Below are 72,089 nucleotides of genomic sequence, written 5' to 3'. Positions count from 1 at the left end.
CATTTGTTGCCCGAACCGCCCGTTTCTGAGCCAAAAATATCCTTTTAGAATGGGAAGACTTATCCCAAAATATAATACCGTATGACATAAGGGAATGGAAATAAGCAAAGGAGATTAATTATCGTGTCGAACGATCACTCACTTCAGATACCGTTCGAATAGTAAAAATGGCAGCATTAAGTTTTTGAACAAGATACTGAACGTATGCTATCCATGACAGTTTACTATCTATCTAGCCACAGAGAAATGTGAACTGTTCAGTTTCGCTAGTCATATGTCCATTCTGTGAAATTAAAACGTCACGTTTTGTTGAATTGCATGTTAAAAACTGTAAAAATTGAGTCTTACTGTGATTTAGCATTAGCTTATTTTCTACACGCCATGGACATAGGTCATGAACTGCATTATTTGAAAGCAAGCCAATATTGCACACAACATCGTTTACTACCAAACTAGTGTCATCAGCAAACAAAAATACGTTAGAGCTACTCGTAATACAAGAGGGCATATAATACACAAACATAAGGAACAGCAGTGGCCTCAACACTGATCCCTGGGCCCCTCCCCCCCCCCCCCCCCCCCCAATTTGACCATACCCCACTCAACCTTACATCAAAACCATTCTCAACATTGTGAATAATGATCTTTTGCTGTCTATTGTTAAAGTAAGAGGTGAACGAATTCTGGGCTACTCCTTGTATTCCGTAACAGTCCAATTTCTGGAGCAATATTTTGTGATCAACAAACAAACACCTTAGTTAAATCGAACAAATATGCGTACCTTTCGAAACATTTTTATTTATCCCATCCCGTGGCTCACAGAGGAAAGAGAATATTGCATTTTAAGTTGTTAAACGGCATCTAAAGCCGAACTGTATATTTGATAGCAAATCGGGTGATATAAAATGATTAATTATCCTTACGTACACCGCCTTTTCAATAACTTTAGCAAACACTGATGGCATAGAAATAGGTCTACAATTGTCTACATTATCCCTTCCTCCACTTTTATAAAGCGGCTTTACTACTGAATAATTTAATCGTTCAGAAAACTGAAAATTCCTAAAGGAAAGATTACAAATATGACTAAATACAGGGCTAACATGTTGCAGCACAGCGCTTTAATGTTCTGTTAACCACTCAATCATATCGATGAGAGTCCTTAGTCTTCAAGTATTTATTTTTGACTCAATCTCCCCCATGTCCATATCAAAGAGGAGTATTTCAGACATCAATCTTGGAAAGATATTAGCCAAGAAAGTAATATGATTCCCTGCAGAAACTAAATTTTTATTTAATTCACAAGCACTGCACAGAACATAATTGTTAAATGCTGTACGTAAATGTGATTTCTAAGTAACAGTAATATTTTTACTACGAACTGACATTATATCGTCGACCTAGTGCTGCTCTCAAGACACTTCCTTCACTACTGACCATATGGTTTTAATTTTATCCTGTGAATTAGCTGTTCTATTTGCATATCACATAGTCATTGATGTCCTAATAACATTTTTAAGCACCTTAGAGTACTGTTTGTAATGGACTACTGTAGCTTGATTTAGGCTACTTGTAACATTTCGATATAATTTCTGCTTTGTTTTAAATGATATCCTTATCCCACTAGTCAGCCGCCTGGGCTACCTTTACTGCTAGTACCCAGTTTAGAACGTTATGATGGAAAACAACTCTCAAGGAGCATGAGAAATGTGTTAAGAAAAGCGTTGTATTTGTCATCTTTGTTATCAGTGCTATAAACATCCTCCCACTCTTGTTCCTTGACGAGGTTTAAGAACTCTCTATTGCTGTTGGATTAACTTTCCTACATAGCCTGTAATTATATGTGACATTAGTTTGATGTACAAAAGCCTTTTAGTGCTAAGATTTATGCATCATGTTCTGGAAGGCCATTCACTCTTTTACTAACAGACTGTCCATCTAGTAATGATGAATGAGTAAAAACATTGTCTACGGCTGTGCTTCTGTCCCCCTCCACCCTAGTCGGAAAAAAATCACAGTCTGCATCAGATGATATGAATTTAGAGGATGTACCAACATCCTTTTTCTTGCATCATGATATACAAGATTTATATTGAGGTCACCACATATAATTAATTTCTGGTACTTCCTACAAAGTGAATTAAGAATAGCCGGCCGAAGTGGCCGTGCGGTTAAAGGCGCTGCAGTCTGGAACCGCAAGACCGCTACGGTCGCAGGTTCGAATCCTGCCTCGGGCATGGATGTTTGTGATGTCCTTAGGTTAGTTAGGTTTAACTAGTTCTAAGTTCTAGGGGACTAATGACCTCAGCAGTTGAGTCCCATAGTGCTCAGAGCCATTTGAACCATTTTTTTTTTTAAATTAAGAACACTCTCTAGCTTGGGCAGAAATGCTCTGAAGTCAGATTTAGGAAACCATTAAACAACAACAATTAGAAATTTAGTTTCACTACATTCAACTTCCCTTGCACAACATTCAAATATCTAGTCAGTCCAGTGCCACGATACGTCTATGGACTCAAATGGAATACTGTTCAAACAACACGCAAGTATTACGGAGATGTTTCGGGAAATAAATGTGAATTACTGGAGAGAAGACAACGTTGTTTCCGAGGACTATTATTGACATAAATTAGAGATCCGGCGTTTGTGGCTGACTGCGGAGCAAAATTACTGCCGCCAACGTACATTTCGCGTAAGGTGGTCTGATGTAGCTCTCCATTCTAACGTGCGCGAATCTCCTCATCTCCGAATAACTATTGAACTATTGCTACCTACATTTTCCTGAATCTGCTTACTGTATTCATTTCTTGGTCTCTCTACAATTTGTACCCCCCACACCTCCCTCCAGTGATAAATGAGTGATCCCTTGACGTCTCAGAATTTCTACTACCAATCGATCCCTTCATTTTGTCAAATTCTGTTATGGTCAGGGAATGATTAGGTCTCGTACGAATGCATATCCATAAAGCGCTGTGCGAACCCCTTCATCGCTGAATAACTACTGCAACCTACATCCTCCTGAATCTACTCACGGCATTCATTTCATGGTCTCTCTCTATGATTTATAACCCCCACACTTCCCTCCAATACTAAATTAGTGATGAATCCTGCCAATCGACCCCTTCTTTAGGTCGAATTGTGCCACATCCTCATTAGTTAAATGATCTACCCATCTAACCCTCAACGTTCTTCTGTGGCACCACATGTCAAAAGCTTTTATGCTCTCCTTGTCGAAACTGCTTATCGTCCATGCTTCACTTCCAAAAAGGCTACACTCCAGACAAATACTTGCAGAAAATAATTCCTAACACTTAAATCTATAGTCGGTCGTAATCAATTTCTATTCTGCAGAAAAGCTTTTCTTGCCATTGCCAGTATACACTCTATATCCTCTCTACTTCGATCATCATCAGCTATTTTGCTGCCCAAATAACGAAACTCATCTACTACTTATCTCGTTTCCTAATTTAATTTCCTCATCATCACTTGATTTAATTCGACTGTGTTCCATTATCTTCGTTTTGCTTTTGTTAATGTACATCTATATCCTCCTTTCAAGACAATGTCAATTCCGTTCAACTGCTCTCCCAAGTCATTTACTGTCTCTGAGTGAATTGTCTTGTCGCCAAACGTCAAAATTTTTATTCCTTTTCCCTGAACTTTAATTCCTTTCTTTGGTTTCCTTTCCTGCTTGTTCATTGTACTGATTGAATAACATCGGGAATAGGATACAATCCTGTCTCACTCCCCCTTAACCACTGCTTCCCTTTCATGCCCATCGACTATTACAATAGCCGTCTGGTTTCTGTACATGTCTGAAATAGCTTTTAAATCCCTGCACTTTACTCCTGCGACTTCCAGAATTTCAAAGAGACTATCCCAGTCAACATCGTCAAAAGCTTTCTCTATGTCTACAAATGATGTAAACGTGGGTTTGTCTTTTCTTAGCCGCGGTGGTCTCGCGGTTCTAGACGCGCAGTCCGGAACCGTGCGACTGCTACGGTCGCAGGTTCGAATCCTGCCTCGGGCATGGATGTGTGTGATGTCCTTAGGTTAGTTAGGTTTAAGTAGTTCCAAGTTCTAGGGGACTTATGACCACAGCAGTTGAGTCCCATAGTGCTCAGAGCCATTTGAACCATTTTGTCTTTTCTTAACCTACCCTCTAAGATAAATCGTAGGGTCAATATTGCCTCGCGAGTTCCTACATTTCTCTAGAATCCAGATCTTTCACGAGGTCGGATTCCACCAGTTTTTACATTCTTATGTAAAGAATTCGTGTTAGTATTTTGCAACTAATGGTACGGTAATATTCACAACTGTCAGCACCTCCTTTCTTTGGAACAGGAATTATTACATTCTTGTTGAGGTATAAGGATATTTCGTCTGTCTCATACAGCTTGCACACCAGATGGAAGAGTTCCGTCATGGCTGGCTCTGCCAGAGCTATCAGTGTTCTGCACGAATATCGTCCAGCGCCTGTTTACTTTTTTTCGAATTAGATCTTTCAGAGCTGTGTGAAATTCTTCTCGCACTATCATACCTCCCATCTCCATTTCATCTATGTCTACTTCCCGTTCTATAATATTGCCATCAACTTCCTCTACCTTGTACAGATCCCCTATATACTCCTTCCACCTTTCAGCTTTCCCTTCTTTGCTGAGTACAGGTTTTTCAACTGAGCTCTTGATATTCATGCAGGTGCTCCTCTTCTCTCCTAAGGGCTCTTTAATTTTTCTATGGGAGATTATCTTTCACCTAGAAAGGCTTCTAAATACTCACATTTGTCCTCCATCCATTTCTGTTAATCCGTTTTGCACTTCCTGTCAGTTTGATTTTTTAAACGTTTGTATTCCCTTTCGCCTGATTCACTTGCTGCATTTTTATATTTTCTGCTTTCATCAGTTAAATCCAATATCTCTTGTGCTGTCCGAAGAGTTCTATTAGGCCTTGTCTTTTTACCTATTTGACCCCCTGCTGTCTTCACCATTTATCTCTTAAAAGTTACATATTAGTCTTGTACTGCATTCCTTTTTTCCTGTTCTACTCCACTGTTGTCTGCCGGCCGCGGTGGTCTAGCGATTCTAGGCGCTCAGTCAGGAACCGCGCGACTGCTATGGTCGCAGGTTCGAATCCTGCCTCGGGCATGGATGTGTGTGATGTCCTTAGGTTAGTTAGGTTTAATTAGTTCTAAGTTCTAGGCGACTAATGACCTCAGAAGTTAAGTCGCATAGTGCTCAGAGCCATTTGAACCATTTCAAAATACCCAGACTCGTCAAAAGTTTCGACAAGAGACTTACACCATTTGTTGCCCGAACCGCCCGTTTCTGAGCCAAAAATATCCTTTTAGAATGGGAAGACTTATCCCAAAATATAATACCGTATGACATAAGGGAATGGAAATAAGCAAAGGAGATTAATTATCGTGTCGAACGATCACTCACTTCAGATACCGTTCGAATAGTAAAAATGGCAGCATTAAGTTTTTGAACAAGATACTGAACGTATGCTATCCATGACAGTTTACTATCTATCTAGCCACAGAGAAATGTGAACTGTTCAGTTTCGCTAGTCATATGTCCATTCTGTGAAATTAAAACGTCACGTTTTGTTGAATTGCATGTTAAAAACTGTAAAAATTGAGTCTTACTGTGATTTAGCATTAGTTTATTTTCTACACGCCATGGACATAGGTCATGAACTGCATTATTTGAAAGCAAGCCAATATTGCACACAACATCGTTTACTACCAAACTAGTGTCATCAGCAAACAAAAATACGTTAGAGCTACTCGTAATACAAGAGGGCATATAATACACAAACATAAGGAACAGCAGTGGCCTCAACACTGATCCCTGGGCCCCTCCCCCCCCCCCCAATTTGACCATACCCCACTCAACCTTACATCAAAACCATTCTCAACATTGTGAATAATGATCTTTTGCTGTCTATTGTTAAAGTAAGAGGTGAACGAATTCTGGGCTACTCCTTGTATTCCGTAACAGTCCAATTTCTGGAGCAATATTTTGTGATCAACAAACAAACACCTTAGTTAAATCAAACAAATATGCGTACCTTTCGAAACATTTTTATTTATCCCATCCCGTGGCTCACAGAGGAAAGAGAATATTGCATTTTAAGTTGTTAAACGGCATCTAAAGCTGAACTGTATATTTGATAGCAAATCGGGTGATATAAAATGATTAATTATCCTTACGTACACCGCCTTTTCAATAACTTTAGCAAACACTGATGGCATAGAAATAGGTCTACAATTGTCTACATTATCCCTTCCTCCACTTTTATAAAGCGGCTTTACTACTGAATAATTTAATCGTTCAGAAAACTGAAAATTCCGAAAGGAAAGATTACAAATATGACTAAATACAGGGCTAACATGTTGCAGCACAGCGCTTTAATGTTCTGTTAACCACTCAATCATATCGATGAGAGTCCTTAGTCTTCAAGTATTTATTTTTGACTCAATCTCCTCCATGTCCATATCAAAGAGGAGTATTTCAGACATCAATCTTGGAAAGATATTAGCCAAGAAAGTAATATGATTCCCTGCAGAAACTAAATTTTTATTTAATTCACAAGCAATGCACAGAACATAATTGTTAAATGCTGTACGTAAATCTGATTTCTAAGTAACAGTAATATTTTTACTACGAACTGACATTATATCGTCGACCTAGTGCTGCTCTCAAGACACTTCCTTCACTACTGACCATATGGTTTTAATTTTATCCTGTGAATTAGCTGTTCTATTTGCATATCACATAGTCATTGATGTCCTAATAACATTTTTAAGCACCTTAGAGTACTGTTTGTAATGGACTACTGTAGCTTGATTTAGGCTACTTGTAACATTTCGATATAATTTCTGCTTTGTTTTAAATGATATCCTTATCCCACTAGTCAGCCGCCTGGGCTACCTTTACTGCTAGTACCCAGTTTAGAACGTTATGATGGAAAACAACTCTCAAGGAGCATGAGAAATGTGTTAAGAAAAGCGTTGTATTTGTCATCTTTGTTATCAGTGCTATAAACATCCTCCCACTCTTGTTCCTTGACGAGGTTTAAGAACTCTCTATTGCTGTTGGATTAACTTTCCTACATAGCCTGTAATTATATGTGACATTAGTTTGATGTACAAAAGCCTTTTAGTGCTAAGATTTATGCATCATGTTCTGGAAGGCCATTCACTCTTTTACTAACAGACTGTCCATCTAGTAATGATGAATGAGTAAAAACATTGTCTACGGCTGTGCTTCTGTCCCCCTCCACCCTAGTCGGAAAAAAATCACAGTCTGCATCAGATGATATGAATTTAGAGGATGTACCAACATCCTTTTTCTTGCATCATGATATACAAGATTTATATTGAGGTCACCACATATAATTAATTTCTGGTACTTCCTACAAAGTGAATTAAGAATAGCCGGCCGAAGTGGCCGTGCGGTTAAAGGCGCTGCAGTCTGGAACCGCAAGACCGCTACGGTCGCAGGTTCGAATCCTGCCTCGGGCATGGATGTTTGTGATGTCCTTAGGTTAGTTAGGTTTAACTAGTTCTAAGTTCTAGGGGACTAATGACCTCAGCAGTTGAGTCCCATAGTGCTCAGAGCCATTTGAACCATTTTTTTTTTAAATTAAGAACACTCTCTAGCTTGGGCAGAAATGCTCTGAAGTCAGATTTAGGAAACCATTAAACAACAACAATTAGAAATTTAGTTTCACTACATTCAACTTCCCTTGCACAACATTCAAATATCTAGTCAGTCCAGTGCCACGATACGTCTATGGACTCAAATGGAATACTGTTCAAACAACACGCAAGTATTACGGAGATGTTTCGGGAAATAAATGTGAATTACTGGAGAGAAGACAACGTTGTTTCCGAGGACTATTATTGACATAAATTAGAGATCCGGCGTTTGTGGCTGACTGCGGAGCAAAATTACTGCCGCCAACGTACATTTCGCGTAAGGTGGTCTGATGTAGCTCTCCATTCTAACGTGCGCGAATCTCCTCATCTCCGAATAACTATTGAACTATTGCTACCTACATTTTCCTGAATCTGCTTACTGTATTCATTTCTTGGTCTCTCTACAATTTGTACCCCCCACACCTCCCTCCAGTGATAAATGAGTGATCCCTTGACGTCTCAGAATTTCTACTACCAATCGATCCCTTCATTTTGTCAAATTCTGTTATGGTCAGGGAATGATTAGGTCTCGTACGAATGCATATCCATAAAGCGCTGTGCGAACCCCTTCATCGCTGAATAACTACTGCAACCTACATCCTCCTGAATCTACTCACGGCATTCATTTCATGGTCTCTCTCTATGATTTATAACCCCCACACTTCCCTCCAATACTAAATTAGTGATGAATCCTGCCAATCGACCCCTTCTTTAGGTCGAATTGTGCCACATCCTCATTAGTTAAATGATCTACCCATCTAACCCTCAACGTTCTTCTGTGGCACCACATGTCAAAAGCTTTTATGCTCTCCTTGTCGAAACTGCTTATCGTCCATGCTTCACTTCCAAAAAGGCTACACTCCAGACAAATACTTGCAGAAAATAATTCCTAACACTTAAATCTATAGTCGGTCGTAATCAATTCCTATTCTGCAGAAAAGCTTTTCTTGCCATTGCCAGTATACACTCTATATCCTCTCTACTTCGATCATCATCAGCTATTTTGCTGCCCAAATAACGAAACTCATCTACTACTTATCTCGTTTCCTAATTTAATTTCCTCATCATCACTTGATTTAATTCGACTGTGTTCCATTATCTTCGTTTTGCTTTTGTTAATGTACATCTATATCCTCCTTTCAAGACAATGTCAATTCCGTTCAACTGCTCTCCCAAGTCATTTACTGTCTCTGAGTGAATTGTCTTGTCGCCAAACGTCAAAATTTTTATTCCTTTTCCCTGAACTTTAATTCCTTTCTTTGGTTTCCTTTCCTGCTTGTTCATTGTACTGATTGAATAACATCGGGAATAGGATACAATCCTGTCTCACTCCCCCTTAACCACTGCTTCCCTTTCATGCCCATCGACTATTACAATAGCCGTCTGGTTTCTGTACATGTCTGAAATAGCTTTTAAATCCCTGCACTTTACTCCTGCGACTTCCAGAATTTCAAAGAGACTATCCCAGTCAACATCGTCAAAAGCTTTCTCTATGTCTACAAATGATGTAAACGTGGGTTTGTCTTTTCTTAGCCGCGGTGGTCTCGCGGTTCTAGACGCGCAGTCCGGAACCGTGCGACTGCTACGGTCGCAGGTTCGAATCCTGCCTCGGGCATGGATGTGTGTGATGTCCTTAGGTTAGTTAGGTTTAAGTAGTTCCAAGTTCTAGGGGACTTATGACCACAGCAGTTGAGTCCCATAGTGCTCAGAGCCATTTGAACCATTTTGTCTTTTCTTAACCTACCCTCTAAGATAAATCGTAGGGTCAATATTGCCTCGCGAGTTCCTACATTTCTCTAGAATCCAGATCTTTCACGAGGTCGGATTCCACCAGTTTTTACATTCTTATGTAAAGAATTCGTGTTAGTATTTTGCAACTAATGGTACGGTAATATTCACAACTGTCAGCACCTCCTTTCTTTGGAACAGGAATTATTACATTCTTGTTGAGGTATAAGGATATTTCGTCTGTCTCATACAGCTTGCACACCAGATGGAAGAGTTCCGTCATGGCTGGCTCTGCCAGAGCTATCAGTGTTCTGCACGAATATCGTCCAGCGCCTGTTTACTTTTTTTCGAATTAGATCTTTCAGAGCTGTGTGAAATTCTTCTCGCACTATCATACCTCCCATCTCCATTTCATCTATGTCTACTTCCCGTTCTATAATATTGCCATCAACTTCCTCTACCTTGTACAGATCCCCTATATACTCCTTCCACCTTTCAGCTTTCCCTTCTTTGCTGAGTACAGGTTTTTCAACTGAGCTCTTGATATTCATGCAGGTGCTCCTCTTCTCTCCTAAGGGCTCTTTAATTTTTCTATGGGAGATTATCTTTCACCTAGAAAGGCTTCTAAATACTCACATTTGTCCTCCATCCATTTCTGTTAATCCGTTTTGCACTTCCTGTCAGTTTGATTTTTTAAACGTTTGTATTCCCTTTCGCCTGATTCACTTGCTGCATTTTTATATTTTCTGCTTTCATCAGTTAAATCCAATATCTCTTGTGCTGTCCGAAGAGTTCTATTAGGCCTTGTCTTTTTACCTATTTGACCCCCTGCTGTCTTCACCATTTATCTCTTAAAAGTTACATATTAGTCTTGTACTGCATTCCTTTTTTCCTGTTCTACTCCACTGTTGTCTGCCGGCCGCGGTGGTCTAGCGATTCTAGGCGCTCAGTCAGGAACCGCGCGACTGCTATGGTCGCAGGTTCGAATCCTGCCTCGGGCATGGATGTGTGTGATGTCCTTAGGTTAGTTAGGTTTAATTAGTTCTAAGTTCTAGGCGACTAATGACCTCAGAAGTTAAGTCGCATAGTGCTCAGAGCCATTTGAACCATCCACCGTTGTCTAATGCTCTCTCTGAAACTCCCAGCAACCCCTGGTTCTTCCAAAGTATCCGTGTCCCATCTCCTTGATATCCTACCTCTTTACAATTTCTTCAGTTGTAATCTACAGTTCACAACCGATAAACTGCGGTCAGGATCCACATCTGCCCCTGTAAATGTCTTACAACTTCAAATCTGGATCCTAAATCTTTGTCTTACCATTATATAATCAGTTTGAAACCTTCCGGTACCTCAGTTCTGTTCCACGTACATAACCTTCTTTTATGATCCATAAACCACGTGTTAATGATGATTAAATCATGTTCTCTGCAAAATCTACCGTGCAGTTTTCTTTTCATTCCGTTCTGTTAGTCCATATGCACGTATTTTTCGTTCTCTTCGTTTTCCTTCTATCTTATTTCAGTGATCCATCACAATAATTTTTTTTCTTCCTTAACTATCTGCATAATTTTTTTTTTATCCCGGTTTGCATTTCTTCATTCTGTTTGCCATCTGCGGAGCTGTTTGTCTTATAAACTCGTACTACTGTGGTGGGTGTGGGACTCGTACCTATCTTGGCTACATTAATGCGTTCACTATGCTGTTCACAGTAACTTACCCACATTCTTATTTTCTTATTCATTATTATATCTACTCCACCATTATCCTTATTTGATTTTGTACTCATAACCCTACATTCACCTGACCAGAAGTCCTATTCTTTCTGCCAACGAATTTCACTAATTCCGACTATATATAACTTGAAATGATCCATTTTCCTTTTTAAATTTTCTAACTTACCTGAGCGATCAAGGGATCTAACATTTTACTCTGCGATACAAATAATGCCAGTTTTCTTTCTCCTGAGTAATTCCCGCCCGAAGATCCAATTGGGGAACTATTTTACATCCAGAATATTTGACGCCAAAGGACGCCATGACCATTCAACGATCCAGCAGAGGTGCATGCGCTAGAGAAAAATTCCCCTTGTTTTCAGCCACTCGTACCAGCACTGCAAGGCCGTTTTGGTTGTGTTACAAGGCCAGATCACTCATTCATCCACACTATTGCCACTGCAGGTATTGAAAAGGGGCTGCTGCCCCTTTTCAGGAAGCACACGTTGCATGGCCTCTCAACAGGTATCTCTCTGTTGTGATTGCCCCTACGGTATGGCTACATGTATCACTGAGGCGCACAAGCCATCCTATCGACGCAAGGTCCATGGTTCATGGAGGGCCTGGGGAGATTAGGGGGGGGGGGGGAGCAGATATTGATTAAGGCGTAGATTTGAAACTGAGGCGTTAACAACACCTATTGCTAAGATGATATTCGTTAGCTTCAAAACAAGATATTAAAATAACAAGATAATGCTTTTCAAAAGAACTAAATTACTCATTGGGACAACCACACCGGCTCCTCAACCAGCTGATACGTAAGCACCTTAAGTTATCAATAAAAGCGACAATATGACACCCCGCTATACAAGGTGGAATGGTGCCGGTAGCACACAAAATTAAAATGGCCAACGACCAATCATTGCATGGCCTTAACTGACTCTCGTTAACTTACGAGCGTGCTTCTACACGTGAACTGGAGTACATAGTAAATTACAAAAATTAAGTAAAGTCCAAGGAACAGAGTACAGTCGCCTTAGCAAAGTAGTATTGTTGTCAGTAATTACGGGAAATGACCGGTGCTGTATACGAGCTACTGCAGAAATAAAATTTGACTCATCAGCATTAATGAGCGCTACCTGCACATAAGTGTGTGTCTCACAAGGCAATGGTCCGATAAGACATGTCGAAACCTACCCTGAAACTTTTTACACAGGAAAAAGACAACGAGGGAAATGCACTGCCAAAATTTTAGCTGCTGAGAGGCACTGGAAGTATTTTGTAAAAAATCCTTTGAGCTACACGTTTCTACCGCACGAAAAACAGCTTGCAGCAACGATTTTTAAAGCCTTGCCTGCTTGGCGCGAGACTTGGGGAATCAGTCACGCAGTGACGCGCAGCGGAATTATCCGGAGTTCACTGCCGCCAATTTTAGGCAGCTAAAGCCTGTTTTACAATGGAGCGAATGGAAGCGGACACGTGTGAATGACAATTTGCAGAAAATTCACTACCATTCGTTTGTATATGTTTAGAATCGTTTATACCAGAGGGAAGGGAAGAGAACACGAGGTAGCGGACATTGCTTATGAACGCTGTGTTACTAGTTTTTAGTTTTTGGAGCTAACATTCGACACACAGGATACAGCTCTATCTTGTTAGAGCCAAAGTGCGAAATTTTGCTGTTCAGTGAGGATTATTTTGCATGGCGAGTGCACTGTTCTTGACACAATATGCAAAATTATATGTAATATATTGATTATTCCTTGTAAGTATAGTGTTATCTTGAAGCTGTGAGAAAGGAGGACAGGCGCTCCAAGGCGCGGAAGCAGAGACGATGCTGAGGGCAGACGAAACTAGGAGAGATATTCTTACAAGAAGTAAAGGGAGAGCCTTGCGAAAGAGCAGACGCCCTCAGACGCGGTCTCAGGGCTCTAGCTACTCTTCAAGATATTAACATGTAACTTCATATGTTGTCTAGGCGCTGAGGTAGGCTTTCACCGTGGAACTTTGTAACCAACAGGCACGTATTAGCTTACTAAGCCAGCTTGACACCAGCCCTGAGAATAGAAACGTCAGTAGGCTCACAAGGGTTAGAAAGAGAGCGAAAACGCCAAAGAACTGTTGACCTAGCAGTCCCTACTCCGGGGAGCCCGAGGGATGGGGCTGTATGACGTATTACAATAATGTTGCAAGCCTTATTTGGCAGAGCAGTTACGTGTAGCTTTCAGCTGAACAATGTTGATACCAAATACGGAATTATTTAGTGCAACTGCATTAACGTCCCCGCCTTAGGAGCAGTAGAGGGGACCTAACTAAACCGTTATTGGCAAGCGCCCTGCAAGAGACCGGCGGGATTGGCTGAGTGGCTTTAAGTGGGAAAAGCGGGAAAAACAGTGCCCCACGCGACTCTTTAAAATCCCTAGATTCCGCATTTTGGCGGAGATTTCAGTCAGACGATCTGAGCGCCGAATCCGCGTCCGTCGACTCCAGCCTCGGTGTAGCTCCGCGTCTGTTCTCTCACTTGGAGTGCCTCAGTGAACAGTGTCACATTCAGTATGTTTTGTTTACCAACTAAGTTGTTACCTTAAGATGCTGCTAGTGTTTGCTACTGTGGTTAGCATCCACTCCTCAGACTTCTGCACTGGCTTCTGTTGAAACAGTGTCATTCATTCGTTTTCTAAACCTAGAACTATCCTCCTGTATATTAGTTAGTCCTGTCTGGAATAAACAACTATTCGAAAACCCTGTTTTTAAAAGAGTCTCCACAACGAGTTCCCTACCAAGTCTCACCACCTGTATTCCTAGTAAATTCGTGTACCAATGTTGGCTCAGATAGAAGAAAACAATCTAATGCCTTCACTGTGAACTGTCCTCCTGCCTTCTGCTCTACACCGCTCGGGAGCACAGGCTGACTAGTAACCACTTTTCTCCCTCTCCCACCTATGACAGGACACGACAACAGGGAAGGAAGAATTTAAGTATCTCAGTTTGTATCGAAACGTGATATAGGTGGAGATCGTGCACTTTACACGGAATTGCATCTCCATCTTCCCTTAGCACTGGTCCAAAATTTTCGTTGTATGTCGGTTGCCATTTTTCCCTGGCTTCTCATTGTCAATGAGGGGGAATTTATGAATAGAACAGTAATTACCTACGTCGAGCATCATCTCCAGAGGTGACACAGCTAGAGTTTCCACTACTTATGTAAGATCTCATGGTCATATTCTTTTTTGTTTTATTGTAAAACAAAAATGGCCTAGTGGCAAAGCGCGCGAATCGTGATCCAGAGAGCGCAGTATCAAATCCCGTTCAGACCACAACTTTTTGACTATGAGTTTTAACCGAGCATTCACTTTTCACAGACCTTGGAGTGGCCACGAAAGAAATGTGGTTCGGATTCCACGTTAAATACAGGTCTCCATTTACTGATTAGGTAACTGGCGAAGGTTAGGGACACATAGGCAGCTACAGTGGCGTGCAGTTGAAAGACCTGGAAGAGGCCTGCCGGGTACACGAGACAGAATTCTCTTTTGCTCGTGTTTGTTATCTTGTTTGATCCGGTGAAAACCTGGCTGAAACCATACAAACCTTTTTTTAAATAACTTATATCGACAGTTCATTTCTTGCACATGTAATTCTGATAAAAGTGGCTAGCAGAGAAAATAAAATCATGGTTGTGTTTGATGTCACAGATGACTTCCATCAATGAGGACGTAATTTGTTGAAATGAAATGTGTCTTGCAGTATCACATTTTATAACAATTTCTGTAGGCCATTCCTTATAATAACGTTTGAATGTTGTACATTTGACTATCGCTGAAACAGTTCTTTGTTTATTCCCTGTAGTCGTCACAAAAATTCGAAGTTTCTATTGAATGACAAAAACAAACATTTTTCTTGCACCAGCGGCACCAGAAAAAGGACAAATTGATGCAGTCATGCACTTCGCAGTAACCATTGGTTTTTATAGACAGAAGTGGGATGGAGTCAGAAATAATCCCGGCCGTTGTTCAGCATATTGCACAGAATACCAGGCATACTTGATCAAATTAGTAAAGTGTGACGAAGAAAACTGGTAATGCTCAAATGAATGAAGTTTAAGAATACTTTATGCTGATAAACCTGATATGAGAGAGAGGTATCGGAAATTATTTTGTCTGGTAATATCCTGAAAAATGCTTTCCAATAACGAAAAAATTCTTTATGGAGAGGTTTAACTGCACTGGTAGTTCCAGGCAGAATCCATATTACAAATACAGGTTTTTCGTCGCCCTCCACAAAAGCAGAGGCGTCCCTGTATCCAGACTATGAGTCCAATAAAAGCAATGACTTAGATTCTGTATCTGATTGGAATACGTTTAGAACGAAATGTTGAAAATTATTGTTTCTCATTTTTACAGATTTTGATACTGTATTGTCCATTTTTATTTTTGGTCCTAATTTGCCTTGCGGTTGTTGAAGACACTAAACCACTCATACTTATCACTGGCATTAGCGTATATGAATGTGTCATTGCATTCATTGATTGGACAATCGACTCCTTCGTTCTTTCACCCCGAAATTATAAAGTGCGATGTGCATGTTCGGGAAACGTGATTGATTAGCGTTAAAAACAGCACCTGCGGGGATGACAGCAAGTTCATCTTTACGTCAGCTATGAATTTCTCTATAGCATTGTCTATCACTGGCAGTTGCTCTACACGTTTACGTGACATAAGCTTAGTAATTTTGCGACTTCTTATTCTGTAAGATTTCTTGAACCTGCGTAGCCAGATTGACGAAGCCTGGAAATCAGCAATACTTACCAGTACTGCAAAAAACAACTTATAATTTTTAATAGATGTTACTCGAATAGCTAATTCGAGAGAATAGTAACTGTGTACTGTAGTGTCAGAGAAACTATCAGTGAACGGTAACCTGAAATGTCCTTTACATATTACGACCGAGTCGTGTCGTGTCTCCTATTTACAAATGTACCGCCGATCTCCGCAGTGTGTATATGTCTAGTTCTACAGCCGCCAGGCGCGCAGCAAATTTGGAAATTTTGAGTTTTTTTTTCATACCTGCAGTGCCTCTTAGCAACTAAAATTTTGACACGGGATTTCTTTCGTTGCCTTCTTTCATTGTAAAAAATGTCACCGTCGGTTTTGACATGTCTTATTGGATCATTTCCTTGTGAGAGTACCTAACTACACACACACAAACACACACACACACACACACACACACACACACACACACACACACACATACATACACACATACACACACACACACGCTGCTACACTAGCAGAAGCATTTACCTAGACAGTCCTCATTAGTATGACACTGGCAGTGAACAGGAAGGCAAGCGAATCCCACGGGCTTGATAAAAATGTATTTCCAGAAGGGAGCTTTTCGTAAGCCTTGCAGTTCCACAAGTTGGGCAGTACTTAGCCAGACGTGCCACAGGTTCTGTGAATACTAATAGAATCACACGTGTCTGAACTCCTTACCCTACTAACATCGGTTGCCACCGCCAGAACTCGCTGTTAGCCTAGTTCACTCCAACAGCCCATTAGAGCTACTCGGCTCACAGGCAGATAAGTCCTGCAACCCTTGAACACCGTCTCTCGCCGCTGCTTGCGCGGGCCCTGCCAACCCACCCCCCAGACATGCTTGCTAAGGCAGTTACATCGAAACAGGCTAATAAATAATTTACCTACCCGCTGCACGCCACATTCATAATGCGGTGTTATTGAAGCATGTGAAACCTGTCAAAAGTTTCCCATTATTGCCCATAATGTCATCTGCTTTTCCATTCATGACGTCACCAATTATTCTTTTGGTTCATAGCTTTTACTGTTTCTTGTAATGTTTCAAAATTTTTTTTAATCTTCCTTTTTTATCCGCCTTCTTTTGGGTACTTGGTGTATACTGCTCTTAGAAATCTTCTTTTTGCTTTAAATCTTATAAATACTTGACATAAAGATTTTCTGAGTGTCGCACAGAGTCATGATGTAAAGAAAGAAAACTATACCACGGCAGCCAAAGTTTCGGCGACGGTTAAAGTGGCCCTTTTCTTGGCCTACTGGTGTGCTCTTTAGCTGTGTGATTGCTGCTTGAGCCGTGGCGACTGGCGCTAGTTATGCTCCACTCGCGTCGCTGATATCGACACTCGTCTGGTCTTATATCTCTGACTTTTCCGCCTTTGGCTTTCCGGCTTGGTATGTGGCCGGGGCCTTTCTCCGGTCGGCGTTCGACGAGGCAACATGTTTTGAAGACAGGCCCTCGTCTCGATTCGCTGTGCCTGGGCCTCACCGCCCTTGCCGTTTCGCCGCGCGCCCGGTGTTCGGTGCTGATTAGTCGACGCGTTTGCGGGCGAAACGGTGGCTGGTCCGTCATCTCATGGTGGACATCTTCTCATCGCGTAGCTCAAAGCATGAAGTTACGTATGATTCATATTTTGCTGTTAACCTGTGAAGATTTGTGAAACTTATGGTGGCGTGTTGTATCTACCGGAGATCAGTTAAGGATGGTTTTGAATACGAGTGTGTTATACGGAACTTAGGAAGATTAAGGTTTCGAGGTGTTGTTTCCGCGGAGCGGAGTCTAATTATTTCGGCAGATGCAAAAGGGAATAGAGTTTTACCGCTTGTTTTAAAGGTTCCTTGCAGTGTTAATTTGATGTAGTATGTTAATTAATGTGCTCTTCGCCCAGTTTTGGTTTTAGACTTTCTTTTAATATGAAGGGCAGAGCTTTCATTAAGTCAGCGTAATTTTAATTGTTCTTCTATTCGGGAAATATCTCAGTTTGGATCTCAGTTATGTCACAGATAGTCACGTAGTTAGGAACCGTTGCATGGTCTTGAAAAGGCTGAATCACGAGTTGAATTTGTCTCATGCGTGAATTATTTGCTGTTGCAGAAATGGTCTGGTATGTGGGGCAGATGTGGTTCGTCGTCTTGGCGGGCAGGCTGAGATCGTGTGCGTGTTCGGCGTGTTTTCTGCCCAGGCTTGCAGCCAGATCATCCTCGAAATTGCTTGACGGTCGCTTTCTACTCGTTGGTTCCCAGTACCATCGTGTATAAGCCTCGCTTCCATCCTTTAGTTAAATATCCGGCTTGTCCGCAGGGACGCACGAGATCTTTTCGTAAGTAACTCCAGGTGAATCATTAGTGTTGTGTAAATTTTGGTTACGTAAGCAATGAACTTGATAGTGTGCTTATGTTGGTGACTTTCTCTGACCCTTTTGCTATCAGATCTAATTATTATCTTCAAAATACTGTTTATTATATTTATTCATGATCTAATCCTAGTTTTTCTAAGTTTTTTTTTTTTTTTTAAAGGAATGTGGCAGGCGGTTAAAGTCAGTTGTATATTTTCTTAAGAGGACAAAGGTCTGAATTAAATTTTTATATTGACATTCTGATTCTGTAAATATGAAATTTGTTCTTTAGTTGCAGTTAAAGTTATGTAACAACCACAAGTTTGTCCATCAGCAAAGATCCCTAGCTTCCTATCTCCTTTGAGTAGCTGTGGTTAAGTTGCAATTTTGGTTTCTCTAGGACGTAACTTGAGCAGTAACTCAGCTCACTGCCCACTGAGCGTGACGTTACGTCATAATTTTGAAAGGTCATTATTGTGATTAGTCACTTAAGGCAGAAGGAGCGGGTTTTTATTATAATAGATTGCTGCGGTGGAGGGATTGGGAATCTGCTGTTGTCTATTGTTTCGTGCACTGTTTGCTATGATTGGTGTTCATCGGCGAACGAGGGATGCCGCACCTTGGTAGTTATTCGCCGGTAGCGCTCACCGCTCGTTGGACTCTCAAGCCTGAAACCAGCCTCTCTGTTCACGTTATTAGGGTGGTTTAGTACTTCTATGGTTTCTATGATATTGTATTTCGTCAAATATGGCTGCTTAGCCTTTACGCTGACTGCATTAAATTTTATTGCTTTGTCGCATTCTTCCCGGTGTTCAGCGACTGCCGACTTGCTGTGCTGCCCCAGACGGATGTAGTGCTCACGTTATCGTTCGCGCGTTGCTATCGGCCTGCCTCTCTCTCGGATGTATATTCCTCCACACTGACATTAAACAATGTACATACATACAGAGCGTAAAGAATCTATCTATTCCTTCGTGGAGGCTTGTACATTCTGGCCGCTGTGTAGACAGACTGGACTCCAACCGGGTGAAAAAGATTGCCAATCTGGTCAGTGACAGTTTTCGTGTAAGGTAAGCAAGACGCTGGCTGTAACTGTCGATTTTTTGCCTATGTTGCTTTCTTCTGTTTGTTGCGTGGTTGTTCGTATCGATTTATGGTTGTAGCCATTGACCATGAACTTTGAACTTTTGAGTTCATGTCATATTTTGAGCGTCACTTAGGATACGGTCCTTTCATTTACCCATGAGTGTGAGGGTACAGGGTGACAATTATTGGACTGTATTAAGTAACATCGTCATAGCTTCTCAACGATTTGCACTAGGACGTTCAAACGGAACGGTTGGACGCGGTGCGGGATGGGAATTAGCATGCATAGTATGTATAGTTCAGCGACGAAACCCACTATCATTTGGATGAGTTGTCAATCAGCAAAACTGGCACATTTGGGAACTGAGAATCAGCATTTCGCGATCGAGAAGTCTCTTCGCCATCAACGGGTGACTGTGGTGTGAAGAGTCCAGTCACGGAATCACTACCGAACGGTACGTGAAGGTTGTGGAAGATGATTTCATCCTCATTAACTGAAGTGACCCTAATTTCGACAAGATGTGGTTCGTGCAAGACGAAGCTCGGCCCCGTCGAAACAGGAGTGTTTGATGTCCCAGAGGAGCGCTTTGGGGACCGCATTATGGTTCCAGGGTACCCAGAGGCCACTGGCATGGGCCTCGATTGGCCGCCATATTCTCCGGATGTGAACACATGCGACTCATTTTTGTGGGGCTGTTTTATAAACAACGTGTACAGCAATAACCCCAACACCATTTCTGAGCTGAAAACAGCCAGTCAGGGGGTCATCGATGGCATCGATGTTCCGACACTTCAGCGGGTCATGCAGAATTTCGCTATTCGTCTGCGCCACAGCATCGCCTATGATGGGAGGCATATCGAACATGTCATAACGTAAATTAGAATATCTGTAGTGACATTTACATGTTGAATAAAGTGTGTACACATCGTAGTTTGTAACTAATTTACGATTTTGTATATAGTGCAATTATCACCCTGCATCTTACTTTTAAATTCTAATTGATTAATATTACTACTTCCGCTGACGCTTTAGTATCTTAAGAAGCCACGGTATAAGATCCAATTTGTACAAGGACCTTACACCGTTTCAATTTCATCTTGACTCAGTTACGAGGACAACTTCCAAAATTACAGACCAGTACAATTAATATCGCTTCCCTACAGAATTTTGAACATTTTCTGAGTTCGAATATAATAAACCGCCTTGAGCCGGGAAAATTTCTTACCACAAGTCGGCACCAGTTTTCAAATCATCGCTCGTGTGAAAATCATTTATCCTTTATCACACGATATGCTGCAAACTATGGATGAAGCGTAACAGGCAGGTTCCATATTCCTATATTTCAGAAAAGCATTTGACATGGTACATGCTGAAAGCAAGGGGAAACTACAGCCGTAATTTTTCCCGAGGACATGCAGCTTTAGTGTATGATTAAATGATGATGGCGTCCTCTTGGGTAAAATATTCCGGAGGTAAAATAGTCCCCCATTCGGATCTCCGGGCGGGGACTACTCAAGAGGACGTCGTTATCAGGAGAAAGAAAACTGGCATTCTACGGATCGGAGCGTGGACTGTCAGATCCCTTAATCGGGCAGGTAGGTTAGAAAATTTAAAAAGGGAAATGGATACGTTAAAGTTAGATATAGTGGGAATTAGTGAAGTTCGGTGGCAGGAGGAACAAGACTTTTGGTCAGGTGATTACAGGGTTATAAATACAAAATCAAATAGGGGTAATGCAGGAGTAGGTTTAATAATGAATAAAAAAATAGGAGTGCGGGTTAGCTACTACAAACAGCATAGTGAACGCATTATTGTGGCCAAGATAGACACAAAGCCCATGCCTACTACTAGCTCTGCAGATGACGAAGAAATTGATGAAATGTATGACGAGACAAAAGAAATTATTCAGGTAGTGAAGGGAGACGAAAATTTAATAGTCATGGGTGACTGGAATTCGTCAGTAGGAAAAGGGAGATAAGGAAACATAGTAGGTGAATATGGATTGGGGGGAAGAAATGAAAGAGGAAGCCGCCTTGTGGAATTTTGCACAGAGCATAACTTAATCATGGCTAACACTTGGTTCAAGAATCATAAAAGAAGGTTGTATACCTGGAAGAATCCTGGAGATACTAAAAGGTATCAGATAGATTATATAATGGTAAGACAGAGATTTAGGAACCAGGTTTTAAATTGTAAGACATTTCCAGGGGCAGATGTGGATTCTGACCACAATCTATTGGTTATGAACTGCAGATTGAAACTGAAGAAACTGCAAAAAGGTGGGAATTTAAGGAGATGGGACCTGGATAAACTGAAAGAACCAGAGGTTGTAGAGAGTTTCAGGGAGAGCATAAGGGAACAATTGACAGGAATGGGGGAAAGAAATACAGTAGAAGAAGAAGAATGTGTAGCTCTGAGGGATGAAGTAGTGAAGGCAGCAGAGGATCAAGTAGGTAAAAAGACTAGGGCTAATAGAAATCCTTGGGTAACAGAAGAAATATTGAATTTAATTGATGAAAGGAGAAAATATAAAAATGCAGTAAATGAAGCAGGCAAAAAGGAATACAAATGTCACAAAAATGAGATCGACAGGAAGTGCAAAATGGCTAAGCAGGGATGGCTAGAGAACAAATGTAAGGATGTAGAGGCTTGTCTCACTAGGGGTAAGATAGATACTGCCTACAGGAAAATTAAAGAGACCTTTGGAGCTCAGATGGCAACCCAGTTCTAATCAAAAAAGGGAAGGCAGAAAGGTGGAAGGAGTATATAGAGGGTTTATACAAGGGCGATGTACTTGAGGACAATATTATGGAAATGGAAGAGGATGTAGATGAAGATGAAATGGGAGATAAGATACTGCGTGAAGAGTTTGACAGAGCACTGAAAGACCTGAGTCGAAACAAGGCCCCGGGAGTAGACAACATTCTATTAGAACTACTGATGGCCTTTGGAGAGCCAGTCATGACAAAACTCTACCATCTGGTGAGCAAGATGTATGAGACAGGCGAAATACCCACAGACCTCAAGAAGAATATAATAATTCCAATCCCAAAGCAAGCAGGTGTTGACAGATGTGAAAATTACCGAACTATCAGTTTAATAAGTCACAGCTGCAAAATACTAACGCGAATTCTTTACAGACGAATGGAAAAACTGGTAGAAGCGGACCTCGGGGAAGATCAGTTTGGATTCCGTAGAAATGTTGGAACACGTGAGGCTATACTAACCTTACGACTTATCTTAGAAGAAAGATTAAGAAAAGGCAAACCTACGTTTCTAGCATTTGTAGACTTAGAGACTGGAATACTCTCTCTCAAATTCTGAAGGTGGCAGGGGTAAAATACAGGGAGCGAAAGGCTATTTACAATTTGTACAGAAACCAGATGGCAGTTATAAGAGTCGAGGGGCATGAAAGGGAAGCAGTGGTTGGGAAAGGAGTGAGACAGGGTTCTAGCCTCTCCCCCATGTTATTCAATCTGTATATTGAGCAAGCAGTAAAGGAAACAAAAGAAAAATTCGGAGTAGGTATTAAAATTCATGGAGAAGAAGTAAAAACTTTGAGGTTCGCCGATGACATTGTAATTCTGTCAGAGACAGCAAAGGACTTGGAAGAGCAGTTGAACGGAATGGACAGTGTCTTGAAAGGAGGATATAAGATGAACATCAACAAAAGCAAAACGAGGATAATGGAATGTAGTCAAATTAAATCGGGTGATGCTGAGGGGATTAGATTAGGAAATGAGACACTTAAAGTAGTAAAGGAGTTTTGCTATTTAGGGAGCAAAATAACTGATGATGGTCGAAGTAGAGAGGATATAAAATGTAGACTGCCAATGGCAAGGAAATCGTTTCTGAAGAAGAGAAATTTGTTAACATCGAGTATAGATTTAAGTGTCAGGAAGTCGTTTCTGAAAGTATTTGTATGGAGTGTAGCCATTTATGGAAGTGAAACATGGACGATAACCAGTTTGGACAAGAAGAGAATAGAAGCTTTCGAAATGTGCTGCTACAGAAGAATGCTGAAGATAAGGTGGGTAGATCGCGTAACTAATGAGGAGGTATTGAATAGGATTGGGGAGAAGAGAAGTTTGTGGCACAACTTGACTAGCAGAAGGGATCGGTTGGTAGGACATGTTTTGAGGCATCAAGGGATCACAAATTTAGCATTGGAGGGCAGCGTGGATGGTAAATATCGTAGAGGGAGACCAAGAGATCAATACACTAAGCAGATTCAGAAGGATGTAAGTTGCAGTAGGTACTGGGAGATGAAGAAGCTTGCACAGGATAGAGTAGCATGGAGAGCTGCATCAAACCAGTCTCAGGACTGAAGACCACAACAACAACATGCTGCAAACTATGGATGAAGCGTAACAGGCAGATTCCATATTCCTATATTTCAGAAAAGCATTTGACATGGTACTCAGTTGCAGATTGTTAAGCGAGGGAAGATTACACGGAATGGGTTTCCATATACATGAGTGGTTTCAAGAATTTTTAAGTAACCGAACCCAATGCGTTGTCCTCGACGAAGAGTGTTCATGAGAAGTTCCCCAGGAATGTGTGATAGGACCGCTCTTATTTTCTGTAAAAGTAAATGATCTGGCTAACAGAGCCAGCAGAAACCTGTGGCAGTTTGCTGACGATGCTGTGGCGTCCGCGAAGGTGTCGTTGTTGAGTGACGGTATAAGGATATACCATGTCAGACTAAATTTCTAGTTGGTGTGGTGAGTGGCAGCTAGATCTAAAAGTAGTGAAGTGTGAGTTAATGCATATGAGTAGGAAAAACAAAACCTTAATGTTAGGAAACAGCATTAGTTGTGAGTTGCTTGATACAGTCGTGTCGATTAAATATCTGGCCAAAGCGATATGAAATGGAACGAGCATGTCAGAATTATAAGAGGGATGGCGACTAATCGACTTTAGTTTATAGGGAGCATTTTAAGAAAGTGTGGTTGATCTAAAATGTAGGCCGCATGTAGGACACCAGTACTGCTCGACTGTTTGGGATCCACACAAGGTCAGATTAAAGGAAGACATCGAAGTCGTTAAGAGACGGTCTGTTGCAGTTGTTAACGGTTGGTTCTAACAACACACACTTATTACGGAGATGCTTCGGAACTCAAATGGAATCCCTGGTGGGAAGTCGAATCCTTTTCGAGGAACAATGTTGAGAAACTTTAGAGAACCGACATTTCGATCTGGTTGCAGAACGATTCTATAATTGCTAACGTACATTTCACGTATTGATGACGAAGATAAGAGAAACTGGGATTCGTACGGTGGCATATAGACAGTCGTTTTTCCCTCGCTCTGATTGGGAGTTGGACAGGAAACGAAATGACTATGTGTGGTGCAAGATACCCTCTACCACGCATCGTTCCGCGGCTTGGGGTTACGTACAGAGAGGTGACCAGAGTCATGCGATATCGCCTTCTGTGCGGCGTAATGAAGTAACTCGACTTGGCACGGACTCAGGAAGTTGTTGGAACTCCCCTGCAGCACTATTGAGCCATGCTACCGCTATATCCGTCAATGATTGAGAAAATGTTACTGATGCGAGATTTTGTACAGGACTTGACCTCCCAATTAAGTCCCATAAGTGTTCAATGGAATTTATTTCGAATTACCTTGGTGGGCAAATCATTCGCTCTAATTGTCCAGGATGTTCTTCAAAATAGTCGTGAACAATTATGGCCTGGTGACACGTCGCATTGTCATCCATGGTATACAGCTAGTCGAACATACCCATTTACAATCGATGATCGCTACAGCTGGACCATGTAAACAGAGACTACACCGTTATGCAGCCACTACCAAAATTACGCAGTGCCTTGTCGACAACTTGGGTCTATGGCTTTGTGGGTTCTGCACCACACTCGACCCTACCATCAGCTCTTACCAAATGAAATCGAGACTCATGTGGCCAGACCACAGTTTTCTAGTCATTTATGGTACAACCGATACGTGCACGATCCAGGGAGAGGCTCTGAAGGCAATGTCGTGCTGCTAGAAAAGGTACTCGCGTCCATCGTCTGCCTCCGTAGCTCATTAACGCCAAATTCTGCCGCACTATTCTAATTTATACGTCCCACATTGATTTCTACGTCTATTTCACGTAGTGTCGCTTCTTTTTTTAGCACTGATAACTCTACACAAACGCCGCTTTCTCGATCGTTAAGTAAATGCTGTTGGCCAATGCGTTGTCCGTGGTGGGAAGTTAATGCCTGAAATTTGGTATTCTCGACGCTCACTTGACACTTTGGATTTCGGAATGTTGGATTCCATAACTATTTCCGAACGGTAACATCACATGCGTTTAAGTCCAACTACCAATCCGGATTCAGAGTCTGTTAATTGCCTTATTGCGACCATAGCCACGTGAGTCACGTGATTACAAGTGACAGCTCCGCCAATACTCTGCCCTTTTAAATATGTGTACGCGAAGCTACCGCCGTCTCTATATGAGCATATCTCTATCCCATGACTTTTGTAAACTCACAGGATGAAATGGAATTTTCTGTCATCCAGTGTTCTTACGTACATCCAAAGTCACACTCTTAATACGATATTTTATAACAAAATTATTGTCCTATTTCCGGTCGCCATTGTCGTTAGTACTCCGCGGCTTTATTTGGAGGGCTGCCAGTGTGTGAGATGTCCTCCAGCAGCGTGGACGGTGCTGCAAAGGGTAACAATTGTTGTGTAGCAGCCATCTTTTTCCTTTCAAGTTGGCAGAATTTTCTGTCCGGTTTTAATCCCTCTGTCTTTGAAGATCCCATCTCTCCGCAAGGCAGTGGTTGAGGTGTCGCTCCGTCAGGTCCACTGTGCTGAAGATAATCTCCCATGAGTTGAACGAGGGGATTGAACTTATGAGAAGTAGTTGATCAAAACACCACAATTGAGACATCTCGTTTTCCTCGACTGGCGACATTTTAATTTATATTAATAAAGTAAATCACAAAAATTAATTGTTTTTATATACAGTGCATAGACAACATGTAATTTCGGATTTGTGTTACTAGACCCAATGATTTAGTCTGGTTTGGTTGGTGGCAAGACTCCATGAAATTTTTGTCTTGGTTATTATAAGGCACCTTTAGATTTTCACCTTTTAGGACAATCAATTCAGTTAATATTTCAAAAACATGAATGTAGTACAGGGTCTTCCATTTTCGTTACGGAGCACTGAACCGCACTGTGGTGATGTGGAGTGCCATTGTGTACTCAACACGATCACCTCAGGTCCGCCAAGCAGCCTTGAATTTCTTGCCTTTTAACGGCGGGACGTTATATTTGAACAAGAAACACAAAGGCCGTACGTTGTCCATGCTCTGCTGACGTGTCTCGCTCGTTGAAATCATCTGCACATGTGCTGCTTACATACTGAGGCGACAACACCCACCAGTCACTACCATTGATTAACTCTGACAGAGACTCAGAATAACTTGGAGTGAAGTACACAAACTCAGTTTGCCACGATGCCCTGCGAAGATAAAGCAATTGTTGCTACTAATATGTGCTAAAATTCACACCCTCTATGTTCCCAAATAAGATAGAAGTTTAAACTTCCAACATCAAACGGGAGTCGGAGGAAAGCGGGTACTTCGTGCCCACCTTTTGACGCTATTGTAATCTAGTCAGTTACATTATATTTTGAAAAAAGTATTTATTATTTTTAAGGCATCCTTCTATCAGCTTGCATAAACATTTTGGAGTTTCCACTTAAAATTAATCGAAGTAGCAGAAGTCACAATGACTCTTATTCAATGTTTGGAGGTACAGGATCTTACACAAAGCTATATGGCTTGATACGAAGTTAACATGTGATGTTTAAAGCTTTCCCGGCGTACTGATTGTTCCATAAAAACACGGGAGAACTGCCGGATATCAGTAACTTCCTGCCACGATATTTCGGCGCAGAGTCTTCTGGCCATCTTCAGGTGAATGCCACTGTAGTAGTACTGGCGAGTACGCGCTGAGCTCCGCTATTTAAAGCCTTCTGAGGTGACATTGCGCATGCGCCGCTCAGTGCGCGCGTTCATAACGGCTCCGTGCGCTGCGCCTCGCGCCCTCCACTGTGAAAGCCTGGCGTATCGGTGTCAGGTCGATTTCCATCTTTATGCAGATAACTACGTCGACTACGAAGTTTCTCTATAACAGGATTCCAAGCAGAGTTCAGCTGATAACCGCTATCTCGATTGATGAGAGTCTCGTTGTCAGACAATCTTATTTCCACAGCTTCATTGATAATCGAGCTCCAAAAGTTGGATGTATGGGCTAAAATTTTTGTGTCGTTGTAATTCATGGAATGGTCTGTGGAAATACAATGTTCGGCGATTGCGGACTTGGTGGGTTGGAGAAGGCGAGTATGCCGTTGGTGTTCCACAATGCGTTCCTGCACAGTTCGTGTTGTTTGCCCTATATATGATTTGCCGCATTCACACGGAATTTTGTAAACACCTGGTTTACGCAGGCCCAGGTCGTCTTTAACGGATCCCACCAGTGATGAAATTTTGGAAGGAGGGCGAAAGATGACTCTCACTTGATACTTTCTCAATATTCTCCCTATCTGTGAAGAAATATTCCCAATAAATGGTAGATAAACAGTCGACCTGAAGGCCTCTTCCTCTTCCTTGTTCCGTCGTTTGTAGGTCTTCATCACTCTGTTCACTTGCCTAGGTGAAAAGCCATTCTTCAAAAATACTTTTTGCAGGTGTTCCAGTTCCGCTTGAAGACTGTCGGCGTCAGAGATAGTATGGGCACGGTGGACCAAGGTTTTGAGAACGCCCATTGTTTGTGCTGGATGGTGGCAACTAGTAGCTTGTAGATACAGGTCTGTATGAGTGGGCTTTCTGTACACCGAGTGACCAAGTGTGCCATCACTCTTCCGTCGCACCAAGACGTCTAAAAATGGCAGACAACCATCTCTCTCTATCTCCATGTTTTTCTTTATGTTTTCATGTATGGAGTTCATGTGACGTAAAAATTCTTGGAGACGGTCCAGACCATGAGGCCACACTATAAAAGTGTCGTCAACGTACCGCCAAAATACTGTCGGTTTAAAAGTGGCAGAGTCGAGTGCTCTCGCCTCAAAATCCTCCATCTCCCCTGGTAGCCAATCTTTTTATGGAGGATTTTGAGGCGAGAGCACTCGACTCTGCCACTTTTAAACCGACAGTATTTGGCGGTACGTTGACGACACTTTTATAGTGTGGCCTCATGGTCTGGACCGTCTCCAAGAATTTTTACGTCACATGAACTCCATACATGAAAACATAAAGTTTACCATGGAGATAGAGAGAGATGGTTGTCTGCCATTTTTAGACGTCTTGGTGCGACGGAAGAGTGATGGCACACTTGGTCACTCGGTGTACAGAAAGCCCACTCATACAGACCTGTATCTACAAGCTACTAGTTGCCACCATCCAGCACAAACAATGGGCGTTCTCAAAACCTTGGTCCACCGTGCCCATACTATCTCTGACGCCGACAGTCTTCAAGCGGAACTGGAACACCTGCAAAAAGTATTTTTGAAGAATGGCTTTTCACCTAGGCAAGTGAACAGAGTGATGAAGACCTACAAACGACGGAACAAGGAAGAGGAAGAGGCCTTCAGGTCGACTGTTTATCTACCATTTATTGGGAATATTTCTTCACAGATAGGGAGAATATTGAGAAAGTATCAAGTGAGAGTCATCTTTCGCCCTCCTTCCAAAATTTCATCACTGGTGGGATCCGTTAAAGACGACCTGGGCCTGCGTAAACCAGGTGTTTACAAAATTCCGTGTGAATGCGGCAAATCATATATAGGGCAAACAACACGAACTGTGCAGGAACGCATTGTGGAACACCAACGGCATACTCGCCTTCTCCAACCCACCAAGTCCGCAATCGCCGAACATTGTATTTCCACAGACCATTCCATGAATTACAACGACACAAAAATTTTAGCCCATACATCCAACTTTTGGAGCTCGATTATCAATGAAGCTGTGGAAATAAGATTGTCTGACAACGAGACTCTCATCAATCGAGATAGCGGTTATCAGCTGAACTCTGCTTGGAATCCTGTTATAGAGAAACTTCGTAGTCGACGTAGTTATCTGCATAAAGATGGAAATCGACCTGACACCGATACGCCAGGCTTTCACAGTGGAGGGCGCGAGGCGCAGCGCACGGAGCCGTTATGAACGCGCGCACTGAGCGGCGCATGCGCAATGTCACCTCAGAAGGCTTTAAATAGCGGAGCTCAGCGCGTACTCGCCAGTACTACTACAGTGGCATTCACCTGAAGATGGCCAGAAGACTCTGCGCCGAAATATCGTGGCAGGAAGTTACTGATATCCGGCAGTTCTCCCGTGTTTTTATGGAACACGAAGTTAACAATTTACGAATTTAGCATTTTTAACTTTTTAGAATTGGCATAAAGAATGTTACACGTTATTGAAAGATTATTGACAATGCTAACAGTGGGCTACACGATAGTTTTGTTTTCTAGACCTTACTAAAACATCAATACCTCTTTAAAAAGTACATTGTTAATATAAATCAACAATAATTAACGAATTTTGCTTTTTTAATTTTAAGCTGGGCATAAGGTACCCTCACCCCGTCTTGGAAAATGCGTTGATATCTCTAGTGTTCATAATGTATGCAGACAGTCAATGCTTCCGACCGTTACAACGTGTATTTAAAGTAAACCTTATTTGTATCCTCGTAGTGGTGTTACTTGTTTATAGGATTTGTCGACCTGGAAAAAGCGGTAAAATGGTGCACGATGTTCGAAATTCTGACAAAAATTGGGGTAAGCTACTGAGAGACACAGGTAATACACAGTATGTACAAGAACCAAAAGGGAATAATAAGAGCGGACGACCAACAACGAAAGGATCGGATTAAAAAAGGCGTAAGACAGGGATGTAGTCTTTCAATCTGCACATCGAAGAAGCAGTGATCGAAATAAAAGGGAGGTTGAGGAGTGGAATTAAAATTCAAGGTGGAAGGGTACCAATAATACGATTCGCTGATGACATTGCTATCCTGAGTGAAAGTGAAAAAGAATTATATGATCTGCTGAATGGAATGAACAGTCTAATGAGTAGAGTATGGATTGAGAGTAAATCGAAGAAAGACGAAAGTAATGAGAAATAGCAGAAATGAGAACAGCGAGAAACTTAACATCAGGACTGATGGTCACGGTGTAGTTGAGGATAAGGAATTCTGCTACCTAGACAGCAAAGTAACCAATGACGGACGGAGCAAGGAGGATATAAAAAGCAGACTAGCAATGGCAAAAGGGGAATTCCTGGAAAAGAGAAGTCTACTAGCATGAAACATAGGCCTTAATTTGAGAAGGAAATTTCTGAGAATATATGTTTGGTGCACTGCATTGTATGGTAGTGAAACATAGACTGTGGGAAATGTGGAACTGAAGAGAACCATTTGAGATGTGGTGCTACAGATGAATGTTGAAAATTTTGTGGAGTTATAAGTTAAGGAGTGAGGGGGTTCTGCGCAGAATCGGGGAGGAAAGGAATACCTGAAAAACGCTGATAGGGAAAAGGGACAGGATGATAGGACATCCCTAAGACATCAGGGACCTACTTCCATGGTGCTAGAGGGAGCTGTAGAGAGCAAAAACTGTCGGGGAAGACAGAGATTGGAAAACATACAGGAGATAACTGTGGACGTATTTTGCAAGTGCTACCGTGAGATGAAGAGGTTGGTACAAGAGAGAAAATCGTGGGGGGGCCAGTCGGAAGACAGAACTAAAAAAAAAAAAGAAAAAAAAGGGCCCTACTAGCGCCATTCCTCTGTGACTGACGCGAAATTTGATCGGATGCAATCTTTCAGATATAAAAACACGCCGACCAACTTTAGTTTATGTCGCAAAACTCCTTCTTGGTGGGGGGATATTTTCCCGGCAGTGTGTAACAAAACACACGGAACTGTGGCACAATATTTCAAGGCAAGTCACAACATTACTGAACTATCCGTGTTTCATTGTATTTATATAACATGTTGGCCAAAGCAAGACCGTTATGATGTCCAGACCTATCTCTTCACGAGCCAGTTACGTCTTCGTATTCCCGTAACTGGAACGGGAGCAAACAAAGGACGGCGTTTTTCAACACTGAATTCATAAATTCAGAACCGCTGGAAGACTTAAGAACACTGCGAAACTTGTTCTCCTGGAGAGTTGTATAAACTCGATTAGACAATTGTCACATATGAGGTCCTCATCATCGTCGCATTTGTTCAGGAAACCCCAAACTCACAGAAATGAGGCAACTGAAATACATTTGCGCGGATTCTCCATTTTTTCTGCCACCCGGTCGGACAATTTGACAGAACTAAAAATAAAGTTTTTTACATGATGCTATATCGTAAAGATAAGAAAAATTCAATAGTTTGCAACTGAATTCATTTGTGTGCACCAAACATATGTCGTCTATTCATGCCAGGTAGGTACTCATTTTAAGTCCTACTCATGAACGCATTTGCTGTCCTACATTTCATAAATGCACATAGCACAGGTTTCTTCGATTTGATATGACAAATTTAAACATTTCTTAGCACATAACCTGTACTGTAGCGCAGCATTCTATACATGTCCTCTCTCACATTTTTAGGGCTAGTCCAGATTTTGCTTGTATTGTATGTTAACCGGGGACCTAGAAAAGACGGAGAGGCTCCGTCCCCGCCGCAGCCGCAGTGGTCCACAACCCCACGACGACTACCGCAGTCCACTTCACCCATCCACCGCCCCACATCGAACTACTCTTTCAGCGCTATTGTGTGGTTCGGCCCCTGTTGGACCCCCACAGGGAACGTCTCACACCAGACGAGTGTAATCCCTATGTTTGCGTGGTAGAGTAATGGTGGTGTAGGCGTACATCGAGAACTAGTTTGCGCAGCAATCACCGACATAGTGTAACTGAGGTGGAATAAGGGGACCTAGGCCTCATTCGCCGAGGCAGATCGCCTAAAAACCATCCACAGACTGGCCGGTTCACTGCACCTCGACACAAATCCCCCGGGCGGATTCGTGCCGGGGACCAGGTTAACATACAATACAATGCAAACCAAATCTGGACTACCCCTAAAAATGTGAGAGAGGACATGTATAGAACGCTACAGTACATGTTATGTGCTAAGAAATGTTTAAATATGTCGTATCAAATGGAATAAACCTGTGCTATGTGCATTTATGAAATGTAGGACAGCAAATGCGTGCATGAGAAGGACTTAAAATGAGTACCTACCTAGACCGCACGGCCAACCAGGCGGACTTCCAGATTTGGCTTACGTCATTGTTCTCACAAGTGACTGCGCCTTGTTTTGCGGTATACGGGCAGGTCAAGAGTACAATATTGTGTTATAGTTAAAGTTCTGCTTAGGCACTAGAAATTTCCCCATCATCCTCTACTCGGCATTCTAAAATGATTAGAAAAGCTGAGTAATACTTCTGCACAGATGAAATGACATATCCGTACGGTAATGAGGCAGCCTGAACGTGATCGGCGTAATAGTGCGACGAACTGTTGACAAGTGTATGTGGTCACTGACCTCGACCGTGAAGACTCGGAGCGCCGTCTTGTAGAAGGGCAGCAGCGGCGCGCGTGGCACCACCACGCAGACGCGGCTGCGGCTGACCACGGGCATCAGGAAGACGGCGTCCGTGGTGCCCATGTGGACCAGCATGCGCGGGTTCATGGCGGCGTCAGCAGCACCGGACAGCACGTCCGCCAGAGCGCCGGTAGCGCCGCCACCGGGCAAAGCCACGCCGTGCTCCGGCAGGTTGTGAGGCAGCCGAACCTGCGGGCAGCAGAGGTGAGCGAACTCACTCAGTTATTGGAAGCTAGAATGAAAAAAATGGTGCACCTGACTAATGTGTAGGGCCCCCTCGAGCGAGAATAAGTGGCGCAACACGACGTGGCATGGACTTCACTTATGTCTGAAGTCTCTGTTGGTCCGCCCCGGACAGGGGACATCGGCTGGTCAAGCAATTGCCTATGTCAATAAAATTCACCAACAGCAGTGTAACTTAAGATATTACTTTGTTTTATCTTGAAGGCTATCAGTTTCAGCACTTCATTATTCTAGGCATATGGGGCCTGAAGATGGCATAAGGAAATGTTGAAACCTCATGATAAAATAAAATAAGATCTTAAGTCACACGGCTCTGGTGAATATTCTTGACACTGACGATGTCTTAAGTAGCGGAATTTAAGTAACAAATCCGTACTAAATACTTAAGTTGGTACCGCAGACCTGTATAGGTCAGTAAGTCGTTTTTCATAATAGTCACATGACAGATGGATTATACCAAATTTCACTCATTACTACCATTAATTGATGGGTCGTCCTCAGTTACTTATGATCACAATTTTTTGAATAATATAACTCAAAGAATGGAAACCTAGCATGATCGACATAAAGAATATTCGTATTTTCCGCAAATATTCCTCTTCAGAGGAATAGCATAACACTCAATCAGAAAAGCTGTTAGGAAGCTGGTTAACTTAGGTATAAATCTGCGTTGGGTCTCCCAATTTATGAAACACTCACAATGGGTGTCGTAGGTGGGTGGCGGTGGAGGAGGGGGGCGAAGAGTGAGTGGGCCTGAACGATGGTGTGTTACACCATAACATTAGTTTATCGCCCACTTTATGGAGTGACAGTGCTGTAATAGAAATTAAGTCGTTGGCAGTAAGATGCGAGCAAAAAGCAATTTGCTGCGATGAAATGGAATATGCTGGGACTTTGCTGTGTGTAAGGGGAGGAGTTAGTAATGCTGATGCGCTTCACTCACTACTGAGCAGTTCTGTGATAGGCAGAAATTAAGGATGACCTGTAACCAGATGTAGCAGTAGTTTTTCGTTCAGCAGCATATGGATAGTCTCTGCAAATTCTAGAACCATCTACACATCTGTGCTGCCACAATAGAACTAAATAATGCCTCGCTTGTGTACAGTGTTTCTAATTTAACACTGAATTTTGTGTCTTTTCTGTAGCTGCTTATTTTCAATCCAGAACAAAAAAGTACGTACGTCGTTTAAAGTTCAACTGTGTACACAATTAATTGCCTAATCAAGAGTATAGAGAAATTAGTTGTGATAGAATGTTAATTTTAAGGTTTCCACAGAGCTCTTGCTGCCGTCAATCTCACTGCTTTTATCTGGTTCGTTCAACACATAGTTTATGCCCAGTCACTCGTGTGAAGAACAATGTTTCACAATTGTGGGAATACCTTTCAAAGAGCAAAAATGCTTCGAATTGTCACAAAACTTTAAGAGTCCAGATATTGTCTCAAAATCTCTTGTTCATAAAAATATTTGGTTTTGCTAAAGACTATTGGAATGACTTACGTCACACAGTTAGTTAACTCAGATTCTAATGAGAGTGGTAGTGATTTAGAAATGTCACTTACAGTAATAAAATTGAGTTCCAAGCGTTAAGGGCTGATGAATATCTAGTGACATGTTTCCTAGCATTTGCGAAATTGCGGTGTTGATTTACATGTAGACTGTTTACCATAGAGAACAGTGTTCTCTAGTGATCTCTTGTGGTATCAAGTTTGTATAGTCAAACGACTGTACTGCAAGGAGATTAGAGAAACTGCAAGACAGCTACGTTAAGGGAGTTCCTTGCAAATCAGGCGAAACGCACTTGAGGCCATTCAGATACTTTGGGTAAGACGGTACGTTTGGAGCACAGCTGGACAACGGAACAACCGGAACACGAAAGAATCCAAGAATTTTTGATAATTTGCTACAGAAGAATGTAGAAAATTGTATGGAATATGAAGTTAAGGAACGAAGGGGTTCCCGACAGAATCGGTGAAGGAAGGAGGGTACGGAAAACACTGACGAGACGTAGGGACACGTTGACACGAGATGCCTTAAGCCATCAGAGAATAATCTCAGTGGTACTAGTGGAAACAGTAGTGAAAACTGTAGGAATCAGAAAAAAATTTAATGTATCAACAAACCAATAACTGAGTATGTAGGATTCAAATGTTACCCCAAGATGAAGAGGTTAGCACAGGTGAGGAATTCGTGGCGGGCCACACAAAAAAGAAAAAAAAAGTAGGAAGCCAGTAAATCTGGTAAGGGAATGCAATGGCTTAGTCCTGTTACATTGCAGGCCAATGTATGGTAAAGAAGGTGAGGATTTCTGATCACACGAATACTGGGTAATACGAACGGTACCAGAAAACGGTGTAACTGGAGTAGGATTTGTCATGAATAGAAAAATCGTGCAGAGAGAGAGAGAGAGAGAATTACTGCGAATAATTCAGTGTTCTCATCAGAACCACCCGCAAACCACAGACAACTACAGTATTTCTGGTATACATGCAACGTCACAAGCAGAGGGTGAGTAGGAAGAGAAAGTGTGTGAGAAAATTGGACGTTTTATTCGTTATGTAAAGGAAGATGATTAAAATCATGGAGCACTAGAACAGGGTAGTATGGGAGGGAATAAAAGAAAAATTTGCGACAGCATATCGACACTGTAGTAGGAATGAAAGAGGAGAATTGATTCATTTCTGCAATAAATTTCAGCTAGTCATAACGAATATATTGCTCAGATATCACAAGAGGAGAAGGTGTACGTGGTGGAGGTCGAGAGATATGGCAGAATTCCAGCTTGACTAATCACGTTCAGACAGATTTGGAAATCAGTTATTGGATTGTAAGGCGCAGCAAGATGCGGATACTGACACGTATTGCAATTTAGTAATGATGGAGGGTAGGCTGTAGTTTACTAGAATTGCCCAGAAAAATCAGTGGGGAGAGAAATGGCATAAGGAAGAACTGAGGACTGATGACAAGCGGGCGAATTTCTCCAAGGCTGTAGAGACTACCATAAAGAATAGTACACTATTCAGTTAAGTTGAAGAGGAATGTATTATCCCCAAAAATGGTAGTGACAGAAGTCAGACAAATAAACACAGTTAAAAATGCGGTAACTGCGAAGAAACTTAGGGTAATAGAATAAATATTTCATTTAATCAACGACAGAAGCACGTACCAAAATGTTCAGGGAAAGAAAGGCTTACAGCTAAGTAGGACAGTCAGGAATGAAATAAATAGAAAGCGCAGGGAAGCCAACCCGGAATGTCTACAGGAAAGTTACGAAGATATCTAAAAGGAAATTGTCGTAAGAAGGACTGATTTAGCATATACTAAATCGTAACAACTTTTGGTGAAATTAAGATCATCAACATTAACAATGCAAGAAGAATCCCAGTATCATACGCAGAGAAGGTAGTGGATGTGAGGAAAGAGTACACTGTACGCTTCCACAAAGTGGGGGGCCTTGTATGAGAATGTGATAGAAGAAAAACTCAGAGTCGATATTCAAGATGTAGGGGATCCAGTATTAATAGTCAGATTTTAACTGATCTTTGGAAGACCTGAGTTCACGTAATTCGTAAGGGATTGATGACACGACTTCTTAACGTCTCGTGCATCCAAAATGCTAATCAGACTAATGAACAGCAGAGTGGAAAAGAAAATTGGCGAACAGTTAGTTTACGATGATTTGATATTAGGAAAATAAATGCAAAAGAAAGTAAATGCAGTTTCGCTTGATGATGGAGAAGGACTCAAGAAAAATCAAGGCATGTACATTGGATTCTTTGACCTAGAAAAGGTCATTGATACTGTGTAGTGGGCAAGATGTTCAAAATTAATATATATATATATATATATATATATATATATATATATATATATACTGTATATAAGCAGCAGGGAAAGATGGTAGCGTAACTAGTTCTTGTAAAGAGTGAAACTTTCGGAAGTAGTGGTTTGCAATATGTCACGATAAGTGGACGTGTAGAACGGTGGAACTATAATAAGATTTAAATGGCAGAGAGGTGGGATGGCGACAGTAGGTCCCACAGCGCCCTCTTTTCTGAGACGTGGAAAGGTGTAACGAAGTGCCACTATGCCTCACTGACATAACTGTGTGAAATATCAGCATGTGGACGCGCTCGATTGGGGCAGAATGATTGATCTCTGGGAGACGGGGTGTCGTTCCGTCATTTTGCGACTCGTACAGCCACGCCTCTTCAACAGTGAGGGTATGTGGAACAAGTGTAGAGTAGAGGGCCGTACACAGCGCCGACAGTGCACTGGACGACAAAGTGTGACCACAGCGCGGGATGATCATCTAGTCTGATTGGCTGTGACCGTCTATCGTGTTGGCTTGGCGGTGCGCTGCAACAGATGTCTTCACTGACGGTTCAACACTATCTTCTGCGGGCTGGACTGGTGGCACGCATACCATTGCATCGGCTTGCACCACCCAGAACCCACAACGTTGCAGACTACAATGGACACCTGAATGCCAACACTGGCGTGCTGAGTACCCAAAGTAGTGTTTTCGGACAAGTCCCGCTTGAACTTGTCCTACAGTGATGGCCTCATACGCGTTCAACAACACCATGTGTAAGTGGCCTGTTTGTACGTTGGCCGCGCTGTGGACTGTGCTAATACTGTTGATAGCAAAGTAAAGACTTAGTTTGACATGGTGAACAGAATCGGGCAAACGGTGTTGTCGAGTGGCATAACGGAGAAATTCCAAGTGCGATGCTTTGGGACACCATTGCCTATAACACATGATCTCGTCTCCCGCGTCTTGAGGGCCATCTGAGTAGCTAGCACAGCATCAAGGAGGTTTTTCAGTACGAGGCACTGCCACTTCAGCAAGGCGCTCCACATGCCCTATTTCAGCAGGACAATGTCCGGCAGCATATGGCGAGGAATGTGCAAGCGTTCCTCGAATAATGACGGGTACTATTGCTACCCTGACCAACCCATTCTCCTGAAATGTCGAACATCAAATATGTCTAGGTAATGGTCGGTCAACAACTTGTTCGTTCAGGTTCTCCAGAAGCCACAGTTGATGTTTTGTGGACGCGCTGACAAACTGCGTGACATAGCATATTCAGGTGCACTTTGATTTCATGCCTTGACGTCTAGGGGATTGCAGCACGCAGTGACGCTACTCCGTACTGGTTTTCCACAGTCACAGTGCATGTAAAGATCGCATCCCTAATTGGTGGAATCAATTTAATTATCATCCTGACCCTCGGTCTTGATGTTTCGCTTTCACCATACTGCTGTGTATAATATGTACGAAAACAAATAATTCACATTAAGTAAGTAAGATGAAGGACAAAGTGTCCGAATTAAAAACGGGTAAGACAGGGATACGATTTTCTCTCCTACTGTTTAATCTGTACATCGAAGAAGCAAAGATGAAAATAGAGATTCAGGATTGGGATTAAAATTCAGGGTGGAATAATATCAATGATAGAGACACTGATGAAGTTGCTACCCTTAGTGAAATGTAGAAGAATTACAGGACGTACTGAATGAAAATAATAGTTTTCTCAGCACTGAATATGGATTGAAAGTAAAACGAAGAAAGATGAAACGAATGAGGAGTAGCAGAAGTGAAATTAGCGATGAATTTAATATCATAATTAGTGGCAACGAAGAAGATGGAGTTGAGAAACTCTGCTACATCAGATGGAAAATAATATAAGACGAACGAAACAAGGAGGACATGAAAAGTTGACTGGCGAAGGCAAAAATGGCATTCCCGGCCAAATTAAGTCCTGTAGCGTAAGTCCTCTAGCATGAGGAAGAAATGTCTGACAATGTGTGTTCTATTTATGTCATGCCACTTCGGGATCCTGCCCGTCGATAATAATGAAATGATGGTGAGGACAATAGCCAGTCATCGAGCAGATGAAATCTCCAAACTGTCGGAACTCAAACCCAGGACCCCATCATATAGAGGCTGCAACGCTAACCACTCGATTACTGATTGCGAAGCCTTTGGAAGTGAGCCATAGACTGAAAAACAGAGACACAATGTGTTGAAAATTAGGTGGACTACTAAGGTAAGAAATTAGGAGACTCTACATAGCATCGGCGGAGAAAGCAACCTATTTCCCAGTGATAAGATGAAGGGACATGAGCAAAGGACATTTGTAAAGGCGTCAGGGAATGATTTCCTATATGGAGCTGTAGAGGATTTAATCTGTAGGTGAAGACAAATATGGAAATATGAAGGCATATTACGGACACAGAACGTCAAATCAAACACCTTTCAGCTGTCTAAATTTCCAAATTGTTATTTATTGTCCTACTACTTTGGGCGATATATTACACCCCTTCGGGCCACGTAACTCACTTCTGTGAAGACTCCACCCCCACCCCCCACACACACACACACTGGTCCAGTCAAACTAGAGGCCAGCATTCTATAACTAGTATCGGTAGATTTTTGAGACACAGATCACTTCAAACATCGGCTGCCGAATGTTAGACAAACATTCCCACACGTCGGTCGGAGGGGCCTGAAGATGGAGTAATATATCGCCGAAACTGATTGCCCAGTATAACAAAAATTTGGAACTTTAGACGGGGGAAAGTTGTTTCATTTGACATTCTGTACTGAACAGCCGGTGTCCCGCAATCATCAGAGAAAAGATGGACACATGTAACGATAGACAGACAAAAAATAATTGAGGGCATACGATGCTACTCTGAGATGAAGAGGTTGGGACAGAAGAGTAATTCATGGCCACATAAAACCCGTCACAAGTGATATGAAAGAAAAAGAAGAAAAAGAAAAAAATGGGACCTACGTCACAAGCATGTGAAGTCACAACGTCAGCCGAGAGTGACTTCCGCACCTAACAGCTGCAGCAGAAATTCTGACGTCCATAATTCAGCGACTGCGTCCCGACATTCAAAGAATCCGATGCAGCGTTGAGCTTCCGCCAAGTAGACAGGGAAGGGGTAACAAGCTATGGTAGTAAACAAGGAGGCGTGATGTAGCAAAAACGCTACTTCATAGAATAAATTTCCTTTAAGTTACGTCTATGGTCACAAATGTTTTGTTCAGATTACCCGTTTCGGTCTATAATGACCATCTTCAGATCTTTGTGTTATAAAAACAGTGTCCTAATGTACTGCAGACATATTGGCATCGTCAAATGTTTAATGCAAAATCAGCACCAGCATCGTCAAATACATATATACAAATAACAGCGTATGCTTCACAGGTTTCACCTAAAGATGACGGCAATCTACGCTGACATGTTATCGGGCTTCGTAAACGACAGTACCTGGCTAGATGCCCAGGAACAATACAAACAGTAGATATGAATTGATTCACCTGTCTGTGTCGTTTGCCTAAGTCGAGTTTGGTTAGTGAAAATCTCATTTCTGCAGGACCACCTTCGACATCACTCCGGCTGTACCTGCCTCCCAGATGGGTATGGTTCAAATGGCTCTGAGCACTATGGAACATAACTTCTGAGGTCGTCAGCCCTTAGAACATAGAACTACTTAAACCTAACTAACCAAAGAACATCACATACATCCATGCCCGAAGCAGGATTCGAACCAGCGACCGTAGCGGTCGCGCGGTTCCAGACTGAAGCCGCTAGAACCGCTCGGCCACCACGGCCGGCCAAGCTAGGTATGCCCACACCTTGCATCAATGATACATTATCACATTTGATAAAACTGTAGCAAAAATTACTTTAAATGATAGTGCGTAATTGTTGCTCACAAAAAGAATTTATCTATTGACACGTACTCCAATCCAGCAAAAAAGCATACTAGGTATAAAAAAATTACCATTCAGAAATTCAAAAATTTATCAAACTCAAGGGGATGCAGGAAGTATCGAAATTTAAACTCAAAACGTGAGCTGTGTTAACAGACCTGAGAATAGAATATATTGCATGTAGTACGACTACCGATGCAGCTCCTCGTACTACTGTATTCTGTGCAAGCCTCTTAATCTCTCAGTAACTACTGAAACCTACATCCTTCTGAATCTGCTTAGCGTGTTCATCTCTTGGTCTCCCTCTACGATTTTTAACCTCCACGCTTCCCTCCAATACTAAATTCGTGACCTCTTGATGCCTCAGAAAGTGACCTACCAACCGATCCCTTCTTCTAGTCAAGTTGTGCCGCAAATTCCTCTTCTCCCCAATTCTATTCAGTGTCTCCTCATTAGTTACATGATCTACCCATCCACTCTTCAGCATTCTTCCGTAGCACAACGTTTCGAAAGCTATTCTCTTCTTGTCTACACTGTTTATCGTCCAAGTTTCACTTCCATGCATGGCTACACTATATACAAATACTTTCAAAGACGACTTCATGACACTTAAATCTATACTCAATGTTAACAAGTTTCTCTTCTTCAAAAACGCTTTCCTTGACATTGGCAGTCTACATTTTATATGAAACTTTCTGGCAGATTAAAACTGTGTGCCGGACCGAGACTCGAACTCTGGACACACAGTTTTAATCTGCCAGGAAGTTTCATATCAGCGCACACTCCGCTGCAGAGTGAAAATCGCATTCAGGAAACATCCCCCAGGCTGTGGCTAAGCCATGTCTCCACAATATCCTTTCTTCCAGGAGTGCTAGTTCTGCAAGGTTCGCAGTAGTGCTTCTGTGAAGTTCGGAAAGTAGGAGACATGGTACTGGCGGAAGTAAAGCTGTGATATCGAGGCATGAGTCGTGGTTGGGTAGCTCCGTTGGCAGTTCCGCTTGGGAGGGGACAGCGACCGGACGTGTCGGTACTTCTGCGTAGTCGTAGCGCTGCAAGCCATGTTTATAGAAATTCTTGGATTGTGACCTGTGATATTCTCGGTGCTTCTTCAATAAAGTCGTACACAAGCTTATTAATTACCTCACAGCTGTCTCGGCCGCTCATATAGTGCAGTTATGGCTCCCAGTGATCCCCGAAAGAATACCCTGTGTTTTGCATTTGAGAAATCTTACAGCAATGTGCAACCGAGTTCTCTAGAAATCCATGACTTGATAGTAGAGGTTATTGGCATCACGTCCTACCAGATCCACACAGCATATTATGACATGGCCTAATACTGTTTCTTTGTGTTTTTGGATCAGATAAAACTGGACAAAATTTTAGTGAATACTGGTGGGAAAGCAGAGCTCCGACATCGTGATCAGTCGGTGAGCACAGTTTCAATTACTAACGCTGACATCGAATGTAAACAAGCGCGAGTGTTCAGTTTGCCACCTAAGGTTGAGAATTGTTTTCTTAGAGATGTCCTCGCCAAATACGGTTACATCCTACCGATTAGAAACGAAAAATGGTCGAGCCGTCACAAACTCCAATGTTATAGTGGGTTTCGCTCAATTGACATGGCCGTTAAAGTCAATATCCCATCCTATATAATGGTTTGTTGTTATAAGGCTCATGTCATTTACAATGGACAAGTAGGCACTCGTTTCATCTGTAACACGATTGGCCACTTACGAGATGACTACCCATGGCGCGTTGTCGTACTTCGAAACAATCTGCAACAACGCCAGAGATTAACATTGGCTGATGTCCTAATTCTAAATCAGACGCTTTGTGGCCCGCATCTCTTGGTCGTGCGGTAGCGTTCTCGCTTCCCACGCCCGGGTTCCCGGGTTTGATTCCCGGCGGGGTCAGGGATTTTCTCTGCCTCGTGATGGCTGGGTGTTGTGTGCTGTCCTTAGGTTAGTTAGGTTTAAGTAGTTCTAAGTTCTAGGGGACTTATGACCACAGCAGTTGAGTCCCATAGTGCTCAGAGCCATTTGAACCATTCAGACGCTTTGTGTGATTGACTCCCAACCAAGTGCATCTGTGTCAGAGGACGACGATCTCGGTAACGGTACCTTCCAACCCTTACCTCAGAAACCCGTGGTCAGTCACCCGTTAGCCGCTGGAGTTGCCCTATCTGTCGGTAACAAACGACGCCGTAGTAGTGACAGTAGTAGCTCCTAAGGTCGTAAAAAATGAAACTGATGACGCCGTGTCACGGGCCTCCACACAGGACACGAATATGTCGGACGGCTCAGTTACGACCCGCCAAATTCACATTGAATCTCCCGACGCAGAAACTTTCAATAAGAGTGCAGTGGAGTGTTTACAGCAATCCGTTTCGATGCCGCTTCTCGACTCGCCACAGGTGGTCAACGCACGAGAGGCGGAAGTCAGGCAACTGCAAATCGTAAACACACAGGATGATGCACGCGGTGAAGAGCATAACATAAACACCCGCCACTTCGGAACTGCTTCCAAACAACGCGAGTGACCGGAAAGCTGTGTACAAACAACCAGTGCGGCTCCAACCAAACACTGTGAGCCTACTGAAGACGCGTCTTCGGACTTGCCGTCACCCGTTCCGAAGCAAGGAATTTCACATACTGCTTACAGCCATGACTCGCCATCTCCGCCGTGTTCTGTGACACTTCGGATGACTGTACGACTGCAAAATAAAGTTAAACCAAATGAATCCGTGGCTGGAAGTAAGTCAAAAAGTAAAGTCAGCGCGAAAACTGGTACAAAACCTGTGGATGTAGGTTCGAAGTCCGACGGTGAAATGGACTGGGCTTCCTAAGCTTCCCAACACCCATACGTCTCTGACGATCATGAGTCTAGCTTATCAGTTTTTGTCCCTGAACATTAATAGAGTTCGGACAGATTTAAAATTAGTGATGCTACGGCAGTTTGTCCATGAGTCGCTGATTTAGTTCTGTTACAGGAAGTGTCTATCTTAAGTTTTCATGTGTCAGGATTTGCAACAATCGTAAACACCGCTGCGGACGAGGGTACAGGTACGGCCATTCTATCACGAGACGGAATCCCAGTGAGCAATATCGAAATGTTGGACTCCGGTAGAGGCATAGGTTGCCGAATTTTTGACGTCAGCCTCGTCCATATCTATGCTCCATCTGGAACGCCTCTAAAATCAGAGAGAGCTAGCTTCTTTAAACAAGACATCATCTACATGTTACGCCAACGGCCGGTGTGGCCGTGCGGTTCTAGGCACTTCAGTCTGGAACCGCGTGACCGCTACGGTTGCATGGATGTGTGTGATGTCCTTAGGTAAGTTAGGTTTAAGTAGTTCTAAGTTCTAGGGGACTGCTGACCACATATGTTAAGTACCATAGTGCTCAGAGCCATTTGAACCATTTTGTTACGCCGCAACCCAACCCAGTTGATAATTAGTGGTGATTTTAACTGTGTGATCCACAGGAAAGATCAATCGTCATACTTTAATTACTGTAGGGAACTACATGATCTGGTGCGTCACCTGCAGCTGAAGGATGCGTGGGAACTAAACTTTCCTACCCTGGTAAAGTACACATACCGGACCTCCACTGCATGTAGCCGTCTATATCGTTTGTACATCTCTGAGAACATTTGCCAACATGTTCTGGACACTGATGTCGTTCCGGCTAGTTTCTCCGACCACTGCGCCCTCTCTGTCACTATAAATCTTGCCAAACAGCATACTAAACGGCATAGGATTCCTTGGAGCCTAAATGTTTCTATTCTTTCCGATGCCGCACCACAAGATGTCGTCTCCACGACATGGGCGGATTGTCTCGAGCAATGCTGCAGATATCCGAGCAAGATAGCCTGCTCAAACGGAAAATACGATTACCCTTAAAAATCTACAGTTGGCAATGGACGCAATATGTCAAATGCACGATTGATTTTTACCAGACAGTTCTGCGGGAGTTGTATGCGACTACGTCACCAACCAACACGCAGCTGACGACCATCAAACAAATGAAGGCGAAGCTTATAGGCATAAAGCGAACGCAGCTTGAAGGACTGAAGATCAGATCTAAAGGAAAATCGCTTCAAGAGAACGAATTTGCGTCGCTGTATCACCTCATAAAACATCGAACCAATCGCTGAACTTTTATCGGGGAGCTGGCCACAGATGATGGACTCCGTTTGACCCGACACAGTGATATTCTTACTGCAGTTTACCGGTACTTCACGAATCTGTACTCACAATGTGATGCACATGGTGATGACGGCGGCGATATCGTGGGTCCTCTTCTCCCCATAGTCACGCCAGCGGAGAACTAGGCGGTCGTACACGATTTTGGTCCAGACGAAGTCCTTGAACTGATTTCTGGCTCACCATCGACTAAATTCCCTGGCCGTGATGGTTTACCACGGAAATTTACGTGCGTTTCTGGCCCATAATCGGACACGCATTTGCAAATGTTCTCAATGAAGTGATGCGAGGGAGTGACGTGCCGGCCGAAATGAAGGAAGGTAGAATTGTATTGATACCAAAAAGCATACACCGAAAAACCTTAGATAACTTCCGACAGATTATTTTACTCAATATTGATTACAAAACCTTTTCCAGAGCAATCAACAGCAGATTGTCTCCATTAATGAAGCAAGTGATTCACAATCATCAATCATGCTTTCCTGGTCGCACTATTATGACTTCCCTTTCGGAATATAGAGATGTAATAGCCATACCGCCGGTCACTAACGTGAATCTCGCATTGCTGTTTATCGACTTTTGCAACGCATTTGATCGCGTCCTCCACGAGTACCTCCTACAGCTACTGCAGCGGTGTGGTTTTGATCAACTTGTTATTAACGTCGTGCAACATTTCGTACGGGTGTTACAACCAAAGTCAGCGTAAATGGACAGCTTACTCAGCCCATCAAGATCCAAAGAGGAGTGCTGCAGGGGAGCCCTCTCTCCATGATGTTATTTGTTTTACCGCTCGAGCCACTCTTACACTCCATTCATGACAAACTTGCAGGCCTGCCGATCGCCGGGACGTCATTCGTGGTTCGTGCTTACGCCGACGACGTCGGAGTGTTACTGCGCAACAACGGAGACGTATCAACCCTCAAGACCGTGGTAGATGAGTACTGTCGTGCTTCCGGTGCTAAAATCAACGCCGATAAATGCATCCTTGTCAACATTCGGGGATTCGACGCAGTTATTGTACCTTGGGCGAAGCTTGGCTAAGCCCACACCAGTATGGAGATGATTATCGACAAATGACCGCTAAAAATGAATGCAAAAAATTGGAAACAGGTCACCAATAAAATGCAAGGTGCCATCTATGAAAACCATTGGCGGTCTGTTGACATTCTCCAACGCATACGACTCCTCAGCAGTTATATATTCAGTAAAACGTACTAAACGGCCCAAATATTTCCGGTCCCCAACATGCAGGCCAAACACGTGATGAAACTCTCTAATAGATTTGTCTGGGGGGGGGGGGAGGGGGGGCAACTGTTTAAGGTGAAATACACCACGCTGACGTCTTCCAGACAGGCCGGTGGACTCAACATGCCTGACATTAATCGAAAGTGTACTGCGTTATATATTAAACGAATCACCCACTTGTTTGACAAGGAACCTCTCACCGTAACTAGTTGGCTCTTTCGAACCTTACAACCCACCGATATGCACCTACCCATTGATGTAGGTAAAATGCATTACAAGCAACGACATGTCAAGCAGTTTTTTCTTGAAGTAAGCTATATAGATGGAAACTATCCCACGTAGGATTTACCGACGACGCACCTGTTATTAAAAAGATGGGCATCTCCAATAGTCCGAAATCCCATTGAACTTAAATACCCGAGTGGTCATTGGAAGGGAGTTTGGGACAACATAAGTTTAATCATCCACGCTGCTGAGGTGGCATCCACATGGTATAATGTGATAAACGATATTATACCCACTAATCAATGGTTGCATAGAATCGGCTTATGTAACAGTGATAAATGCGTCCGCTGTGGTCTGGTCGACACCTTACGCCATCACTTCACTTGTGGTGGTCATCTCATTAACTCGAAATGGTTGCAGCAGAGGCAGCACCCCAGCCAGCCACTGCACCGACATCCAGCTCTGTCCGGACTCGAAACATTTTCCCGCTACCAAGAACAACACCAAGATGTGGCTGTTAGGGCAGTGTGTGACATATAACATCAACCACAATAGTGAAGATAATCTCATTAGTTTCGAGGCTTATATGAGAACGCCACGTTGGAAGATGAAACGTTACCCAAATGTCAGGACCATGTCTGGTAATATGTTAGACATAATTTTTGAAAAACAAGGCGCAGGGTAATTCTCGACGCCGGTAAGGACACAAATCACATGCACAACGACGTAGCAGACGAATAAGTGGCTACACCTGTTCCCCGGACTGCTCCCAACTTCTCAACGGTGTTTATTAACTTCATTTCACGTTTTGATTAATTTATGTTGCCTGTGCATGTCTTTGTTATTCGTTTGTATGCTCCAAATGACTCTCTGTGAAGAGTTTGCAGGGTTGTCAATCAGTTGACAGAACTGCAATTCTAGTTAAGATAGTCAAATTTACTTTCTTGTAATTCTCTTTAATATGTTTGCGTTTTAGTTCTATGTCTCTGTCTGGACTGAAGATGCTATTGTCAGTTTAAAATTGTTGTTATGTTTTATAAGCTTAACAATGGCACTAAGTAATAAAATGTGTTCTTCAGTCTAATGTGGGATAAAATTTGTATTGCAACAGTTCCAGTTCTTCATTATTTTGTTCTTGTGCTTATGTGCTTATATGCAGATTAAAACTGGTGCCGGACAGAGACTCGAACTCGGGAAACACAGTTTTAATCTGCTAGGAAGTTTCATATCAGCGCATACTCCGCTGCAGAGTGAAAATCGCAATCTACATTTTATATTCTCTGTACGTCGACGACCATCAGTTATTTTGCTAACCAAATAGCAAAACGCATTTACTAGTTTAAGTTTCTCATTTCCTAAACTAATTCCCTCAGCATCGCCTGATTTAGTTCGACTGCATTCCATTATCCTTGTTTTGCTTTTGTCGATATTCATCTTATATCCTGATTTCAAGACACGGTCCATTCCTTTCAGCTGCTCTCCAGGTTCTTTGCTGTCTCAGGCAGAAATACAATGTCATCGGCAAACCTCAAAGTTTTTATTTCTTCTCCATGTATTTTAAATTCTCCTCCGAATATTTCTTTTGTTTCCTTTACTGCTTGCTCAACATACACATTGAATAACATCGGGGATAAGCTACGACCCTGTCTTACTCCCGTCTCAACCACCACTTCCCTTTCATGCCCCTCGACTATTATAACTGACACCTGGTTTCTGTACAAATTGTAAATAGCTTTTCACTCCCTGTATTTTACCCCTGCCGCCTTCAGAATTCTAAAGAGAGTATTCCAGTCAACGTTCTCAAAAGCTTTTTCCAAGTCTACAAATGCTAGAAACGTGTGTTTGCCTTTCCTTAGCCTCTCTCCTAAGAAAAGTCTTAGCGTCAGTACTGCCTCGCGGGTTCCAACATTTCTACAAAAACCAAACTGATCTACCCCCAGGTCGGCTTCTATCAAATTTTTCATTCGTTTGTAAAGTATTCGTATTATTATTTTGCAACCATGACTTATTAAACTGATAGTTCGGTACAACACCTCATTTCTTTGAGATAGGAATTATCATATTCTTCTCGAAGTCTGAAGGTATTTGGCCTGTCTCATACATCTTGCTCACCAGATAGAAGAGTTTTGTCATAGCTGGCTCTCCCAAGGTTGTCATTTGTTCTAATTGAATGTTACCTGCTCCCGGGGCCTTGTTTCGACTTGGTCTTTCAGTGCTCTGTCATATTCTTCACGCAGTATCAAATTTCCCATTTTATATATATAATCTCGCATTTCCATAATATTGCCCTCAAGTACATCGCCCTTGTATAGACCCTCTATATATTCCTTCCACCTTTCTGCTTTCCCTTCTTTTCTTAGGACCGGTTTTCCATCTGAGTTCTTGATACTCATGTAGGTGGTTCTCCTTTCTCCAAACGGCTCTTTAATTTTCCTGTAGAATGTATCTATCTTACCCCTAGTAAAACATGCGTCTACATCCTTACATCTGTCCTCTAGTGATCTCTGCTTAGCTATTTTGTTCTTCCTGTCGATCACATTTTTGAGACGTTTGTATTCCTTTTCGCTTGCTTCATTCACTGCGTCTTTATATTTTCTCCTTTCATCAATTCAAATTCAATATCTCTTCTCTTACTCAAGCAATTCTATTAGCCCTCGTATTTTTGCCTACTTATCCTCTGCTGCCTTTACTATTTCATCTGTCAAAGTTACGCGTTCTTCTTCTACTGTATTTCTTTCCCCTGTTCTTGACAACAGTTCCCCAATGCTCTCTCTCAAAATGCAAACGTGTTACAATTTAAAACCTGATTCCTAAATCTCTGTTTATCATTACAAAATCTATCTGAAACCCCGCAGTATCACCAGGCTTCTTTCATTATTATAACAGATTTTTTAAAGCAAATTTCCGAAGACAGTGAGCTTAAGTGATATGCTAGGGGACTTTAATAAACAACCACATAACATAAAAATTAAGAACACGTTGTATAGCAAAGTTTCTAAGACGCGGGTGTGTGGGAAATATGGCCGTATACAAAACTAACACAATGTCGGAACCCTGATAGAGGACTACAAAAAACATACAATTCCATAAAATGAAAGTATACAAATCAAAAATGAAATTACTCTACATAAAAATGTATTAGTATAAAGTACCTGAGGATCAAAGTTTAGTGACTTCCTCAGTGCTGTAACGATTTCTGGGTCCATGCCGTAATACTTCATCTTCCTAACATCTGGATCTAGTGGTAGAGGATCTATGTCCAACTCGTCTTTGCAGACAGGATGCAGCTTTGCCCCTCTTGGGATGGCTGTTGGATAGTTCGGGAACATTGTCATGTTCACCCTGTGGAAATACAGACAGTGACACAAGCAGTGACCATAATAATACATAAAACGAAAATGTTTGAAGCTTATCTGCACGAAAGTTCAAATCACACTTTTGTACGCACATTCAGGTTTTCCAAAATGGAAGCGAAAATTTTGACAGAAAAACTAATCTCTCTCTCTCTCTCTCTCTCTCTCCCTCCATCCATCCCTCCCTTAGTTTCGCTCTCATTGAGAACAGTTCGCATTAGCAGAAAGGATAGCTTACTAAGTAAACTGAGCTGTATTTATTAGTTAACATGCACATACCAGAATAACAGAAGTGGCCGAGCGGCTCTAGGCACTTCAGTCTGGAACCGCGCGACCGCTACGGTCGCAGGTTCGAATCCTGCCTCGGGTATGAATGTGTGTGATTTCCTTAGTTTAGTTAGATTTAAGTAGTTCTAAGTTCTATGGGACTGATAACCTCAGCTGTAAAGTCCCATTGTGCTCAGAGACATTTGACTAAAAACATCGTACTAAAACACAAGAAACTGGCTACTCCTAATATTAGGTCTTATAGTGCAAATCTTGCGGAAACATGTGCTTTTCCTCGTCTACGAAACAGTATAAACGTCCTGATCAATCAGCCAAGAGTAACAAATGCGTGTAACCACAAGCTGTTACAAACTGCTAACTACGTCCCTTCTGCAGCATCCAGTGGGGGGAAAACAAAAGTGCGGAAGAAATCACGCACAGTAATCTGAACCAATGGTAGCAGTCGCAATAAATTAACGGGAAGTACATCGGATTTTTAAGCTCATGAACCAGACAGCGAGAAATATACAGCCAAATGAGTGACACCCAGGAAGAAATCTCATCGACATAGGAATATTATAATGGTTCAAAATGGCTCTGAGCACTATGGGACTTAACTTCTAAGGTCATCAGTCCCCTAGACCTTAGAACTACTTAAACCTAACTAACTTAAGGACATCACACACATCCATGCTCAATGCAGAATTCGAACCTGTGACAGTAGTGGTAGGGCGGTTCCAGACTGTAGCGCCTAGAACCGCTCGTCCACCCCGGCCGGCTATTATAATGGTGCAAAGAAGTTTAACAAATACATTTTATTTTGTAGGGACATTCAAACCGGGGACTGTTATATTTGATATGTTATGAACAAGACTGATTCACTATAACTCTATGGGGTTAAGTGGCGTACATACTGTTACGACATAGCAAAAAATGATGGCTTGTCCTGGATGTAATTCACCAAACTGAGCATAAGTGGAATAAACAACAGAGTCCACATAAAAACGATTGCTAACCACCTGAAGGCATCATGAGCTTCATAAGATGACCGCTCATCCGTGGGATAGTGAAGGCACTAGAAATTCCACCAGTCACCAGGCCGAGGGTGAATTCTACAATTGTAGAGAAGTGACAGCCTCCAGCAGATAGCACCATGGACAAAACGTTTTTATGTCCGGAGACGTCACCGACTATAGTGCATTGTAGCTTTACTGAGATGGGTCAGACAGACGTTGGCAGTTGTCCTATACTGAACAACCATCTCTATTGGCTTTAAGTCTGCCTTGATGCAGAGACTAACAGATCTATGAGAAACATAGAATCTGTTAATATTTAATAATATGTACATGCAATATTTTTTACCTCAGCTTCATGGACATACCAAAATCGCGTAAACTTTCCTCAGAATATTTGAGAAAATGTGAGTCAGTCATTGCGAAAGAGTTTAATAATTCGTGTGCTTATCGAGGACATAAAAAGACATAATACAGTTTCTGTCAACCTATTCGCTACGCCCATTGGTGTGCGTTCCATCTACATCCACATGGGTACTCTGCAAAACACACTTAGGTGCCTGGCTGAAGGTTTATGGGACCACCTTCAAACTAATTCTCTATTATTCCAATCTTGGACAGCGGGCGGAAAAAACGAACACCTGTATTATTCCGTGCGTGCTCTGATTTCCCTTGTTTTATTATGATGATGATAGTTTCACCCTATTTAGGTCGGCGGCAACAAAATATTTTATTCGTAGGAGAAAGTTGATGATTGAAATGTTGTGAGAAGATTTCACCGGAACGATAAACCCTTTTGTTTTAATGGTGTCCATTCCAAATCCAGTATCATGCCCGTGACACTCTATCCCTTATTTAGCAATAATAGAAGACGTTCTGCACTTCGTTGAACTATTTTGATGAACACAGTTAATCCTGTCTAGTAAGGATCCAAGACCGCGCAGCAGTACTCCAGAAGAGGACGAACCAGTGTAGTGAACTCCGTCTCTTTAGTCGATCTATTACATTTTCTAAGTGTTCTGCCAATGAAAAGCTTTCTTTGAATTGCCTTCCCCACACCATTTTCTATACGTTCATTCCAATTTAAATTGTTCGTAATTGTATTCCTAGGTAATTCGTTGTGTTTTGGGCCTTTAGAGTAGACCGATATATCGTGTAACTGAAGTTTGACGGATTTTAGCACTCATGTGGATGACCTCACACTTATTATTATTTAGGTTCTATTGCCAATTTTCCTATCATTCAGATATCTTTTCCCTATCGTTATTGTTTATATAGATAAGGAACCGCAGAGGGGCCTATAACACTCCCTTAAGGAATGCCAGAAATCGCTTCTGTTTTACTCGATGATTTTCCGTCAATTACCACGAACTGTGACCTCTCTGACAGGAAATAACGAATCTAGTCACACAACTGAGACGATATTCCGTAAGCAAGCAATTTCACTACAAGCTGCTTGTGTGGAATAGTGTCAAAAGCCTTTTGAAAATCTAAAAATACGGAATCAATTAGAACTCCCTTGTCAATAGCATTCAACACTTCGTGTGTGTAAAGAGCTAGTTTTGTTTGACAAGAACGATTTTTTCTAAATCCTTGTTGACTCTGTGTCAATAAAATGTTCTCTTCCAGGTAATTCAATATGTTCAAACACAATATATGTACCATAGTCCTGCGGCATATCGACGTTAATGATATGGGCCTGTAATTTAGTGGATTACTTTTACTGCCTTTCTAGAATACTGGTGTGACCTGTGCGACTTTCCAGTCTTTGGGTATGGATCTTTCGTTGAGCGAGCGGTTCCATATCAATGTTAAATAAGGAGCTATTGCATCTGTATGCTCTGAAAGTCACCTAGTTGGTATAGGGTCTGGAACAGAAGACCTCATTTTATTAAGGGATTTAAGTTGATGCAATACTCAGAAGGTATCTACTTCTAATTAACTCTTGTTGGCAGCTGTTCTTGATTCGAATTCTGGAATATTTACTTCGTCTTCTTTGGCTCTGAGCACTATGGGACTCAACTGCTGTGGTCATTAGTCCCCTAGAACTTAGAACTACTTAAACCTAACTAACCTAAGGACATCACACACATCCATGCCCGAGGCAGGATTCGAACCTGCGACCGTACCAGTCGCACGGTTCCGGACTGCGCGCCTAGAACCGCGAGACCACCGCGGCCGGCTTCGTCTTCTTTCATGAAGGAAATTTGGAAAGCTGTGTTCAGTAACTTTGCTATAGCGGCAAAGTCGTCGACTGTATTTCCATTGCTGTCGCACAGAAACGGAATTGATTGTGTCTTGAAGCTAGCATACTTTACAAACGACTAGAATCTCTTTGGATTTTCTGCCACGTTTCGAGAATGGTTTCGTTGTGGAAACTATTACGCTCGTATAAGAATCTCGTACTGAAGTCCGCAGTAAATTTCGAGCTTCTGTAAAAGGTTGCCTATCTTGGAGATTTCGCGTCGTTTAAGTTTGGCATGTTTTTTATGTTGTTTCTGCGACAGCGCTATGATCTGTTTTGTGTACCAAGGAGGACCAGCTCTGTCATTTGTCAATTTTTTTTGTAGAAATGTCTCAATAACTGTCAGTATTAGTTCTTTGAATTCAAGGTAAGTCGTGCTCAGAAGTATCCGAACGACCCGAATTGCATTGTGGCCTGATTCTCATGCAACCCGCATAACGCAGCTGTCTAGCAGGTCCTCTAATCACTCCTCGGTACAGTCGTTTGACTATTGAAAATGATTCCAAGTCACCACTAGAAAACACTGCTCTGTGTCTCAATAACTCAAGACGTAAAGTAATACCACGATACTAGAAATATCAGACAACACCTTATCACAGATACGACTGTCCTTAAGGCTTGTAAGCTCACTTTGTTTACAATAAATGACACACCTGAAATGTTACCACTCTCATTATTACGTCAGATAGGTAATGCACGTAGTAAGTTCGTCGTATTCATGATTTCCTCTTCAAAGTAACATACCGTACTTATTATTTAACACAAAATGATATTAAAGATTTAAGTTATTCACGAGCAGCTAGTTGAGAATATGTATGAACTTCAAATGACACGACGAACCGTCTCGGTCTGCTTAAACATTCAAACCCAGGTCATGCAGATTAAGCAAAGATTTCGTTATTGACGGAATGTAAAAGTCATTCCTGATTAGGCATACAGAGAGTGATATACCTCTATTTTAGACAGTATCAGTAAGCAAATATCAACTTTAAATTACATAACGCAAACATTTTTAACGGACGCGAATTCCTACGCAGCATCTATTATCCCTGTTAACGAAGTACGAGAGATGTTAAATATTGCTTCTTCACAAGTAACGTACTTGAAATGCCGTGATGGATACGAGCCCAGAACCTAATCTGATTGATATAGAAGCACAAGCAACCGTGACATATCGGATTTTCTCGGCAGTAGCTAGATGTTTTAACTGAAACGACGAGACGAAAAATTAATTTTTTATTTCAAAGCCTATCGCTCTTATATTGTAGAGAAAACGAACGTTAAATATGGGTTTGTGGCACCAGCAGCGACCTGTGAGCATGTTTGAACTAGAAATAATATGACGAAGAGTTAAGTGCTAATTGGGAATCGAACCCCACACATATCGTTGTTGACTACACAAAAAGAGACGTCAGCTACCGAATTTTTCTCCAGCAGCAGCTCGGAATAACACCTTGATCTTAGATCTACATCTACATTTATACTACGGAAGCCACCCAACGGTGTGTGGCGGAGGGCACTTTACGTGCCACTGTCATTACCTCCCTTTTCTTTTCCAGTCGCGTATGGTTCGCGGGAAGAACGACTGTCTGAAAGCCTCCGTGTGCGCTCGAATCGCTCTAATTTTACATTCGTGACCTCATCGGAGGTATAAGTAGGGGAAAGCAATATATTCGATACCTCATCCAGAAACGCACCCTCTCGAAACCTGGCGAGCAAGCTACACCGCGATGCAGAGCGCCTCTCTTGCAGAGTCTGCCACTTCAGTTTGCTAAACATCTCCGTAACGCTATCACGTTTACCAAATAACGCTGTGACGAAACGCGCTGCTCTTCTTTCGATCTTCTCTATCTCCTCCGTCAACCCGATCTGGTACCGATCCCACACTGACGAGCAATACTCAAGTATAGGTCGAACGAGTGTTTTGTAAGCCACCTCCTTTGTTAATTTACTACATTTTCTAAGGACTCTCCCAATGAATCTCAACCTGGTAGCCACCTTACCAAAAATTAATTTTATGCGATCATTCCACTTCAAATCGTTCCGCACGCATACTCCCAGATATTTTACAGAAGTAACTGCTACCAGTGTTTGTTCCGCTATCATATAATCATACAATAAAGGATCCTTCTTTCTATGTATTCGCAATACATTACATTTGTCTATGTTAAGGGTCAGTTGCCACTCCCTGCACCAAGTGCCTATCCGCTGCAGATCTTCCTGCATTTCGCTACAATTTTCTAAAGCTGCAACTTCTCTGTATACTACAGCATCATCCGCGAAAAGCCGCATGGAACTTCCGACACTATCTACTAGGTCATTTATAAATATATACAGTGATCTCGCAAATAGTTCTGTGACTCGCTTGGAGTCAAAACTTCAGAAATCGTTAGTGTTGACAACGAATGAAAATACATTAAAAATCAAAATTGTTATCCACCAGAAGGTAGGTGTTCTCATGCTGGAGCTTGATAATACATAATGAAATCTTCAGTGCCGGGCCAGGATTCGATCCCATTCACGCGCAATGTGTGGAGATGTTGAGAAATCTGCAGTTTGGAACAAACAACAAATTGTAGCCGAGCTGTATTGTCACGAAGGGATCAAATTCCGCGTTAAGGGAGGTCTTAGTTGCATTTCCAGTTCAGAACCAATTTTATCGACATACAGAAGCTTAAATAAAAGATGGAATAAGTGTCCTATGATCCTACATAGCGTTTGTTTCGTCACTAGAAATAAAAAAAAAACTAGTATAAGAAAGGTTACTGGTGATAGAGTTTCAACGTGTCGCGACTCCTGACTTCATTGTGGTTCAATCTAACGTCTACTTGGTAAAGAAAGAATATCATCTTTAATGTGAATTTCAAACCACAGTGTCATTATATCTTTATCACTTGGTGTACCCAGAATAGAATGGAATCTGTCTCTCCCTATGTAAAATCTTTGACAGAAGCTGGAATCGAACCGAGTCTATAGGTATATGAACCTAGCATCAGACCGACACACCACCAAATCCTGTTCTTTGTGATTCAGTTTCCTATCATAACGCTGTTGGGCCACACTGGATGTGAATTCTGACACACAGGCACCCTGTATTAATTTGCAGCATGTTCAGTAAATTCATTTACGTGTTTGACCGAATCACTATGAACTAGCTGCCTTGGCTACCCAGTGCATACATTCGACTCTATTTTGTAATCACAGAAATAAAATCACATACACAGAATTGCCAACAGTGTAGGATGCAGAAATTTAAATAGGAAGTCTTCCTTTCCACTTGAGTTACAGTATTGCGCTATCTGTTTGTTGAAAACGTCGTGCAGTGCGAAAGAAAAGCTGTAACTGTTTCTCTCTCAGAAGTCTAGACCCGGCCATATGCATTCTCACACAGCACTGTGGAATGCAGAAGATCTGCAGGAATTGTTGTTGAGTTCTGGATGTGCAGTAGCTATGTAACAAATGGTTCAAATGGCTCTGAGCACTATGGGACTTAACATCTGTGGTCATCAGTCCCCTAGAACTTAGAACTACTTAAACCTAACTAACCTAAGGACGTCACACACATCCATGCCCGAAGCAGGATTCGAACCTGCGACCGTAGCGGTCGCGCGGTTCCGGACTGAGCGCCTAGAACCGCTAGACCACCGCGGCTGGCAGCTATGTAACAGCTAGTAGCGTAATGGTAAGTGTCTGCCACCGTAGGCAAGATGCCGCGAGTTCGAGTACAATCACTGCAACATTTTTTTAAAACGCAGTTCTACTCTCGGCTGAAGGTATCGATCTAGTGGAACTTTGAATATAATTCCCTTCATTCTCAACCCAAAATAGTCGCATGTGGAAAACGGGATTATTTTCTACATTAGCTGTCGTGTGGTAGTGGCATTTTATTCTTCTTCTAACCTTGTTTGACAGCTTTAACTCAGAACAAGTTTTCTACATCCATGTAATCAATAAACTCCATGTGCATTGTCAGACTGTTATAGGTAACATCAGAGAATTCGCATGTATCGTTCATGATTAATTTCTCTCTCGTGTTTATTATTGTTTTAACAACGCTAAAGGAAACGTTACCAAAATTGAGCACTGTATTATAAGAAATGAAATAAAACTACTCACGATAACATTACGACGGAAGTCTGTTTTAATAAAACCAAGTATCTGTACACAAGAGTGCCTCTATCGACAGGAATTAGTAAAATACTACTCACTTAGCTTTTGATTGGGTCTGTGTTTAATTGGTATGCTGTGTCATACTCAAGAGGTATGCAAATGTGGCATTTCATAAATGAAGTTATGCATTCCTAGAAACCCTAAATTTGCTTGTCAGCAGCGGAAAGAGGCGTTACCTGTTGTGAAATATTGTAAGTTTTTCACCATTGCACTATGAGCCGAAAGTATTTTCTTGCGATTTCCTTATCGATGTTTGATCTGACTGCTTGTAGCTCTTTCACAGAAGGGATGAAAACGTTACCGTCAGTGAGACTGGAACTACAAACCATAACAGACACTTTTTCCCAGGTCAGCACGTTACCACAGAGCTTGCAAAGAGGTATGTGTCTTAGCTTCCTATTACGAGGCCAATAGTGGCTAGAACTCGTAAACAGTTATTTAAAGGACAAGATTAGTTGCGATTTCCACGTGCAACGACTTTCCTGGGCTGAAAACCGTAAATTTACAGTCTTTTGTTACACCTCAAGCGATAATAACTCGGATCATTTAATGGAAATGACAAGTAAAATCAAGTGAACTTTGAGGCTTAATTCCGTGCGCACCAGGAAGTAACTCATAGATCACAGACTTGCCAAACATACCTTGCCTTGTTGCCAAATCTCAGTTACAGTACCAGCACATAGATCACAGACTTGCCAAACATACCTTGCCTTGTTGCCAAATCTCAGTTACAGTACCAGCAGGAAGAAGACGAACAGATGTGATCCTACAGCGGGCTCGGAAGTAACCATAGCTGGTGTCTCCAAATCGCACCTGCTACGACTTTGAATACGTAATGCGACTGATTCGCATTTGTATAATTAGGTTTAGGGTCTGGAGCGTAGTTACTAATAATACTCAGAACTGACTGCAAAATAAGCATAATAAATCAGTAGCTTTCATAGTTGATTTTATATTTCTTTCGTAAGTGTACTCAAAACTAAGAAACTCATTAACAGACGTCTTCGTGCCCCGCCGAAAGTCAAGCACAACAAAGAAATAAAAGTAAAAAAAGAAAGTGTGTATGTGTGTGTGACAGAGAGAGAGAGAGAGAAATAAAAAAGAATGAGAGAGAGAGTAAAAAATTGTTGTAAAGAAATTGAATCATGTTATGTAAAGAAATCTTTCATTAAAACGACACGATCCATATTATTACGAAATGTCGCATTCATGATCTATGAAATAAGAATTAATCTAATGTAATCTAATCTAATCTAATCATATCATATTGATGACTAGCCATGAAGAGTCATGAATTATCGAAATTTTTGTCAATACCAGTAACCAAATCTAAACTTGAAAATAAAAGACGACTGTCTTTGTAAGAAACCGGGACTCCTATCAAGACCCTCTCGTCTCTGTTAACTAACCGCGATAGATGTCTGATATACCTCCTTTCTGAAGTAACAAAGTGTGCATGCTTTTAAAGATGAAGTGCATGATGTGAAGTTCTGTGATGGAGATACGAACCCAACACGTAAGCGGATTGTTAACTAAGTAAAATCGAATGTTACGTATCGGTTTTTCTTAGCAGCAGCTAGGTGTTTGAATCTAAAATAAGGGTACAAACTTTTGTGCCTAAGCGACAATCGAACTGCACACCTACCGTGTATCCACGAATATAGCTTAAGTATCAGTTGCTTACTCACCAACAGTAAGATGTGTACATGTTTGACCAGAAGTAACGACACCTGTTGCGATTGTTGGCAGCACATGAACAGACACTAAAAATGCACGTTAATTTTCACTAGCAGACCGGTGTGCACGTGATAGGGCTTGAAATGAAAATATGAATATTTTTGAACTGGATCAGGATTCGGGCCCACCTACTTACCTTTGGAGGAGACCTAGAGAAGATTGCAGTCCTGGGAAAAGGAACGAAATGATTGAACTATACTGTTCCGAGAGATTCAGATCCACGAAAGAGGAGATACGAATTCCAATCACAGTCCAGCACCAAATTTTTCAACGTCTCTCATTCAATTAAGTACAAGTAAAATAAGAGCCATGTTCCTTTAAATGGCTATTGGTTCATCAAATAAAATAAAATTTTGTAAATTAAGTAAGTTTACTGGCGACTGTATTTCTGTTTACCATGACTTCCTCTGTGTCATTTCCCAACGTAAAACGGCTCTGCCCAGTTGGTAATAAAGGAACGTGATGTTTAATGCGGATTCTGGATTATAACGTCTTTCTCTTGAGGTTACCAGAGGTAAAGTAAATCTGTTTGTGCCTCTTGAAATTAAATGCCTGAACCCACGCATTTCACCTGTGATAGTTCGTTCCACCAGACCATTGTGGCCACATTTTCCAGCCCCAGGAGTGTGCTGTAACGGATGATGTTCTTAGCTTACAAAATTAGTCACGGTGGAAAAAATGCGAGTCTATTAAACGGTTACGTAGAAGCAAGCTTCTGACGCGGAGATTATGCTGTTCTCATGTCAGCAGGATGTAAAGATTCTTCTAGGCATTATTGGCTCTATGTGAGGCCATTTTGAAATTTTCACAAATTCAACAAATTTCTTAGTTCGAGAAAAGCCACTGTGAAGTGTGAAGTTACCGGATAATTCCATTATTACCGTGATTATTACTATCATTTTCTTCATACCGCTCCTGCAACACATGTGCCTGAAGATCATTTAATGCCTTTTGGTCATTATAGAAGTAGTTGCCCAAGAACAGGTTCTTTCCTTGTCTATGGAATCCTTCTCATGTTAATATCAAACATCAGCAATTGCTCGTAGATTATATTAAAACTAAAGTAATTGATGAAGAAGTTACTTGATAACAAAAACGCGCTGCCTTTCTTCATTTACTTGCGCCTATAAATGGCTGTCGAGCACTGCCAAACCAAAAGGGAAGAGGTCTTACTGCCTTCCGATATACGTTGCTGTCAGTTCACATTGGTAATAAGTTTCGTTCAACAATGTTTGAGCGAGAGATTTAGGTTGATAAACATTTTGAATACTTAGCAGTACTGTACCTATTGTTGTTAAACTCGTTTTCGACCAATGATTCCCGTAGGCTACAAGAACACTACTTATGATATTTGCTAACTGACACTGTCTAAAATAGAGGTATATCGCTCTCTGTATGCCTAATCAGGAATGGCTGTTAGTTTCCGTCAGTCACTAAATCTTTGCTTAGTCTGCATGACCTGGGTTTGAATCCTTATGCAGAACGAGACGGTTCGTCGTGTCATTTGAAGTTCATACATATTCTCAACTAGCTCCTTGTGAATAACTTAAATCTTTAATGTCATTTTGTGTTAAATAATAAGTACGGTATGTTACTTTGAAGAGGAAATCATGAATACGACGAACTTACTACGTGCATTACCTATCTGACGTAGTAATGAGAGTGGTAAAATTTCAGGTATGTCATTTATTGTAATCAATGTGAGCTTACAAGCCTTAAGGACAGTCGTATCTGTGATAAGATGTTCCCTGATATTTGTAGTATCTTGGTATTACTTTACATCTTGAGTTATTGCGATACAAAGCAGTGTTTTCTAGTGGTGACCTGTTGGAACCATTTTCAATAGTCAAACGACTGTACCGAGCAGTGATTAGAGGACCTGCTAGACAGCTGCGTTAAGCGGGTAGCATGCGAATCAGGGGAAATGCAATTCAGGTCGTTCGGATACTTTTGAGAATAACTGTATATCTAGTCTACACTCACATTGTAAATTTGGAACGAGTGGAGATGAATGGGTATATTTTTCGATTATTTTTGGAGAATTTGGGGATTACAGTATTCAACCTAGCTACGACAACCCTGTGTTAACTAATCCCTGTATCCGTTTTGATGCTGGTTATTAGCTCAGGATTATGTGTTCGTAAGAGGTCAATGGTGTTTACACAACCTTTTTTACTATTCACGTGAAATCATGAACTAAATTCTCCGAATAATTTTCAGACAATGTTTTATGCGGACCTATCGATTTAAACATGTTTTAACCAACATATAGAGGGAAAATTAAAGTCAACACCAACTATAATTGTGAACGTCGGATACGTATTTGAAATCAAACAGAAATTTTCTTTGAACGTTTCAGCAATTGTGTCATCTGAGTTGGGAGATCGATGATAGGATCCAATTATTATTTTATTCCGATTGCCAAGAATGACCTCTACCCATAGTAACTCAGAGGAACTATGTACTAAAATTTCACTCCTGCTACCAGAAACAAATACGCTATCCCCATTTGTGTTTAGCCTATCCTTTCGGAACACCGTTGGGTTCTTCGCAAAAACTTCGGCTGAACTTATGTCCTGCTGTAGCCAGCTTTCAGTTCCTATAACTATTTGAGATTAGTGTCTTCTACTAGCACTTGGAGTCTTGGTACATTCCCAACACAGCTACGACAATTTGCAACTGTTATACCGATTGTTCCTGTATCTACGGTTTTCCTATGTTAGACCTGCACCCTTTGAAGCTCTTTTTGTGTTTCCCTGAGATCCTCTAGCCGGAAAAACTGTGCAGTCCACACAACATAGCTCCTGCTACCCGTGTAGTCGCCTCCTGCGAATAATGGACTCCTGACCTCTTCAGCGGAACCCGAAACCCCACCACCCTATGGCGCAAGTCGAGGAATGTGCAGGCTACATCGTCGCACACTCGTCTCAACCTCTGATACAGACAATGCAATTGGCTCTGTACCAAAGTTACGCAATCGGTTGTGTCGAATATGCTGCAAATGGTTATCTCTGCTTTCATCTCGCAAGCAAGACTGGCAGCCCTAACCATTTCTGTTAACCACTTGAAACCAGAGAGAATCTCTTTCGATCCAAAGCGACATACATCATTGGTACCGACGTGAGCCACCACCTCCAGTTGGCTGCACCCTCTGATCTGCACTCGAAAAGACCCTTTCCACGTCTGGAATGACTCCACCTGATATGCACACGGAGTGCACATTGGCTTTCTTCTCCTCCTTGTCAGCCATGTCCTTAAGGGGCTCCATAACACGCCTAACATTGGAGCTCCGAACTACCAATAATCCCACCCTCTGTGATGGGCCAGATCTTTCAGACTGAGAGTTTGTCTTTGAAACAGGACAAGTGACTGCTTCTGGATGAGGGACACGGTCAGCCACAGGCAGCACCGGGGAGGCCTTCTTTGCGGCCCCCTGTAAGTCTTTCACCGTCTTCTCGCCTCAAGGCGAGCTCTGACTCGATCACGAGTGAGTGGTGAATCTCAGTGCGAGAAGAAACTGAGCTGGCCAATGATGCGGGTCGATTGGCGGACTTCAACGTTTCGGACGTTCGTTTGGTTCGGACGGACAGCCCACAACATTGACGCCCATTTACCGCAGCTTCAAGCAGCGTAACTGAAGCCATCACAGTCTGGAGCTGAGAGCAAAGTGTCAGCAACGCGGCGCGCATAAGGACACAGCCATCACAGATTCTGTCCATACTGAAGACCGTGGGAAACTACAGTACACAGACAAACAAGGACAATCGACAAACGCTACGTAGCTCTACTGTGCACAAGGAGGACAACCCAAAAACTGCGTCTAATAAATTGTGTTAATACGTCGAGATCCAAAAACTGAACTACCAAATCACACAGGTGATGGCAAATAATTCGCTTTTCATATGGAACTTGTAACATGTCACAAAATCGGTTATATCCGTGTGGCTGCTTGTGCTTCGGCCGATTGATGCAAACTGACTAGGCGACTGACACTCATTAGATTTCAAAACAAACGACTATCGACACTCTCTGTAGACTCTACTGTAGACACCCTTTCATTGTAGGCGTAGGCGGGTGTGGGTGAAAGATATTTTTATTTGGTTTTTATTAAATTTTGACATAAAATACTTGGTAAGTGATTATTAACATTTGCTTTAACATGTGCCCACTTGCAACTTACATCCACAATTATTTACTGGATGTAGTCCAATCTCTGTATTACTCTACAATTAATTGGTCTCTACAGCTTCCTCTAGTACCATGGATGTAATTCCCTGATGTCTCTTCGTCAGTATTCCACATTTTCCTTTCCTTTTCGATTCTCTGCACAACCTACACACCCGTTACCTTATCAGTCTACGTAATTTTCAACATCCGTCTGTAGCACTACATCTCAAATACTTCGATTCTCTTCTTTTACGGTTTTCCCACAGTTCATGTTTCACTAAAATACAAAGCTGTGCTCTAAATGTACATTCTCAGATGTTTCTTCCTCAAATTAAGGACTATGTTTGATACTAGTAGATTTCTCTTGGCCAGGAATGCTCCTTTTGCCAGTTCCAGTCTGTTTCTGATGTCCTCCTTGCTCCATTCGACGTTTGTTATTTTTCTGCCAAAGTAGAATAATTCATTAACTTATCTACATGATAACCATCAGTCCTGATGCTAACCTTCTCGCTGTTCTCATTTCTGCTACTTCTCGTTAGTTTCTTCGATTTACTCTCAATCCATATTCCGTACTCATTAGTCAGGTCATTCCATTCAGCAGGTCATGTACTTCTTCTTCACTTTCACTGAGAATACCAATGTCAAGAGCGAATCATTGATATCCTTTCGCCTTCAGTTTCAATTCGCCTATTAAATCTTTCTTTGATTTCCATCATTGGTTCATCGATGTACAGTTTGAACAGTAGGGGCGAAAGACTACAACTCTGTCTTAAGCTCCTTTTAATCCGAGTACTTCATTATTTTCCGTCCACTCTTATTCCCTCTTGGCTGTTGTATATATTGTATATTACCAGTCTCTTCCTATAGTTGACCCGTATTTTGATCAGAATTTCGAACACCTTGCACCGATTTACATGTATGAACTCTTTTCATAGGTCGACAAATTCTATGAATGTGTCTTGATTTTTCTTTAGTCTTGCTCCCATCATCAGCCGCAACGTCAGGTGTCTTTACCTTTCCTATACCCAAATTGATCCTCATGTAACACATCCTCAATTTCATTTTCCATTCTTCTGCATAGTATTCTTGTCAGAAACTTGGATGCATAAGCTACTAAGCTGATTGTGTGATAATTGTTGTACTTGTCAGCTCTTGCAATCTTCGGAATTGTGAGGGTGATATTTTCCTGAAAGTCATATGGTATGCCCCAGGCTCATACAGTCTACACACCAACCTGAATAGTCGGTTTGTTGCCACTTCCCCCAATGATTACGAAAATTCTAATGGCTTGTTATCCATCCCTTTTGGCTTATTTGACCTTATGTCGTCCAGTGCTCTCACAGATTCTGATTCTTCGCTGAAGGGCCAAAGAAATGGAATAGGCATGCGCATTCAAATACAGATATACGTGAACAGGCAGAATACGGCATTGCTGTCGACAATGCCTATATAAGGCAACAAGTGTCTGAAGCAGTTGTTAGATCGGTCATTACTGGAACAATGGCAGGTTATTAAGATTTAAGTTAGTTTGAACGTGATGTTATAGTCGACGCACGAGCGATGGGACACACTATTTACGAAATAACGATGAACTGGGGATTTTCCAGTACGACAATTTCTCGAGTGCGCTGTGAATACCAGGAATCTGGTAAAACATCAAATCTACGACATCGCTAAGGCCGGGAAAAGATCCTACAAGAACGGGACCAACGACAACCGAAGAGAAACTTTCAGCATGTCAGAAGTGCAACCCTTCTGCAAATTGCTGCAGATTTTGATGCTGGGCCATCAGCAAGTGGCAGCGTGCGTAACATTCAACGAAACATCATCGATATGAGCTTTCGAAGCCGAAGGCCTACTCATATACCCTTGATGACTGCACGACAAAAAGCTCTTCTCCTGGCCTTGGTCCACCAACACCGACGTTGGACTGTTGATGAGTGAAAAAATTTTGCGTGGTTCGATGAGTCTCGTTTCAAATTGTATCGAGTGGATGGACGTGTACGAGTATGGAGACAACCTCATGAATCCATTGACCGTGCATGTCAGCAGGGGGCTGTCCAAGCTGGGGGAGGCTCTGTAATGGTGTGGGGCTTGTGCAGCTGGAGTGATATGGGACCCCAGATTCTTCCCCTGATACGTCTAGATAGGACTCGGATAGGTGACACGCAAATAAGCATCCTGTCTGATCACCTACGTCCATTCATGTCCATTCTGCATTCCGACGGACTTGCGCAACTCCATCAGGACAATACGACATCCAGCAAGCCCAGAATTGCAACAGAGTGGCTCCAGGAACACCTTTCCGAGTTTAAACACTTCCGCTGGCCGCCAACATCCCCAGACATGAATATTATTGAGCATACCTGCGACGCTTTGCAACGAGCTGTTCAGAAGAGATCTGCACCCCCTCGTACTCTTACGGATTTATAGAGAGTGTTACAGGATTCATGGTGTCAATTCCCTCCAGCACTACATCATACATTAGTCGGGTCCATGCCACGTAATGTTGCGGCACGTCTTCCCTACACGATGTTAGGCAGGTGCACCAGATTCTTTGGATCCATTTTCTCTTCTAAATCGACTCCTGTTTCTTCTTCTATCACATCAGACGAATCTTCCCACTCATAGAGGCCGTCAATGTACTCTTTCCACCCTACCGCTCTCTCCTCTGTGTTTTACAGTGGTATTTCCGTTTCACTCTTAACACTACCAGCAATAATTCGTGACTTTTCTTTATGCTGCACTTCCTGTTTATTTGATTCCTCAGCGACTTGTGATTGTGTGCTCGTGAATTTCCCTGAACATCTTTATACTTCCTTCTTTAATCGATCAACAGAAGTATTCCTTCTGTTACCCATGGTTTCTTTGTAGCAACCTTCTTTGCATCTGCGTTTTTCTTTCTAGCTTCTTTGATTGCCTTGATGAGAACTACCCTATCACTGAACTGTTCAGAGTAACAATATCTCCGCCCTACCTTCTTATTCATAACGGATCTTATTCCCGTTATACCATTTTCTGCTGCTGTCGATATTATCCACTCATCTGACCAGAAATCCTGGCCTTCTTTTCATTTCGCTTCACTGGGTCTAGTATGTCTAGCTTGAGACTTTGCAGTTCCCTTTTCATATTTTCTAGCTTCCCTACCACGTTCAAACTTCTGATAGCCCACTCCCCCACTCGTAGAACGTTATCCTTTCGTTGGTTATTCAATATTTTTCCCATGGTCACCTCCACCTTGGCATTCCCGTTCCGGAGATCCGAATGGGGGACTGTTAGGTAATCTTTTGGTCATTGGAGAGATCATCATGACACTTTCTTAGTTACAGGCCACATGTTCTGTGGATACACGTTATGTGCCTTTAATGCAGTGGTTTCCATTGCCTTTTGCATCCTCATGCCGTTGATCATTGTTGATTCATCCGCCTTTAGGACACTTTCCCGCCCCAGGGACAAGAGAGTGCCCTGAATGTCTGTCCGCTCTTCAGCCCTCTTTGACAAGGCCGTTGGCAGAATGGGGTGACTTCTTATCCCGGAAGTCTTCGGCCGCCAATGCCGACTATTAATCAAAATTTAAGGGGAGTTGGAATGCCCTATCTCGCCAATGTTAAATTTGCTAACTTTGTGTACCTTTTTCTTTGGAACTATTATCTTCAGAACTTTGAAATTCTGGCAGAGGTTTTCAGCATATATTGTGAGCCCACTGAACTAGAACCAATGTTTTCTTTTTGTTGGTATAGTATTTATGAATTTTTTACCATTAAGCCATTTTTTATTGGAAAAAGTATAACATAAACTTCCCTAGTTCAGAGAATAAGCCAGTTCTTGTCATGATTCTAGTTCAGTGGCCTCTTTGAACTGTTTTGCAGCATTTCTGAAAATTTGAATGTTGTTGGTTGAGTGGTTTATGAGATAAAGGTACATGTAACACTAAAAATGTCAAATGCCAGAAAATGCGATTAAAGTAATTTATTATGAAAATTCACAAATACCTTTTATTCTATTATCAAAAGTGTCCAGCAGAGTAATCAGGGTCATCTTCTAGTTCTTCTTCTTCACCTAGAAGCTTTCTTCTCCTTGCTGCCCTTGCTTTTTTTGTATTAAATTCAGCTGCATACTGAGCCTTCCTTACTCGCACGCTGTCCAGAAGCTGAAGACCTCTGATGGTGTTGATACCAGGAGCAATGCCGAGCCTTGCCATGACCTTTAGCCTACCCATATGACCATCATTGAATGAAATAACAGCATCACTGACTCCCCATTTCAATGTTTTTATCCCAACAAATACATTCTTAGGTACACGAGTCCAAATGAGGTTGTTGAACGACTCGTTTTGATTCTGGGTACAACCATGAAGACATTTTCGCAGAAGATCAGGATGCCCCAAGTCTCTATATATTGGTTTAATTACTTCCATAACAGCCAATGGAATATAATTTTTATGGTGATAAGGATCCCCAGTAGCTTGAGATTTTCTATAATTGCACCATGACTGAGGACCATCTGGACAAGCAAAATGTTGAGGATTATCATCAGTTGATGATCGATGTAAATATGTGGCCCATACAGCTTGTCTCATTTCCTGCAAATTATTTGCATTATTTCTTATTGCCATACCATAGTATTGTTGTAATTCATTTATAATTTTATCTGACAGGCGACCTCTAATGGTTTTACCATCTGACAAAATTTTGTCCTTCAGATTCTGTTTCAGTTTCCTTAGACGAGTGCCCATTCGTTTCTGAACATGACCGACACATTCTAGTTTAGTTATTGTCTTATTGACATATGGCATGGATTCTGTAACACTTTTGTATGCCTTGGAGTCCCCATCTCCAAGGAATTTTGTGTAAAATACTCCCCGTTCTTTTTCTGATCTGCTAAACATTTTCACAGCAGCGGCAGCCTCCATGCCTCCACTCGTACCTTCATAATTCTTGCTACATATGTGAGCTGCTTCTTTCTTACCAGATGCACAATGGTAACAATGTTTAGTGAGCACTTCATAGTCCAAAACTTTACCGCTGTCCACACTAGTAACAGTAGCAACAGCATTTTTGGATGTGTGACCCCTTTTCTGCCAGGTTCCATCAAAAGCAACAGGGATATCTGGGTTTCCTTCATTTATATATTTTGCTTCACTGGCAGCAGCTTTCATTGATAAATCTGCTACAGACTGAACAGCATCTCCTATCACTTCAGTGTAATTGTCAATTTTAGCAGGTGGAGGTGGAAGATTCATTATGGCACAAAATGTTTGAGCAGCAGTATGTCCTTTACCAATTGCTCTCATTGCATACATTAGCCTGATATTACTCTCAAACAAATTGCTACTGCATGTTTTAGAGCTCCAAAAACAGGTCTCATTTTCACAACTGGCACAAACTATAGCAATTTTGCAGGAAAGTCCTATAGAGTTTGTTATGTTCATATCAAAAGAACCTCCACAAAGATTACAACACAAACATTTCTTCATAAACTCAGTAAAAACAGGAAAGTCGACTAAAACATATTGTTCATTAGAAGCTTCATCTGTAATTTCACTTGCACAGTTTGATAACTTCTTTTTTGATGCACTGGTGGGCGTGTCTCCTTCACACATCTCAGCTGTACAAACGTCAGAACTTTCACCAGCATCAACAGGTGCTGAAGCAGAATCACTTGAACAAACGTTATTTGTAAATCTATTACCGCGAAACTTTCGCTTTTTAAATAATGATGCACTCCTAGGCATCGTAGAAACTACGCACTCACCACTGAAAGTCAAAACAAGACAGATAACAAACTCCAAATGAGCGACAAACTAAACTCGAGGCTCAAAACAAACACTCACAGATCAAAAACTGAACAATAAACACAGCTAGTCGTAAAAACAATGGTACCTATGGAAGGATCAAAGATTCTACAACTGAAGAGTGAAATCCACAGCCTTCTATATGTAATGTTTTCGGAAATGCGAAGATTTAAATGTGTACAAATCACAAGATGGGTAACTTTGCTGGGCGCACATGTAATTTTGAAAAATTAAATAAAAATACTTCCAATTGGAATTTCTTAACAAATTTTGCACCATTTTAAGCAGAAAATTTCAAATTAAGTTATAAGGTTAAAAACTGAAAATGTGAATTTTTTCCATTTTCCGGCATTCCAACTCCCCTTAAGCGGTGGTGGGTTTCGAACACTGGACTGAGAAAGTATTGATTACTAATGTAAAACGCTACAGCTGCACCTTTTCTTCCGTTTATACTGAGTGAGGAATGGAATCCTAAAATGCGACGGTATGCAGAGGCATCTGCGTAACTTTCGTTCCGAAGCACGAGCATATAGTTGGTACAAGACAATTACAGGTACATTCGAGCAGCTCACTGGAGGCTGTTCTGGATTCATACACATTAAAAATGACACTATTCTTAATCCGAGGACGTGCTGAAAAGCAACGCTTCCGAATTTTTCATTCTGTTTTCAATATCGATTTTCTTTATTATGAGAATGAGTTGGTACTGTCATGACACTTCAGTAGACCATAAACAAATAATCATGTAATATAAGCCGCAAAGTGGAGAAAAAATTATCATAACAGAATAATAAAAAAAGAAAAACCAAAAGAAGAAAAGAGAAAAACATAAACATAGCTGACAAACCGCCACCAAGCTCATATGGTATGTATCAACAATTATTTCTATATGGGTTTTTGTAATTTTTTATTTATTTTTATAGTTTGCAATAGAATATACAAGTAGAAGGAAAACGAAACCAGATTACATTCGAAATAGCAAACTAAGAAAAACCCCAATTTGACTGCAAGGATTGTCGGCGCTCATATATATGTATACTTCATCTATACACATTTTACAGTCGAACTGGAGCGATGCTGAGTCAGTACACTAAACAAAACAGGAAAACCAGGAGAGGGCGAGCCGAAGAGAATCAGAGGAACATACAGAACAAAGAAAAACATTTATCGGAAAAATTAAATTAACCAACACCTTGCCGACGGGAAACAAGTTTCAACATGTTGGCGAAGAGGTTTCGATATCGAGGCATTCGCAACCATGCCCAATAGGCAGTGATCATGTACTGTATGAAGTTCATCTGTTCTTCCCCCTCGCCTTCTACAACATAATGAGCGAAGTGTCCCAACAACCACATAACGATATGGGTTTTAGGCAGTGGAAAGGAAGAAGGATCTGGGCACAATATGGTGTCCGTAGTGTATGGATTCTCAGAAGATCGAGTAAGAAAGGTCAATTGTGTCCTGGTCCGAGACCAGTTTGCCATATGACCTCCACAAGTAAAGCGATGTCGTATCGTATCTGGAGACTTACAATGACTACATAAATCCGTATCACTAATCCCAATAAAGAAAACTCACTCGTTCGTTGGAATCAAGTTATTTGCTACCTTACACTACGAGGCCGCTACGTGCATCGCCAAAATTGGAAGACTGATATTGAACCAAAATGTCGTCCAGGTTGTATGCGGCGATTCTGTTTCAACGAGGTTCGGGCAAGGGACTGCTTTCTATAGAGTCTTTAGGAATTTCACGGTGAGGACAGGTCTCCGTAAGACGTCAGCCCCTAAATAGCTCAACGCAAGATACAAGTCACGAATGTATTTTAACTTATAATGTATGCGACCGACAGCAATAGGGGGTTCAAGACTAGCAGGACGCACACAGAGAAATAAATGAGACGTGAATGAGTTTCTTGAGTCATCGTCAAAACAGTACGCTGCACATACAGCATCTGCGTCTTCCTCCATATATCAGTAAGGCACAAACCCCCAAAACCAACGAGGCTTCGTTATCATCTCATATCGTAAGCGATGTGTATATTTCTTCCGTAAGAAACGACCAGACAATTGTTGAAGTTTCTTTGTCATCATCGAGGGAAGGGTATAAACTTCTGCCAAGTAATAAACTTTGCATAAGACATGTGTATCCAGTATTCGGACTTTCTGGACCATAGTAAGAGACTGCCTTACATGCTCTAGTATCACTCCCTGACTTCCAGTTGAGCGTTGCCATTTTGAGTGGCCAACGATCAATGATGATACTGAGAGACGTATGCCGATGCACCATAGTAACCCATGGAACAATCGCATCATCAAAACCTCGCAAAGAAAGAAGCTAGCATTTACCTTCATTAAGTTTTGCACCTGAACTCTGACAAAAATCATCGATGACAGCATTCAGTCGAAATATCTCAGCAGGATTGCGAAGTAGATCCGTCATCCGCGTGTGCGTGAACAACTATAGTCCCGCCGGAAAGCGTCCAACCTGTCAGTAGGGAATCTAGCATCCGAAGCAGGACCTACAGAGACAACACAAACAAAGTTACAGCGGGCTTGAGGCACTCCCCTACGGATATTTATTGGGAACATCAGTCGGCCATTAACAACCACCGTAGCCGAAATACCCGTAAATAGATTTGAGAGCACTCGCCGTGTGTCAACAGTGAAACCAACTGCGTCCAGAATCCG

This window comes from Schistocerca nitens, chromosome 8 (assembly GCF_023898315.1).
Source record: "Schistocerca nitens isolate TAMUIC-IGC-003100 chromosome 8, iqSchNite1.1, whole genome shotgun sequence".
Lineage (NCBI taxonomy): Eukaryota > Metazoa > Arthropoda > Insecta > Orthoptera > Acrididae > Schistocerca > Schistocerca nitens.
This window is presented reverse-complemented; position numbering follows the sequence as displayed.